This window comes from Lycium barbarum, chromosome 3 (assembly GCF_019175385.1).
Source record: "Lycium barbarum isolate Lr01 chromosome 3, ASM1917538v2, whole genome shotgun sequence".
In the NCBI taxonomy this organism is placed as follows: domain Eukaryota; kingdom Viridiplantae; phylum Streptophyta; class Magnoliopsida; order Solanales; family Solanaceae; genus Lycium; species Lycium barbarum.
In genome coordinates this window covers 12,495,320-12,567,408 of record NC_083339.1, presented here as the reverse complement: position 1 = coordinate 12,567,408, position 72,089 = coordinate 12,495,320, and the positions used below count along the sequence as shown (strand labels likewise).

At 36.3% G+C, this 72,089-nt stretch overlaps 2 protein-coding genes across 2 annotated transcripts; one reads left to right on the top strand and one right to left on the bottom strand.

Annotated features, from left to right (window-relative positions):
* Nucleotides 1–23,304: 23,304 nt before the first annotated feature.
* LOC132630401 (laccase-17-like) lies at nucleotides 23,305–26,579 on the top strand. The gene is made up of 6 exons (XM_060345982.1): nucleotides 23,305–23,440; nucleotides 23,560–23,711; nucleotides 23,832–24,076; nucleotides 24,194–24,322; nucleotides 24,449–25,405; nucleotides 26,215–26,579. The coding sequence occupies exons 1-6, from the start codon at nucleotides 23,351–23,353 to the stop codon at nucleotides 26,343–26,345; spliced, it is 1,704 nt and encodes a 567-aa protein (XP_060201965.1). The 5' UTR covers nucleotides 23,305–23,350; the 3' UTR covers nucleotides 26,346–26,579.
* Nucleotides 26,580–68,430: 41,851 nt separating this feature from the next.
* On the bottom strand, nucleotides 68,431–68,952 carry LOC132630314 (uncharacterized). The gene has a single exon (XM_060345904.1). It carries the CDS (start codon nucleotides 68,950–68,952, stop codon nucleotides 68,431–68,433), a length of 522 nt encoding a protein of 173 aa, XP_060201887.1.
* Between the last annotated feature and the right edge of the window lie 3,137 nt (nucleotides 68,953–72,089).

The following is a 72,089-nucleotide window of genomic DNA, read 5'->3' as shown; positions in this document are numbered from 1 at the left end:
TTGAAATCATGGAATTGAGAGGGTCAATAGTGAGAAACATGCATGCCGGTAGTTCAACCAAAACCATTGCAGACATTTTTACTTTGTTGTATCTAAGCTTAGTTGAGTAGTATGTGGTGTGTTACTTGCTTGAGGACAAGCAAAGACTTTAAGTTGGGGTGTTGATGTGCCGTGAAATTAAGGCACAATTGATGCCTTTTGACAAGAAATTTTACTTGTTTTTAAGCAAGTAAGTGTCGTTTTGATATGTTTTTGTTGTTTTTTAGGCAATTGACGGGCTGAAGGACAAGAACACTGAAATTGTATGAACTGGAACCAAGTGGAGGAAATACAAACCGTATATATTTATATGGACAGTATTCCTGATCGTATTTAAGAAGTTATTGAAAACAAAAAGTTGAAGTTTGAGAAGCTGAGTTATGGATAAGAAATACGGACCGTATTTTATTATACGGGCCGTATCCCTACTCGTATTTAGTGGATGAAAAAAAACAAGACAGGAAGTCAAGCTTAGATGAAGAGAAGACACGACCAAGTTTTACGGACCGTATATTTATATACGGGCCGTATCCTGTGTTCGTAATTCGAAGTGAAGAAACGAAGACTTAGTGATCGTATAACTATATACGGTCCGTATTTAATTATACAGACCGTATTTGATGCCGTCAGGGGAAAATTTGGCCAGTTGTAATTTCGTGTTTTTTGAGACCTTATAAATAGTTTCTTGTAGGTTTTATTCATTATCAGTTTTAAACCTTATTCTCCTAGCATTGAATACTCTTGGTTTTTGGAGCTTTTTGGAGAACAAGACAATTGCAATTACTTTATTCTATTTCTAATCAATCGTAAGCATTATGAATTCTATTATATTATGTTCTTCGTTCTTCAATATAAGTAGCTAAATTCATCACTAAGGTTGTCAGCCCAATGATGGTGTTATGTGATTGGGAATTGGGATTGATATATGCATAATGGGTTGTTAGGGTTTACTTGTTATTTATTCTCCATTGTTAGTTGATGGTTTCAAACATTAACTTAAGCCATAAACCTTGCATTATTTGGGAAAATAGATTAGGGTTTCGTAAGAACAAGTAACAAGAACTCGGGGCGTCAACCCTCATTTAATAGATTCATTTAGGGATACGAGGAATTTACTTGGCACAATATTAACTGTTCTTCATATATACTCTTTCATATTTGGGAAAATCATAAAGAGAAATAGTCCTTGACTATTGGAAAATATTAGGGATTCAATTAGCGGTTCGTACAACAATCCATTAGTAGTATATCAAGATCAATACCCATAGCATACACTTCATCTAAAGGGGGATACAACCTGGGTTTCTTTAATCATATTTATTACAATCAAAAGCAATTTAGCTAATAAACAAACAATCTTTTACAAACTTAACGGAATACGAAACTAGACCGCAAGAAAGTACTCAACTAATTTAGTAACCTTCTCACACCATATTGCCTGTGAGATTCGACCCCAACCTAGCTGTGTAACTATATTTGACATCGTCCGCTTTACATCATTTAATAGGTGTAATTTGAGCATTATCATTGCACCACGGATAAGAGTTGGCCAAGCACCCTGGACCAATATGTGGTCCCCAATCCCAAAATAATTTCCTCTCTGCCAAGCTGTTAGATAAAAGGACAAAAGCACCCCTGCACCAGAAAGGATAAATAGCCCAAGAATCAGCTATATTAAGCTGTGGAAGAACTTGCTCTTTATTTTTCTTAGTAGATTTATAGATCTGAAACCTCTATTTTCTATCTTTTCCTTAGTTTTCCTTTGTAATTTTGCTTTTCCCCCTCAAAGTTTGAGAGATATTCCTTTGTAATTTCTCAATTTGGTTGAATATAGAGTCCATTCCTTACACACTCACTAAAAAAATATTTTTGATCATTCATCATATGAGAAAAAAAAGAGTGCTACTAATATAAAAACTCACTCATTTTATTTTCTTCATATGATGATAATCAACGACATTTTCTAGTAAGTCTTTCGGTTCTAGCAATTCATCATTCTAGTTTTAATTTTTATACAAATTTGCTAGTTGCATTTTTTTTCTCATTTCAAGAATGTTGCTAATAAATATTCTTCCAAGGGTCATATATGCTCCCATGGTTCTATTTTTGTGACGTCAAAATATTTTTCAGGCTTACTCGGTAACTTTCAGACCCTTCTGTATCTGTAACTGTTTTTATAGAAAGAAAAAAATAATAATTTGAGCTGCATTTTATGGAAGAAAATTGTGCTAGTATCTAACCCAGATTTTCTTGTTAGTGCCGGCTTGGTTTGCTTGATTCACACACACGCGCGTAAAACACGCATTCAAATATATATCGATACACACGCGCACATACACATGAAAACTCAATTATCACTTAAAAGGAAAAATGAATAAACGATGGATAACTTGTTAACTTTTGCAGCTAAACATTAAAACTCCACCGGTGGTGGCGAAGAATAATAAAAAAATCATGTTAGCTATAGGCTCTTTAACGACCAATTTGTAGCTAAATCATATTTTTTTTAGTGTTTTTTTATATGTTTTCAAGATTCAACCCTAATGCATCTGCATCTACATCAATTAAATTCGCGTCTCTTTATATTACTAGTTGCTAAGCAAATCTTTCCGTGCCTGATATACACAACTTCTCGAGCTTTAATTTAAAGCCACTTTAATTACTGTTATTTCTCATTTAAACTTTTTTCAATCTTGTACACTAAGTAGGCGTTTGACCATGAAAATCAAACATTTTTCACTTTATTTAGTATTTTGGAGTTGAAGTTGAAGATGGAGTTGTGTTTGGTTATAGTCCTTTCCGGCGGGTGATTTATTCATGAGCTAGAGAGATAAGAGCTTCGATTCGCAGGCAGGATATAGGTTTGCAAAAAATATTGGTTGTTTGAATGTATTAAAAGTGAAAAAAGTGAAAACTGTTATAAAATAAAATTATGAAGTAAATACACATAAGAAATATGTAGAGAGAATATGTAGAGAGATATCAGATTATATTACTTCTACTCTCTCAACATTGCATCTGTGCATCCTATTTATAGGAGCAACATACAAAGGATTAACATAGTTAATGGACATGGGATATTTTGGGATATTTTGGAATATTTATGACTTTAATGGATATCCACTACTTGGGATATTTATAACACTCCCCCTTGGATGTCCATTAATTAGATGATGTGCCTCGTTAAAACCTTATTAGGAAAAACCCTGTGGGAAAAAGTCCTAATGAAGGAAAAAAAGTACACATATCTAGTAATATGCTTTGAGAGCTGCCTCATTAAAAAACCTTACCAAGAAAACTCAATGGGACAAAACTTGGTTAAGGAAAAAAGAGTACAACGCGTATTTCACTCCCCTATGACGAAGACCAAGATTCAGATGTCGGAGTCTTCGCATTCCAATCTTGAATATCATCTTCTCAAGAGTTGAAGTTGGCAAAGATTTAGTGAACAAATCTGCAGGATTGTCACTTGAACGGATTTGTTGCACATCAATATCACCATTCTTCTGGAGATCATGTGTGAAAAATAACTTTGGTGAAATGTGCTTCGTTCTATCTCCTTTTATGAAACCTCCTTTTAATTGAGCTATGCATGCAACATTATCTTCATATAATACTGTGGGTATTTTTGTATCACATTTCAAGCCACATCTTTCTCTGATGAAATGTATCACTGATCTCAACCACACACATTCTCTACTTGCTTCATGAATAGCGATTATCTCAGCATGATTTGAAGAAGTAACAACAATGGACTGCTTGGTCGATCGCCATGATATAGCAGTACCTCCGCATGTAAACAGATAGCCCGTTTGAGATCGAGCTTTATGTGGATCAGATAAATAACCTGCATCTGCATAACCAACAAGATCTGTACTACCTTTGTTAGTATAAAACAGACCCATATCGCTAGTTCCCTTCAAATATCGCAATATATGCTTAATCCCGTTCCAATGCCTCCATGTAGGAGAAGAGCTATATCTTGCTAGCAAATTAACAGAAAATGCTATGTCAGGTCTTGTAGCATTAGCAAGATACATAAGTGCACCTATTGCACTAAGATATGGTACTTCAGGACCAAGTAGCTCTTCGTTTTCTTCCTGAGGTCGGAACGGATCTTTGCTCACTTCAAGTGAGCGAACAACCATAGGAGTACTTAAAGGATGCGAATTGTCCATGTAAAACCGATTTAAAACTTTCTCAGTATAGGCAGATTGATGGATAAAGATCCCCTCCTTTTGCGAAAAGTTCAATTTGCAAACCAAGACAGAGTTTTGTCTGTCCGAGATCTTTCATCTCAAATTCTTTCTTCAAATATTCAATCGCCTTTTGGAGCTCTTCTGGAGTTCCAATGAGATTTATGTCATCAACATAAACAACAAGTATAATGAATCCTGATTTTGTTCTCTTAATAAAAACACATGGACAAATGGCATCATTTATATTTCCTTCATTTATCAAGTACTCACTTAGGCGATTATACCATATGCGTCCTGATTGTTTTAAACCATATAATGATCTTTGTAATCTAATTGAATACATTTCCCGAGACTTTAAACCAAATGCTTCAGGCATTTTATATCCTTCAGGAATTTTCATATAAATTTCATCAAGTAAGCCACATAAGCCGTGACAGCATCCATCAATATAAATAATGTGACATCTTCTGTTGTTTGGACTGCTGGCCCAATAAACATTACGTTTACCAAGATGGATCATTTTACTTGGTAATTATTCTACGTCAACATGCTTTAAGAGACGTAGAAATCAAATCCTCACAACCTTATACAATATTGTGCGCTATATTGTATATTGTCGACAAGATATCATGTTGTATCGGTTCGCAATTCGACATAATTACTGAGATCTCAATACTTCATTATTTTCAGGTACCTGAACCTCTCATAAGGTTTATGAAGTGTTATGTCGTAGCTCTTCAAGAGCACATTGCCTCCTTTTTATTATCATTTGCTCCTCCCTTTTTCAAGGATTATTATATATGGAACCGATTGGTCTACCATGCTCCATGCACGCTGTAGACTTTGTCCTTCAGGGACATTAAGAGCATTTTGCAGATGAAATATGAAATAGTTGGGTCAGCAAATGCTTCCAGCATTTGACTTGAATTATCTGAGGATCATACTGATGATAATTCACAACATATTTCTTAGCTGCTTATTCTCTCCCCCTTATTTTAGTGACATATGTCCCCATTTTCTTTGGAAAAATCCATCTGTGTGTATCATGGTATATCCATTAATCATGTACCGCACATCAAATGCTAAAAGATGAAAATATCTAGTTGCTGACCCTGAACCAAATATGAGGGGAGAATTTATCAAAATTTATTGATCTGAAGCATACAAGTGCTGTTGTATGTAATATATGATATCTCAGACCAACATCTGAAACTCTGCTCTCATAAGCAATGGTTTAGCTGTATTATGGAGGCATCCAATGCCAAACCAACTTAGATATAAACCAGCATTATCTAGATGATTGTCTTGATTACATATTCTGAAAATTGTGCTTCCAACTCAATTATTTTGAGTAAGCAACTTTGTAAATGTCAATCTGCCAGTTGACAATAAACATACATGTGACTGTCGTAAATAGATGCATCTATTTAAGACATCACATTGCAGGTGAAGGGGCCCACATTCACCTTTTATATTTTTCAGAATTTTGGGGATTCAGTCCCAACATTAGCTGGTGTAATCAACTTATCATGAGAACAAGCAACACAAACAAATTCTTGAAGAATCTTCTAGTTCTTCAATCTGTTTTTTTTAATACTCAATTAGCACATCAGATTTAAATCAGGACGATCAAAATGGTCTTGTCAACTGATAAAATTATCTGTACCCGTAAACTTCAAGTTTACTATAACGAGTGCTATTTCTTTTAATAAACTTCTGGTTTACTATTGCATGAAATTTTATGTCAAAACTTCTGGTTTATTGTGACATGCGATCTCATCATGCTCGGGTAACGCTTTACACACGTGACCCTACCCGTAATAAGTTGGAGATATTCAATCTTCCAATTATCTGTAGGCTCAATATGATGACCATTTTTCTCGCTAGTAAACTTCAGGTTTACTATAATTTATTTTCCGATCGAAATAATTATGATCTGAGATGAATGGTACTATCATATATAAGCTCTTCGAGAGACATCAATTTGTTCACCATAATCATATATTATTTTGGACACTGCTAGTTTCATGATACTTGTAAATAAATAATTAGCTATTCTGGAGCCTTTGATCATTAATTTCTATTACCAAATATTTCTTAAATACTTCTGGTACCATTAAAGCAAATTTCGACACTACTAGTGTCACGAAATAAACATTGAATTCTAAACTTCAATATTTCAAACATCTCCTTCAGGGAGATTCATCATTAACTGAGTATTTTGTATCTAAGCTCAAACACATAATAATCAAATCCTTCATAAAGAAATACATTAATTGTTATTTCCTTCAAGGAAATCAATAACAACTAACCATAATGTATTAATGTGGTTATAGGAGAAAGCATTCTACTCTACTTCCTTTTGCCTTAGAAATATGTTTTGACGTACGACAGGTACATGTAGCAATGTCTGAATTTCATACCACCAGAATATAACATCTACATTCCTTGTATTTTATCCCTCCAGGAGATAAGTTATGCTATTTATTCATTCACTTCGGGGAATGAAACCTGATTATTTAAATGTGCTTGAAATACGACACTCATCAATAGCTCGTTATTTTGCTTAAACACAAGAAAACATTACTTCAAAGTATTTCTCAGATATTTTGGTAATTCTTTCTGCTTTAGGAGTAAAGTTTCAGAGTTTTACTGCTTCGGGAGTAAAGTTTCAAGTTTTACCACTTCGGGAGTAAAGTTTAAAGGTTGACTAATTCAGGAGTAAATTTCTGAATTCTACTACTTCGGGAGTAGATTTCAGAGTTGTTTTAGGAGTAGAATTAAAAACCTTACTACTTCAGGAGTAAAATACATAGGCTTACTACTTCTGGAGTAGAATTCAAAGTTTGCTACTCGTGGAGCAAAATTATGAGTTTAGTACTTCGGGAGAAAAGCATATAATATTCAGAATATTTCTTCTCAATTATTCTACCTCTTCTGGAGATGGATCATGATATTTTCACAATCAAATGCACGTTTATATTTATAGGCTTTACTACATATTATCACATTCACTTCAGGGAATGGATCTATATTTATAACATTTATCAAAAGTTTTAATTCTTCAGGAATAAAACATAATTATCTGAACGCGCCTTAAGCATATCAAATCGTGATAGCTTATAGCCTCTTTTAAGATATTGCTACTTCAGGAGCAAATTGAGGCATACATATAATGTGGAGAATTTTTCTCTAACACATCTTCAATCATAAACACAATAATCCCGTAAAAATATTACCACTTCTGATGTTCACGGATATAAACTCATTTAATCAATTCATATTTGCGAACTAACCTTCCAGTAGAATATTGGCATAAGGCCTTCAGCAACTTTGGTTTCAAGATATTTTGGCAAAAAGAGGCCGAAGTGCTATATTCCATAGTAATATTTAAAAAAAGAAAGGCCATGTTTCTTACTACGTTGATGATGAGCTTCTCCCAAAAATCAGTTTAAAATTTTCATAGTTGTTAAAGTCAACAACAATCAACCATCAAAACAAAGATAGAAAAATACTTCGAACATGTTACCTGAACTGTTTAGACTAAATAAGTACTGCAAGTCCTTTACTTTATCTCCAGTGAGGCAACGACTTGTACTCAGTGTAATTCCAAGAATTGCACCTTCGAGGCTTTCAAAGTATTTGCTCAAGATGGCTGAGGCTCATGCTGATAACGTGTTATAAAATAAAACTATGAAGTAAATACACATAAGAAATATGTAGAGAGAATATGTAGAGAGATATCAGATTATATTACTTCTACTCTCTCAACATTGCATCTGTGCATCCTATTTATAGGAGCAACATACAAAGGATTAACATAGTTAATGGACATGGGATATTTTGGGATATTTTGGAATATTTATGACTTTAATGGATATCCACTACTTGGGATATTTATAACAAAAACAAGTTTTTTGGTATTTTTCAAATTCCAAATCAAGTTGTGTTTGGAATTTCATGGCCAAACGCTGATTCCGAAAAAAAGTGAAAATTTTTTCCCCAAAAAAGTGAATAATTCTCATGGCCAAATGGGTCCTAAAATAAACTCGTTACTGAACTCGGTGAATCTTTCCGATCCCCACCACCCCCATGCACCACCCTCCACCCTCTACCCCTCCAGTGTTTTCTGTATCAAACACATGAAAATAAGCTAAGTTAGAAAATCACTTTTTTCTAGAAAAACAATTTTCAAGTAAACACTTTCATTCATACCACACACCCTTAGTCATGTGTTTTTTCTTTTTTTTTTTGTTGCATTTTTGTGTTGTTACCCTTCTCACTGATATCATGAATTGTATAGGATCTAGAAATAAGACTGAAGTTACGTATATTTTCAAAAATTATTGTCATCCATTGTATGTGAACTAATATCTTAAGTTTTTGGGAGATTGTATAAATAGAAGGTCGTTGTTGAGCGTGCGAACTAATTCCCACATCGGAAGTTGAAAAGAAAAAGATTCTACATATAAGGTGTAGAATTCTCTTAATAGTGTGAGACCTTTTCGAAATACTGTGCGGATTTGGCCCAACGTAGACAATATCACACCATATAAGAGTATCTTGGGGCTATTTTGGTCCAACAATGCAATAGCATTTTAAATTTTGTTCCTTTTTAAAGAATTTATACAAAAATAGTCATAAATTTCACAAGTAGGTTATGATTTTTCACAAGTTATGCAGAACGGAAGACGAGAAAATTTACCTATGCTCTGGGGCAAGTGTTATGCTCCAGCCTTCACTCATTCTAGAAGGTACAAAATTGCTCAAAGCTCCAAAAGTTATGGGAACAAGTAACACTGTCAAATAGAATTCGTGAAAGTTGTCAAGCGTATTTTGAAAGTTAACCCTTTAAAAGGTTCATGGGTTTTTGCTAACCCTCTGTTTGGATGGTTGTTTCCCGTGGTTCTTTAATGTACAGTATAGTATGGTACAATATGGTGCTGTATTGTATTGTACTGTATTAACGAACACAATGTTTGGATAGACTGCATCATTTGTTGTGGTTTAATGATATTTGTATTGTTTGGTTTGACTGTATGATACTGTATAATAACTTGTAAGCTTACTAAAATACCCTTAACTCTTAATTAGAAATTAGTTTATATATATTAATAAAACTCAGGTAAAGAATAAAATAGGAACTTTTAAAATAAGTAAGTAGTGAGTGGGGGTGGTGGAGGGATGGGTGGTAGGGTGGGGGTGAGTGGTTGTGGGGGTGGGGGTGGGTAGTGGTGAGGGGTGGTGGGTGGTGGGTGGTGGAGGGGTAGGTGGTTGTGGGATGAGGGTGGGGGTGCGTGGTAGGGCGAGGGTGAGTGGTAGGGCGGGGTGGGGTGGGGGTGGGGGTGGGGGTGAGTGGTAGGGTGGGGGTGGGGGTGGGGGTGGGGTGGATGGTGGAGGGTGGAGCAGGGGTGGGGTGGGGGTGAGTGGTAGGATGGGGGTGGGGTGGGGCATGGTGGAGGGTGGGGTATAATGGGGAAATGAAATACGTAACCACAGAAAAACCATCAAATCTGTGGTTACAAAAATTGGTACTTTTCATGGTTTTATAACCATGGGATGAACCACGGGTTTACAACACTATACCACATAATTTTAAAAACAATGGAAACAAACATGATTTCATACAAAATCATACATTAATGAACCACGGGAAACCACCATCCAAACAGGGGGTAAAAGGAGTAAGATAAAGGAACCCTTAGACCCATTGGATCCCATGAGCATTACCCGAAGAATAGAAAATGGCTTAAGAATGTCCTTGATCCAAGATCGTATTGAGTTAAATAAATTCCCCACGAGTTACGATATCCCTTCGAAATAGTAGAATTCGTTACCGGAAATTACCAATAATTAAGAGGTCTTTTCTAATTTGTACTGACATGTTTCAAACAAGCATAAAGTTGTTTTAATTTTTATTTTTTTTAGAGAAAAAGCAATGAAATCCCCCTGAACGACTTTATTTCCAAGAAGACATTATAATTATGCGGGGGTTCTATTATCTACTTGAATCAATTTGAAGTGGAATTAATACAACCTTCCAAGCTCAATATCAATTTAAAAAAAAGGTGTGTCATCACACACCAATCCTGTCTTGACACGTCATTTTTCTATTTTTTTAAATTATTTTTTTTGTTTTTTTTTGTTTTTTTTGTTTTTTTTGTTTTCCTTATTTCTTTTTTGTTTTCTTCTTTTTATTTTTTTTATTTTTTCCCCTTTTCTCTTTATAGGCACCAGTTCAAAGATCTCGGGAATTCATTGCCCCTTCATCACTTCTCCCACACCATTCTTGTCACGATCCAAACTGAAGGGTCATGACGGGCACCTGGCGTTACTTGTCTAGTACCACTAGACATACATCCATAACGTAATCATAAGCATAGGTGGGCCATTTAGGCCGCCATGAGATAATCTGCTGACTCACAGAAATAATAGACTGAAATAAGATAAGTCTGAAAAGACAGAACTGCATAACAGGCTGGACATGCTGGACAAGCCGACCAGGCTATACAACATCTGACTGTGCATAACTGTCTACAAGTCTCTACTGGAGTACATGACATAACATGATCGGGACGGGGCCTCGCCATATGTCACGATCCAATTTAGGATCGCGCGGGCACCTACCTTTCCCTCCTCGGGCGAACCCTCAATCAATAACCAATCAACCAAGTAGAGACAATTCATTTAATCAAGTATATATATATAATCAACAGCGGAAATACATTTATTTAATACACTCAAGATTTGAAAATGATTACAACAATTAAATAATTACAGACTCATTTCGACTTCCCACGACCTGGTTTAGACTAGTACAAGAGCGACTAATGTAAATTTCAGAATGGAATACAACTCTAAGAGTAATCCTCCATCCCAAAATGAAGTGGGAGGAGATCTTCGAGATAGGTACCGTGTATCTCCCAATGTATCGCAATCAATCACCTGAAACATTCTACACCCCAAAAGGGATGAAGCAAGAGTAGTATCAGTACAATCACACGTACTGAGTAAGCATCATAGGCCGACAATGGTTAGAAACACATATCAGTAAAAGAATTCACAAATAAACAAGATAAACAATCAAATCAACACCATACATCTATTTACCACTCGTTATAACATCAAGACTCTTAAAATCATGCAAACGATCAATCAATTTCGCAACAGTTACGCTAGTCATATACCATTATGCCATTCGTTCTTAGTACAAGAGTCCACTCATCATTAAGGTACTCCTTATCCTACATCCTTTTGTAAACCAACATATAATTGATCCTACGACGATCTAAGAGATAAATTAACAAGTATAAGGCAACTACAAACGTAACCAAGTATACGTGATCGCCTAAGTAGAACACCTAAATCCAAATAAGCCAAGTTCCAATGTGTCTAATCCAAAACCAACCTCACAAGTATAACACCAAATCATCTCAAATACGCCATGATGCAATGCAATGCGATAATGTATAAATGCAAATGAAATGCCATGCAATGCTGTGTACACATGTACTCCGGACGAAAATATCGAAGTCTCGGTAGCACAACCCAAGGTGACTCGCGAAGTCTAAGTGCCACTCGTCCCGAATCTTTGCCCAACAGACAGACGAGACCCTGGATCTTTTCCCAAGGTGGGTTCTCACTGGCACCACCCTGAGGGACCCTCAGAGTCCATGCACTCACTCAATCCACGATTCCGGGACTAACATCGAATATCGAATTCTCACATCACTCTCATTTAAAAATCGAACCCAGCTCATCACAGTGTTTCATCAAATACCAACAATGTATCAATAGTATATCACGGGAGTGCGTGCAATGCATGTATCAACATCAATAATCAGATAAATATCACAAGTACCAACAATGGGTACGCCAACAATATATCAGTGTCACAAGTACCAACATAGGTACGCCAACAATATCATGAAAGACTACACAAGTCATATAGAACTCTATCCTCGTATCAACATCAACCCGTAAGATACTACAATATCACAATCAAGATGGAACAACCGTTCCCAATATCTGCTAACAACACATGGCATCAAGCCAACACAATAGAAAAATCAAGCCACGAGACCTATTACCTCACTTTCTTACTGTCTATCAAGATTAATACATGACGATTCAACTTCTATTTTCAAACTTACCCAATACCCAGTCTAGAATCCATTTCATGATTATTAGTACATTTACCCATTTCAATATCAAGAATATTCAGTATTATAAGCACATAACCTAATTAAGCACACCTTACAGAACTTCTCACCAAGGAATATAGAAAAATAATTAACAAAAACTACTTCCAAGTCACAACAGTCCACCGATATTCAAGGAAATTCAACACAAGAATCCTAGAGAATCTACAGGCCACGAGCCCGAACACAAACGTCACATAACAGTACCATCCTAAGGGTCCATCCCAAATCTCCAATACCTATACATGCATTCTCCGTTTCTTCTAATACATGAATATGTAAATCTAACCGGAGTCTACCAAAAGGAAGCCGTAACCTACCTTGAGGCCGAGCGAGTTCCACGAACATCCGTAGACCTTTAATTTGTTCATCACGTCATAATCCGAACGAAGGAACTTGAGATACCCATGAGAGCCAAGAACAGGAATCACCATTAACACACTTGTAAGGGATTTCGGATTGATAAGGAACATTTAGAAATTTGGACCACCCTTAGATTTCTAGGATTTCATTACCAAAAGAATTCTTTTCCTAACCATAAGGAGTTATTGCTAGACCAAGTTGCCATTTTAACTCTTTTCTTGAGAAAAACCATTTCCAAGATTCATGGAGAGTTCATTTACCATTAGGGAGAAGATAGGAATATAGATTATTACCCAATCTAGGGTGAAGAACATGAGAGATTTAAATCCAAGAACTACATATGAAGAATAAGTTAACCAATCATTCCTCTCACCTAGGGTTTAGAGATGCCCATTTTATTGGCTCACTTGGTGAAGACTTTTAGGAACAATTACTATGTGAAGGGAGGAATTAGAAGAGGATAGGAGAATTTACATTCCTAACAAAAATCTGATTTTAGGCTCCCAAAAGACTAGAAGGCGGCTGGACTTAGGGTTTTTGAGAAAAAGGGGCCAATTCTTGAAAAGAAGTCTTAAGTAGGTATTTTCACTGTACGTAACCGCTCCAGCGCCTTTAGAGACACTGTGGCGGCCCACATTTCAAGCTCTCACGCGATGCACACAACGGTTCCAATTAAATTAGCGATTTCCAGAAATAAAACTGAACGAAGACATTTTTAAGGCGTCAGAGTTGCGGGTTTCTTCAAAATTCATAGTAACAAGGAAACGGGTCGTTACAACATACCCATACATGCATATATAACCATACTGATTTACAAGGAAACTCCGGAACAAGTGGAGTGCAATAACACTGTCTGCTGAGCTGATATCCTACTGAGAGAGTCGTCAACCTGTATATCAAGACTGGCGGGCATGAAACGCAGCGTCCCCAGGCAAAAGGAACGTCAGTACAAATAATGTACTGAGTATGTAAGGCATGAAAAACAACATAATAGAGGTCATACATACATACATATATATAACTCCTGTCAAGCCTCTATGGGCATCCCATCGTATCATATCGACCTCTGTGGGCATCATCATTATCATGTGACTAGCTGATCAGGTGGTAGTGTGTTTATAACACCGTCATCTTCCCCATACCCCATGCATATATATAATACATAATATACATGTAGGTCATAGGTTCGTATATATATATGATAAGAGTACATCCTGAATCTGTCGGAGTGACGTAAGGTCGTTACACCTCCGAGCATCATTATGAGATAGCATTTTCATCAACATATGACTCTATGAATACTGAATCTGTAGAAAGACTTAATGGAAATAACATTATAGAACATGAATCAACATGGAACATATCTAGCTACTAAGAATGGAGTCATTATGGAGTAGAGTTGCGTTTATGTTTCGTTTAGAAGGATGATGCCAAAAGAAAGAAAGTTGGCCTTAACATACCTCAAGTCATCCAAGCAATCCAACAATCAGCTTATTACAAGTAGCGCGCCAATACTATAACCAAGGAATGCATACATAACTTAGATAGCGCTAGTATATCACGTATATCAAATAATAACTCAATTCCAATAAAACGGGCAACATCTCCCCTTATCCCTTAGTCATAATAACATATGCATTAGCCAACAACAACCACAACAAGTTTACATAAGTTTCTTAAACTTACTTCAACAAGTAATCCCAAGTTTCACAACAAATAACCAAAAATATACTTTGTAAATGATTGTTTATACTCTCTTCCTTTTCATGTCTATGTAGCAAAATCATGACAACCTGATAACACCATCACCTACTACCCATTTACCATAGAATTCCAGCCATAACATGCCAATAACAACAATTAACATCTCATATGAACCTCTTATACTTCCTTCAACAATCATACAAGGATATACATCAATCAACTCTCAACTATACTAATATACAAGAATGATATACACTTCCCTTCTTCTCACCCATGAAGCATAAACTCAAAAATATCTTAACAACATCAAATACTATCCATATACACGGAAATCATCCTACTAACACAACAACAACATGATCAAGATCAACCCACAACTCAACTTATATTCCAAGGCAAGTTTAAGCTTTTCTCTTACAATTCCTTCATCCAACGAGTTGCATAAGAGCTAAATAACATCATAATCATGAAGATGGAGTAGTAACTTACCTCCGAAGTTCAGCAACAATCCAACACTGAGGTTTCTTCACCTTTAAGTTCTTTCCAAATCAGCCACAAGAAGTACTACTTGCATTCAATACCCAACTAGGGTTTGAAAAAGCACTTTTGATCTTTGATTTACCTTAGATATTGGTTAGATATGTTTAGGAGAGGGTTTTAGAGCTTTCATGGACTTAGGGTTGTGTTAAAATTATGTTAAAATGAAGTGAGAAAGAGCTGAAGTCAAGATATATATAAAAAGAGGGCTGCACCGCCTCAGAAATACGGCCACGTATACTGGCCATATATAATTATACGAACTGTATATTTATATACAGTCCGTATATTTGGACCATATTTCCCAACTCAGATTCTGCCTCTTCTACATCCTTAAATACGTTCCATATCACAAAATACGGACCGTATTCCCTAAGATACAGTCTGTATATTACAACCTTAAAACAAAACTTCGACGAAACGTATTCTCTTTGATTCACTTATTTTTCAATCTTTCCATAAGTTACTAAACATGAATTAAACCCTTATAAACATAAAATAGGCATGTCTAATCTTGTATAACCTCGAAGATAATCCCGGTGTTCAAAACTAGGGCAACCAACATACGACGAATCTCAATGTACGAAACTACGAGGTTTAACAATTCTCTCTCTCTTTCTTTTTAATTTTATTTATAGACAAATAAATTGATGAGTTTGATAAATGAAGGAGAGAAAAAGGGAAATGGATAAGTTCAGAGATGCGAAATTATTTTTATTTGCCGGAAAGTTTATTCGACGGCATCCGCTATTTTTTCCGATGAAGTGGGTATGGTTTTTCTTTTAAAACACTAATCTAAACACTTTTTGAGATCTTCCCTTTGTAAAGTCAAACCCAATATCTAACAGAAGAGACTAAAATCCTACGTTTACCAAAATCGACCTTTGACGACCTCTTTTCGCCGGAGTTCTTTCTCCATCGTCGGTGAAGAAAAGCAAAGAGAAAGGTCGAAATTTTTCTTGGCAAAATTTGATACTTTTCGAAGTGGAACTAACGGTGCAACAAATTTATAGCTTAAAAGCTTCTGGACGGCATAGACATTTTGGGTTCTATGAAGAAGAAGGAAAAACAAGGGAGAAAGAAAACAAGAAAACAACAAAATAGGAAGAGAAAATAGGAAATTGAAAAAAGAAACATTAAATGAAAGAAAACGCTATAAAAATAAAAGTTTAACTATTTTTCTGTTGCTCACTCTCTTAAAGAGAGTGAATCACACGTCATGCCACATAGGTGTAAAAGGGACTGTTAATTCCACTTCGAATTAATTCCGGGGGTAATAGAACCCCACAAAGTTAAAATGTCTTCTTGAAAAATAAGGTACTAGTTCAGGAGGGCGGGGGTCTTTTAAAGGCGCATTAAGTGACATGATAGTATAAGTTAGAAATGACAAACTGATATGTTCGGTCAAGTCAAGATATCGAGTGTCAGTCATGTCTCAATCAGAGATCCGTTCGTGACATAAAAGTTATGATTTTGATTTTTATATTCATTTTTATTTATATTTGTTTAAATTTAAAATTAATTTTAAATTGAACGCACATATATGTTCGTGTAAAATGTCTTCTCTCAAGTCCCACGTGTACGAGGATACCCCTGAATAGCGCATTAAATTTATACGTATAATTCTTGACTTTATTATATCTTGCTAGAGAATTGCGTGCTCTTGAAAGATAGTATCTTTCACATCACAAATCCTTATTTTCTCCGTTATTCTTCTGTTATTTTTCTGATAGGTGTAATGTTCAGCCAGAATCTCCCAACCAGGAAAAAAAATGTAAGCACATATTTAATATGGAGATTCAGACTGTTTTTCCTAGAAAAGGGCTTTAATTTTCGTTTTGATTTTCCAAAGCAAATCAAATTTCCAAACAACACATGAACTTATTCTATTAAAAAATTATAGTAATTTAAACTCCGTAAGCTGTCCCAGTCCCTTAAGGAGTTCACACAATGCATATATATATATATATATATATATATATATATATATATATATATATATATATATATTCGAGTTTATGTTCGTGCTTTGCACGGATATGTCTTGCGTCATATACTATAAAATGCATGCGTATTTAAAATAATAACTTTTAGCTTAGTATATTCTAAAATTATCAAAAAGAGCGTGTTAATGCCAAATCACGTGAATATCATCCAAAGAAGTCAGCCGGCGAAGACCAAAATCATTGTTGAACTTAAACTTCATATATTAGTTCATCCGAAATATAAAGGGTGTTAATGCTTTATAATTTTATGCAACAAAACGTATAGTTTAATTTGTTAGGTCGGTGTTAATCTTATCATATTCTGACTTGGATTCGGTGGCATTAACTGAGTAGTATTAGAGTTTCATGCAAATTCATATTAGGAAGAGGTTTTGAAAGTTATGATATTGTCCAACAAATAATTATTTTTAAGAATATTTTAGCTCTGAAAGGGTATAAAAGTCGTTTAATGTTTGAAGGATATTTTGGTCAATCAACATTTATATTCATGCTTTTATAATAACTAGTCTCTATAAATGTGCAGTTGCATGTTATTCCCAGACATTCTCAGTCATAGTAAAAAATATTGTAGCTAATATTATTTGTAATTATGTTTATTTATTTCACGATTTACTAAATTATTACTATAGTATAGAGTTGTATCTACTTAATAATTCTTTGAAATTGATGTTCTCGATATTTATTTTTTTCTTCTTTTTTCCCATATAAAAATATGTTACGACTAAGATAATCCAATATTAAAGATTAGGTGACCATATATTTATATATTGTCATTTACAGATACAAAAATGTTGAAAATCGTTACTAAACAAAATTACATTATAAAAATATTGATCAATTTTAAAAGTATTTAGTTATTATTTAAAAAGAAAAAATAAGCTGATCTCAATTGTGACATAAATAATATTTTCTACTAAAAAAATGAAGTACATACATTAAAATTTACACTAAAAGTGATGAATTACATCATCAATAACTATTACACGTATTAATATATTATTAACACTCTATAATTTATAAAATCACTAAACTCAAAATCATTAGAAGCAAAGAAGAAAAACAAATAATACTCTCTATATAAAAAAAAATCTATCAATATATTTGCAGCAATTTAAACATATAAAAGTATGACCAAAAGAAATTAAACACGAAATTAACTTCTTCGTAGATAAAAAGCAACACTTTTCTCATATTAATCAATCCGTATATGCGTTCCCTTTTGATAAATAATTGTCTCTAGAATTCTGCATTGCGTAGTCAGTACTCACATAGATTTAATATGTAATTACATGCATTCAACTGAAAAAATAAAAAGGATAAGAAGAAAACCACAAGAACAGAGTTAGGCTAATCCATACTTTTCCTCGTTGTTGTTTCAGTATTAGTTATTGTTATTATATATATTATGTCTATCAGAATCCTTGTTATACGTATTTTGTAAGTCTTTTATCATAATTTTTGTTGATTTCAAAATCTTAAATATTACAATTCTATCTTTAAAGGGCATAAAAGTCGTTCAATATTTGACTCTATGTTCGTGCTTTGCATGAAAATATCTTGCTTCAATCACTATGAAATATGTACTAAATTAATAAATTTTAAATTGAAAATTCAGAAGTAAAAATATATCAATTTTGTTTACCAATATCCTATAAATTTATTAGTAGATTTATCCCTTAAAAGGAATTTGAATTTGTGTTGACTTCCTTCATACATGAGTTAAAATAGGAGAGGCAATTTGAAACTTGTATTCAAGGAAAAATAAAATAAAATCAAGACTCACGCCTTATAACCATAAATTTAATTTCCTGAACTCCAATTAGAACTATAATAATTAAGTAGCATACTTCAGAGTCCTAGATATTAAAGAAATAGGTAGGACGTGCAAAGTTGAAATTTGATTGTGATTAGAATTCATGGAAGTTAATATTAGGGGAAATTTTAAATAACAATTTTGTCCAATATAGAATTATATTTTGAAGAAATAATTCATCTTAAAGGGCATAAAAGTCGTTTAATATTTAAAGGATATTTTGATCAAACAACATTTATATTCATGCTTTTATAATAATGTAGACTAGTCGCTAGGTTCATGCTTGACACGAATATATCTTGTTTCAAATTCTACCGAATGCATATACATATAAAATATAAACTTTTAACTATTCTAAAAATAATTATTACCGCCAAATATGTACAAAGTACAATGATCATTCCCTAGAATAAAAATTTTAAAAATATAATTTCTATATATGTGTCGAAAAATAAAAATAAAAAATTATAAATATTAGAAATCTAATGATAGACATGACTAATATTAACCTAAAATATGTGAATACCGGAGAGTGTTGATTTCATTACCCAACTCACGACGACTTTAGAAACCACCCTTTCATTTGCACGAATGTATATATCTTGCTTTAAATACTACGGAATTTGTGCCTAAAATATAAATTTTCAACGTCAACACTATTTAATGTACTTTGTTAAATAACTATCAGTAAGTTGTCATTTTTCTAGCATAAACCAGATACTTTCATGGGACATAAACCAGATACTTTCATGGGAGATTTGATACGTCAAAATATTTTGTTATTAAATTTTATAAAATCAATTCAGGAACAAATTATATTATATGTGGTGAGTAATTTATATGTTCTTGTTTCAATATTCTCTAAATAAATGTATTCAATTGGGAAGTTGTATTAGTCTAATTTCCGTGGCTAGAACTAAAAACAGAATTGCCCTGCAACAAAAATGCCGTGAAAGAATTCTTATTGTACTGGGAGACTAAAATGACAAATATATCCTGATATTAGGAAGTTAAGTCCCTAGTAGTGATAGGATAATATTCCAAACGTAATTAAGTTTTGTTAGGTTTAGGATTAAAGCTCATTAAGGGTATAAAAGTAGTTCAATATTTAAAGGATATTAATTCAATATTTAAAGGATATTTTGGTCAACCAACATTTATATTCATGCTTTTAAAACAATATAGATGTAGTTATATATATATAACCGAGTTCAGACATCTGATATTTACACAAATAATTTAATTTTAAAAATTATGATTAAAGTGAGGATCTACATATAATCACACCAGTTAACTGTAATTACCACATAAAAAAATGTATATACGGTATATATTTGCATTAATTGATTTGTTGTACTTATAAATAGAGGCTGTGTGGAAACTTGTATGAAATTGGTACTACAGCTACCACGTTAGTCTTGGTCTGAATTATGCGACTCGATGGGCGCTAAAAGTGGTATTATATTTATATCCCAGTCATAATCATATCACATATGAAGCTAGCTATGTAACTTATCTCACTTATTATTTTTCACTTTTTTCACGTTAATAGATAAAATTGAAGCTCTAATTTAGATAGATCTTTAAGAGATTGATAATGGCGAGTAAAAAATAAAAATAAGAGGGAGAAAACGTTTATTGTGCAAAATTGTGAGAGATTTTGATTTTTAAAGCAGAATTGGAAAAAACAATTGACCTAATTTAAATAAATTTGTCTTAGTATTTGCATAAAGGGACGAATAATGAAGCAAAAGCTGATCTATCCTTTGCTTGTGGTAAAAAATGGTCCTACCTGAGGAAAATAAAATGCATTCCCTACACTATAGTAATCTGCTTATAACTACTGAAAATGGATAGACACCCAACAAGTGAAAACCCTTCTCACCAACTTTTAGGCTTCTTGATGCTCCTATCTTCCTCAGTACACTCAGTAAAAAAATATTTTGTATCGAATGCTTATATACTCTCACTTTGATTTATTAAATCTTCAGGTTTGTGGTCTAGTTACATGTAAACACCTGATGGAGTAAGTATTTATCCTTCTACTCTTCCTGAAACACCATACTTGGGGTACATGCCAATATCTTTGCTTTTTTTTTTTTAAATAAATAAATAAATAAATAAAGAGGTCTTATGTCAAAAAAGATTGGGTTACTGTCATGTTGGACCAATGTCATCCCTTTCTTGTTTTGTTTCTAATACACATTATTATATGTAAATGACGCAACGCTTAAAAGTTTATACTCGTGCTGAAAATCATATAATCTTTTTAATAGCACTATGTTGAAAAAGTATAAAAAATTATAATTTGACCATATGGTTAGTTAAAATACGGCCACATGCCTAATGTATTTGTCGAAAAGCTAGTTTAATCTACAAGCCTACTTTTCCTAATTACTTAAAATTAAAGTATCTTTAACAGCAACGACCAGTCCTGCCAATTGATTATTCTTTGGTAATATGGTGCTATGCTCGACTTTTTTTTTTTTTGGTAATAATCTGTAAATCATTTTATTAGCACCAACCATCAACAAAACAACTAGAAAAGAGCAATTGGAATCCTAACCACCTTCCCATGAAGGTTGTCAAGACACCATGTCTCTGCCATTACTAGTTACATAGAGTCTCTAAATATCCTATACATTTCCTTGCCTGCTTTGTATCTATAAACATTTCTATTCTTCCTCGCACTATAAACTGTATTTGTTGCACTATTGAGCTCGTATTCACAGTAATTCCTTTGAATATCTTCCAATTCCTAGCTTGCCAAATGAAGTATATTCTTGCACCATGGGCAGCAGCTATAACTTCATTATGCTCGACTTTTCGTAAGCTTCCCTCGTACAGTTTATTTCTTTTCTAAACTTTTTCTTTGTCACCACCAGAATTCTGAAATTTTGGTACTATTATTGTTCTTAAAACTTCACACTACAATATTTTGTTACGAACTAATCACCCTATAGGATATGAAGGTTTTGACACTCAAAAATTCAACAAGAAGTTTCGTCTCTTCGTTCTTTAATTAATTCTTTTTGCAAACAAAATCTCCAGAACCTCATAGCTAAGATATACTGGACAAGTTCGTATCATCACGAAGTTATATTAATTCAAGTCATTACAAGGGCGACGTGCCAATGGTAAATAAGAAAAGATGTACTCCCTTCGTTCTACTTGACATGAGCTATTACTATTTGGAGAGTTGAATTAAAGATTTTTTTTTTCTTTTCTGATTACATAATTTTTAATATTTTTTGAATATTTAAAATTATTAGTTCTCGGGACTTATAATACTTTGTACATAGTTTCTATATATGTAAAAAAAATAAAAAATTATTTGTCCTAATTTACACCAAACATTAGTTAGTTTGACCTCATAAGTCGAACTATATTACTTAAAGTGGAATGAAAAAACTTGCTAATTAATTCGAAATGAATTTCCTACAAAATTTTACTCCATCTGTTTTAATTTATGTGTCTTACTTTTCTTTTTAATCTATTTTTTTTAAAAATCTTTTTCTATATTAATTAGCACTCTCTTTAATTTTTATGCGTATACATCTTTTGTTTAAGACCGATCACAAGATTCAAAAGTTTTCTTTACTTTTTTAAACTTTGTGTCTAATCAAAACTAAGATCAATAAAATGAACGAGGGGGCAGTATGTTTTCCCTAACAAAATTCCTTATACAAAATTTCTTTTAAGCCCGAAGTGTTTTTCTAGCTAGCATCACCTTAATCCTAATATTTTTCTTCCATTTTCATGTTATTGATTGCCAAATATCTATAATTCATAAATTGACAACTGTTCCCGAGGAAGTAGTTGCTTAAAAGGAATCCATGTGTTGCTAGAATACAGACGGAGAAATCATATTTCCCTTGACAAATAAAAAGGAAAATCCTAGAATCCTCATTAGCCTCAAAGCTTTTCCATACATTATTATTATTATTATTATTATTATTATTATTATTATTATTATTTTTGTGTGTGTACTATCCATAATACATCAAACTTATTCCAGTGAAGAAATATTTTCATACTGACAACACTTTGTAATACATGATAAAAACTTTTTTCCTCAAGACTATTATCTTTCTGTATGGAAGAGTGTCAAAATCATGCCTGTAGCTAGCTGTCTATGAAGCCTTAATTTATCTATCCTCATGAGTCATTAAGATGGAAAATCTCGGCAGAGATATATAGGGAAATTTTTCATGTCAAATATGCTACTACACTATACAACTATGTCATGTATTCTTTGACACCACTCTAAAGTTTGTTCTACAACAACAGTTGGTCCAATCAAAGATAGCTTACAATCAAGCTATTCTCTTCAATTCATTATCCTTTCTTTTTTTATTTCACCAAATCAACAAAACAACCTGTGAACATCACTATATATACATGACTACCATGCACTTAATAGAACAACAGCAGCAAGTTAATTTGTAAACAAAGAAAAAACAGAGAGATTTAATTTTCTGTGCAAAAATGGATGCTATTGCAATATGTCTCGTCTCTCTGTTTGCATCTTGTCTCCTCCACAGTGTTTCAGCCGTGACCAGGCAATATAAATTTGAAGTATGCATCATATATATTATTGCATAGTTCCCTAGTAGATTTTTTTTTTTTTTTTTTTTTGGTTTTAGAATTAGTATCTAGTACTTATATTATAATTTTTATTCTGTTTCGCCTTTCAGATCAAATTGCAAAATGTGACAAGACTATGCCACACCAAGAGTATGGTTACAGTGAATGGACAATTCCCTGGGCCTCGTATTGTGGCAAGGGAAGGTGATCGTCTTGAAATCGAGGTGATCAATCATGTTCAGAACAACATCTCCATCCACTGGTAAACATACAAATACTTATTTTCATGCAATTCACAGAATTCAACAAGCAATTATACGCATATTAACTTTAACTTAGAATTTTTGCAACAAATGATATTTTTGTTCTTACAATATTATAGGCATGGAATTCGACAAATTCGTAGTGGATGGGCAGATGGACCAGCATATATAACACAATGTCCCATTCAAACTGGCCAACGTTATGTGTATAACTTCACTATAGTTGGCCAGAGAGGAACTTTTTGGTGGCATGCACATATTTCATGGTTGAGATCAACTGTCTATGGTCCTATTATCATTCTTCCAAAGAAAAATACTCCTTATCCATTTGCCAAACCCAACAAAGAAGTTCCCATCGTCTTTGGTAATAAGTCATTATATATTGAGCTGGTTGAATGAATTGAAATTTCTGTAATCCTTAACTAATTTGTGTATAAGAAATTAATAATAGTGAACTGATGAATGCAAATATATGTCACAGGAGAATGGTTCAATGCAGACACTGAAGCCATAATTACTCAAGCTTTACAAACAGGTGGAGGTCCTAATGTTTCTGATGCCTATACAATCAATGGATTTCCTGGTCCTTTGTATAATTGCTCCGCAAAAGGTAATAAACATTATTTTGTATAGCTAAAAGCTAAGTATTGTTTAGTATTACTTCTTCCATTCCAAAATAATTGACACAATTTGGATTACACTAGAGAATGTTAACACTTCTAGATGTTCTTCACAGATACTTTTAAGCTGAAGGTGAAGCCTGGAAAATCTTATCTTCTTCGGTTGATCAATGCTGCACTTAATGACGAGCTTTTCTTTAGTATTGCAAATCATACTCTCCAAATTATCGATGCTGATGGAGTTTATGTTAAACCCTTTGAGACGGATACTCTTATTATTACCCCAGGGCAAGCCTATAATGTCCTTCTCAAAACTAAACCTCATTTTCCTAATGCCACATTTTACATGACTGCTCGGCCATATGTGACAGGTCTTGGCACATTTGACAACTCTACAGTTGCAGGAATTTTAGAGTATGAATCAGAACCAGAACACCATTTGAAAAATCTACCAATCTTTAAGCCATTATTACCATCTCTCAATGACACAAATTTTGTCACCAATTTTACAAGTAAATTAAGAAGTCTCGCAACTTCTCAATTCCCTGCTAATGTACCTCTAAACGTCGATAAACATTTTTTTTTCACTGTCGGTCTTGGGACAAGTCCTTGTGATCAAAACAAAACTTGCCAAGGACCTAATGGCACAAAATTCTCAGCTTCAATCAATAATGTGTCACTTATACTACCTACAACTTCACTTCTCCAATCTCATTTCTTTGGGCAATCCCAAGGCGTATATAAGCCTAATTTTCCTTATAGTCCTTTACATTGGTTTAACTACACTGGGAACCCTCCAAATAACACCCTAGTTAACAATGATACAAAACTCATGGTTTTACCATTTAACACTAGTGTGGAGCTAGTAATGCAAGATACAAGCATTCTGGGCGCTGAAAGTCATCCTCTTCATCTTCACGGATTCAACTTCTTTGTCGTTGGTCAAGGCTTTGGAAATTTTGACCCTAAGAAGGATCCATCAAATTTCAACCTTGTGGACCCTATTGAGAGGAACACTGTGGGTGTCCCTTCTGGCGGTTGGGTTGCTATTCGATTTCTTGCGGATAATCCAGGTAACTTAAGAATTTGCATTTGAATGTTTTCTCACATCGTCATCTCACAAGTCTAATATCTAGCTTAACAAAGTAGATACTATATAAACTGCAAGCACCTATAAAAGAACAAGATAGAAAAGTTATGACATGGTGTACAGGGGTGGAACTACAGTACATGAAGAGGGTTTAATTGAACTATTCGTTAGAATTATACTATACATGAAATAGCGTAAAAAAGATCTTACACATGTGTGGTACAAAAGCAGTGAAACGAATTGATTTACCATTGAGTGCAATTAAGCTCGTAAATAGATGACTATGAGCCGTGCGCTTAAAGTCAACTACAACTAGAAGGTATATTAATCTCGCCGCCAACAAATCCTTTGATTTTGACTAGGAAAAGCTTCATATAAGCACACAGTATGTAGTTTAAAGCTTCTTATATAGAACCTTCCCTTTTGACTTGAACCTTCAGTGTATGTGACTAACAAGTTCTATTGTGTTGTAGTCTCAAATCTAGGTGTGGAGTTATTGTATCTTGAATCTCCTTGTTAGAATCCCTTTCTAATTTCTATCAGAAATGAACTGATGTATACATAGGGAAAGCCGTGTGCAATGAAAAGTGCAAGCACGGCTTGGGGAGGGATCTTTACTTGTTTATTTAATTTAAGATTAACATTTATTTTATTTAACAAGGAACTTATCTACTCCATCCGACTAGTTCCGGGTTCGAATCCCGGGCAACCCACTATCATATCGAAATTCTAATTCTCTGTAGAGAAGTAACTCTCCCAATAATGATGTTAATTGTCGTTGGTCGTCACCAGGAGTATGGTTTATGCATTGTCACCTGGAAATTCACACAAGTTGGGGATTGAGGATGGCATGGTTGGTTCTAGATGGAAAACTTCCAAATCAAAAGTTGCCTCCTCCACCAATGGACTTTCCCAAGTGCTGAGAAACTTATTTCGTGCAATTTTTGTACCTCTCATTTTTTCTCGACTGTTGACGCTTGTTTTGGTGTCTTGGTGGATATCTTCTGTATTTCCTTTTCTTATCCGTTCATGTATGTTATTTTTTACTTAAGAGAGGGTTGAGATTTTTTGTAAATTCAAAACTCTGGAGAAATTTGGACATCATCTTCCTTTTGAATTATCTTAATATATATTTCTTGCATCCAAAGCAATTGACATTTTTTTCTTTATTCTCTCCATCCCAAAATAAGTGTCGCTCTTGCTCATTTCACGTCCATTAAAAAAAAAACAATAAATACAAGGTATATTTTACTAAGTTACCCCAATTTATTAGATGTTTCGTGAGAACTAGCACAATGAAGTAGTTAGCAGCAATTACTATTTTTTGTCTTAAAAAATTCCTCAAGCGACACTTATTTTGGACGAATTTTTTTTATTAAAGTGACACTTATTTTGTGACGGAGGGAGTAAAACATGTGAGAATGATGCGTAAATTTATAAGTGCATTTATATATAAAATAAAATAAAAATCAGAGGATATTGGTGGAATTTATTTGTTAATTTGAGTCGTTGACTGTCACTCCTCGAAAACATACCCTAGTGATTAAACGAGCACAATCCGAATGTGTTATGATTCCAAAACTCAGGTAATCATGTAAAAAGGGAAAGTGAAGTAAACAAAACGAAGAGGTCGAACAATTAATAATTTGTTGTAAATAGCCCAAGTAGTGGATGTGCATTAATTATCTTATGCACCAAGATATTATCTTGTGCTTATCTTGGACATCCATACGTGTAAGTTTTATGGATTAGTCACCAAGTCTACTTGGTTACTTATCCATTGTATTTTGCTCCTATAAATAAGAGGCTCATATGTAATGTTGAAACAACAAGAAACTGTTGGGTTTTATTGATAGGTTGAATGGGAAATGGAGGGAAAATGAGTTGTTTCCTCTTGCTTTATAAAATAAGAATTTATAAAATAAGTATTATCTTGCTTTATAAAATAAGATATTATCTTGCTTTATAAAATAAGTATTTGTCCCTCATAGGTGGTGGAAAGAAAAGTACTCCTACTTAAAAGTAGAAGCACACATTCTTGTTGCTAAAGGGTTAAGAAGAGGGTCTCCCCTAGCGCCGTCATTGTCGCTCGGCTTCGACTTGGATTTGATTTGGATTGATAATATTTTTAGTGATCCGGATCCGCGTGTCTCACCCGCGACCTTTTGTGAAAGGTTGCAAACCTTTTCCAAACCAGCGCATTAGTGGCTATAAATTTCAGTTAATACTCAGATTATTACTTACGAATTTTCTGATATTCTCTATTATTCTACTCTCTTAAAAGTTTTCTTCCGTGTGTTATATTGCCGCTGAGTGTTTCGCTTGACATCAGAGTTTTTGGTACCAATACACCGGTGAGTGAAATCTTTCTATCCTGGGAGGATATATTCCACATTCAACCTCGGGTACTTGAGGGGAATAATTTCCTTAAGGACACACTGTGCATTCAGTGTGCTAGATTTCTGTTCCTTAAAAATATTTCGTATACTTTTTATGATTATTTTTCCAGATTCTGTTTTACATTGGTTTATATTTTCTGATTTTGTAAAGTTACTGGTTTCTGAAATTTTTTCTAAGTTACTGTTTCGTAATACAGTTTAATAACATAAGCAATATTAATACAAAAGCAATAGTAACAGTATTACGTACTGTTTTACCTATTTGATCATTTTGTATCTTTTGTTCTTTATAAGTTATGTTAGTCTTTATTTCATACCACGTTATCAGCACGAGACTCTGTTATCTCGAGCAAATACTTTAAAAGCCTCAAAGGTATTGACTTTCTTTTTCCCTTAACTAATGACAAATCTTACTAAACGTGAATTTGTAGCCTTAGATATATTCGACAATAGCTATATGTCTTGGATTCTTGATGCCGAGATTCACCTTAATGCGATGGGTCCGGCAGACACCATCAAAGATAAAAATGAGGCATCAGACCAAGACCATGCCAAGACAATGATATTCCTCCGCCATCATCTTGATGAGAATTTGAAAATAGAATATCTCACGGTTAAAGAACCTCTTATGTTGTGGAGTGATCTGAGAGATACACATGATCACCTAAAGATGGTCATACTACCATAAGCAAATTATGATTGGCTCCATTTAAGGCTACAAGATTTTAAATCTATTAAGGCATATAATTCTGCAATGTTTAAAATTATTTCTCAGTTAAATTATGTGGTCAAAATGTTACTGAGCATGATATTCTGGAGAAAACATTCTCCACTTGTCTCGCCTAGAGTATGCTCCTGCAGCAGCAGTACCGAGAAATGAGGTTCATGAAATATTGTGAACTCATTGCACATCTTTTAGTTGCTGAACAACATAACAACTTATTAATGAAAAATCATGAAAGTCGACCTACTGGTACTGCTCCATTCCCTGAAGTGAATGAGACAAACTTTCACAATTTTAGACGTGGAAGAGTTCGTGGCCCCAGTCGTGGTCATGGCCGTGGTCGAGGAAGGAATTTTAATCATGATTCTCGTATTGCACCAAATAATACCCTTCATCACCAGCAGTATAAAAAGAAGGAGGAAAAGCATGAAGCTGTGCAAAAGAAAAAATCAGAAAATAAATGCTTCCAATGTGGAGGGAAGGGGCATTGGTCACGTACCTGTCGTACGCCAAAGCACCTAGTTGAGTTGTATCAAGCCTCCCTCAAAAAGGCCGAAAAGAATGCCGAAGAAAATTTCATTTCTGAAGATAATGTTGAACTCATGCATCTAGATGTGACAGATTTCTTTGAACACCCTGAAGGGGAAATAGATCATTTGATCGGTGATGGATCTGTAATAACTTAGATATTTCATACATGTCGTTTGTATTAGCTAATGTGGTTATGTTTTCATAGTTATGTAAATGAAGTGTGTGTAATGCCTTGTTTAATAGTAATATATGTAATAAAGCGTGTGTAATGCTTTGTCTATTCTTTCGTTTTGAAGAATATATGGAAAATCCTCAAATATTATTTGGATCAATGACCAATCATGAAGATATTTGTGTGATTGATAGTGGAACAACGCATGCCATATTCAAAGATGAGAAATACTTTTCTCACTTGCTTAACAAAAAGGGAAATGTTAGTACAATTTCTGGAAATTCGAAATTAATTGAAGGCTCCGAAAGAGCTACTATATTTCTACCTAAGGGGACGAAACTTGTTATTGAAGATGCATTATTCTCTTCTAGATCCCCAAGAAACTTGTTGAGTTTAAAAGATATCCGCCGTAATGGGTATCACGTTGAGACATTAAATGAAACAAATGATGAATATCTTATTATTACAAAGAATGTCTCTGGCCAGAAATATGTTTTGGAGAAATTACCAACTTTGTCTTCTGGCCTGTACTATGCAGAAATTAGTACAATTGAAGCATACTCAATCGTAAACCAGAAGTTTAACGATTCAGGAACTTTTGTGCTTTGGCATGACCGAATGGGTCATCCTGGATCAATAATGATGAGACGAATTATTGAAAATTCAAATGGGCATCCACTTAAGAACCTGAAGATTCTTGAAAGTAATGAATTTTCATGTGCCGCTTGTCATCAGGGCAAATTGATAACTAGGCCATCACCAATGAAAGTTGACGTCGGATCCCCTGCTTTTCTAGAGCGAATGCATAGGAATATACGTTGGGTTTGAATCACCCTCTATTATTCACTACCTTGAACCATTAATGGGAGATTTATTCACTACACGATTTGCAGATTGTCGATTTGATGAAACAAATTTCCCACAATTAGGGGGAGAGAGAAAAGAAGAAACCAAAAGAGAAATTGCATGGAAAGTTTCATCACTATCTCATTTTGGTCCACGTGACCTTATATGTGAGCAGGAGATCCAGAAGATCATCCACTTGCAGAAAATAGCAAATCAAATGCCAGACACATTTATTGATTTGAAAAGAATAACTAAGTCGCATATCCCTGCAGAGAATGTGCCTATTCGAATTGATGTTCCAAAGGGACAATCTACTAGTGTCATAGCCTCTGAATCTCATTCACGCCTGAAGCGTGGTAGGCCATTGGGCTCCAAGGATAAAAATCCTAGAAAAAGAAATACAAACAATGACACTATGAAAAGATCTCATGAAGAGATTCAAGATCTAATTAATCCTGATATTGCTGAAGAAATCAGCAAACCCGAGACTCTAGTAAGTAAAGAACTATCATTAAGTTCTACTGGCGATAAGGTCAATTTGAATCGTTCGAAAATTGTGGTGAATAGTGTTTTTGCATATAATGTTGCACTAAATATTATGAAAGGCAGTGAGGATCAGGAACCTCAATTTGTCGAAGAATGTCGACGAAGATATGATTGTCCAAAATGGCAAGAAGCAGTTCAATCAGAATTGAATTCACTTGCTAAACGTGAGGTTTTTGGACCTGTAGTCCAAACGCCTAATGGTGTAAAACCAGTTGGCCACAAATGGGTCTTTGTACGGAAAAGAAATGAGAGAAATGAAATTGTGCGATACAAAGCACGCCTTGTTGCACAAAGATTCTCTCAAAGACCCGGCGTCGACTATGAAGAAACGTATTCACTAGTTATGGATGCTATAACATTTCGATATCTCATCGGTTTAGCTGTATATGAAACCCTTGAAATACATCTGATGGATGTGGTTACAATTTATCTTTATGGCTCACTTGATAATGAAATTTATATGAAAATTCCTGAAGGATATAAAATGCCTGAAGCATTTGGTTCAAAGTCTCGGGAAATGTATTCAATCAGATTATAAAGATCATTATATGGTCTAAAACAATCAGGGTGTATGTGGTACAATCGCCTCAGTGAGTACTTGATAAATAAAGGTTATATAAATGATGCCATCTGTCCATGTGTTTTTATTAAGAAAACAAACTTAGAGTTTGTTATACTTGCTATTTATGTTGATGACATAAATCTCATTGGAACTCCAGAAGAGCTCCAAAAGGCGATTGAATATTTGAAGGAAGAATTTGAGATGAAAGATCTTGGAAAGACAAAACTCTGTCTTGGTCTGCAAATTGAACATTTCGCAAAAAGGATCTTTATCCATCAATCTGCTTATACTGAGAAAGTTTTAAAACGGTTTTACATGGACAATGCGCATCCTTTAAGTACTCCTATGGTTGTTCGCTCACTTGAAGTAAGCAAAGATCCGTTCCGACCTCAGGAAGAAAACGAAGAGCTACTTGGTCCTGAAGTACCATATCTTAGTGCAATAGGTGCACTTATGTATCTTGCTAATGCTACAAGACCTGACATAACGTTTTCTGTTAATTTGCTATCAAGATATAGCTCTTCTCCTACATTGATACATTGGAGCGGGATTAAGCATATATTGCGATATCTGAAAGGAACTAGCGATATGGGTCTGTTTTATGCTAACAATGGTAGTACAGATATTGTTGGTTATGCAGATGCAGGTTATATATCTGATCCACATAAAGCTCGATCTCAAACGGGTTATCTGTTTACATGCGAAGGTACTGCCATATCGTGGCGATCTACAAAACAGTCTATTGTAGCTACTTCATCAAATCATGATGAGATAATAGCTATACATGAAGCAAGTAGAGCATGTGTGTGGTTACGATCAGTGATACATTTCATCAGAGAAATATGTGGCTTGAAATGTGATACCAAAATACCCACGATATTATATGAAGACAATGCTACATGCATAGCTCAACTAAAAGGTGGCTTCATAAAAGGAGATAGAACGAAGCACATTTCACCAAAGTTATTCTTCACACATGATCTCTAGAAGAATGGTGATATTGATGTACAACAAATCCGTTCAAGTGACAATCCTGCAGATTTGTTCACCAAATCTTTGCCAACTTCAACTCTTGAGAAGATGATATTCAAGATTGGAATGCGAAGACTCCAACATCTGAATCGTGGTCTTGATCAGGGGGAGTAGAATACGCGCTGCACTTTTTCCCTACGCCAAGGTTTTGTCCCATTGAGTTTTCTTGGCAAGGTTTTAATGAGGAAGCCCTCGAAGCGTATTACTAGATATGCGTACTCTTTTTCCTTCATTGGGACTTTTTCCCACGGGGTTTTTTTTCTAATAAGGTTTTAACGAGGTACATCATCTATTAATGGATATCCAAGGGGGAGTGTTGTAAATATCCCAAGTAGTGGATGTGCATTAATTATCTTATGCACCAAGATATTATCTTGTGCTTATCTTGGACATCCATACGCCTAAGTTTTATGGATTAGTCACCAAGTCTACTTGGTTACTTATCCATTTTATTTTGCTCCTATAAATAGGAGGCTCATATGTAATGTTGAAACAACAAGAAGCAATATTAATACAAAAGCAATAGTAACAGTATTACGTACTGTTTTACCTATTTGATCATTTTGTATCTTTTGTTCTTTATAAGTTAAGTTAGTCTTTATTTCATACCATAATTTTCCTAGTCAGTAGTGTTGGTTAGAACTGTCTATGTTCTTGAACAATAGTACTTAGGTTAAGAATAAACCAACATAGCACCCCAAAGTAAATTTATATTGCTTTTTTCTCACAAGAAAAAAGAAGTTCACGCACCTCTTATTCACCTTCAATTTCACTACAATCAACAAACCACATTAATTGTCCATCACCTTGGCCTATTCACAAATCAATTATTACTAGGTTGAGTTGTGTTGTAACTTACCCCATGCCACATATAACGGAGAAATCCACGTTTAACGTTGTTTAAAACATAACCAACATTTGTAAAGTACTTAAAACATATCACTTTTTCATAGCACTTTTTCATGATTTGAGAGACGTACTACTATTTCCTCTTCTGCAACTCTCTCCGTTCACTTTTACTTGTCCACTATATTAAAAATAAATTTTCACTTATACTTGTCCACTTTAGCATATCAAGAGAAAGACAAACTTTTTTGTTTTTGTTTTACCCATAAAATTAATTACTTATTTCCAAATCATTTTTCAAGCAAAGTCTATTGAGACTATACACCAATTAATATGGATACTATGGTAAAATCAATTCTTCATTTATTAATTTTTAAGAGGCGTGCAAAGTCAAAAGCGAACAAGTAGAAGTGAACAGAGGGAATACATTAAGAATAGTTAGTTCTCCATGATTGAGATAAATGAAGAATTATGCATGTCGTTGATCTGGACCTTCTAGTGCTAGAGTATCTAGTTGTTTATGTTATGCTCTTTTAAACTAGGAGAAAGAGCAATTGTAGAGTTCTAATAACGGACCAAAAAGAAGAAAAACCTTTGAACAAATTAAATCACTGCACATAATTGAGAGAGGGAGAGAATTTTGTCCAATATTCACAAGGGTAAAGTACGTATATGTACATATTAAGGATAAATATTTACGAAATGTGACGATAATTTTCTATTTACAAAACATAACATTACAAAACATACTTTAAAAAAAAACATTTTTTTTTTTTAAAATTATTCTTTTCGCTCAAAAATTTATGTATGAAAGTTGTATGAAATTTGTATATCTCGCTCAAGACTTAAAAAGTTCGCTCAAAATTAAGTGTATGAAAACGGTATGAAAAATGTATGAAATGTGTATATCTCATTCAAGGCTTAAAAAATCCGCTAAAAATTGTGTGTATGAAAACGGTATGAAATTGGTATGTCATTTAAGGCTTAGAACTTCGCTCACATTTTCGTGTATAAAGTTCATGTTAGATTTCTGAATTAATACAACTATAGCTACATTATATACAACTTTGATACAACATTCAAGACTTAAAATAATCGCTCAAATTTTTGTGTATGAAATATGTATATCTTGCTCAAGGCTTAAAATGTTTGCTCAAATTTTGTGTATGAAAAACGTATGAAATGTGTATATCTCGATCAAGGCTTAAACATTACTCAAAATTTTATGTATGAGAATGGTATGAAATGTGTATATCTCGCTCCACACTTAGAATTTCATTCACATTTTCCGTATATAAAGTTCATATTAGGTTTCTGGAAAATTAATACAACTACAACAACATTGTAACAACTTTCATACAATATTCAAGGCTTAAAGTCTTTGCTCACAATTTTGTGTATGAAAACTATATTAAAACTATCACTCACACATACACATTTTATACATTTTTCATACACAAAAATTTAAGGTAATTTTTTAAGCCTTTGAGCAAAATTTTTTTTTTTAAAAAGTTTAAAATATTTTTTTTAAAACTAAACTTTTTTCTAAAAATAATTTTAATTTGTAAAAAATAAATAAATTATTTTCTTAAAAAAATAAACGAAAAATATATGAAAATCCGTCATGTTTCATAAAATATCATTATGTTTTGTAAATAAGGAAAACTATCTATGTATTTTATAATAAAAAGTCTTAAATAGGTACCCTATGTCATTTTCTCTATTCGGAATCCGTGACACTCTCTTAGTACACTAGATGTCACGGGCCCAACAACTTAGCTATCATTTTTCCGTACAATGTTTTTTTTTTATACAAAAAATCAAATATTGTCTGTCTATTACACATATGACTGATTTTTGGAAAAGCGAATTTGAAGAGGAGTTTTAAGTTTAAAAGGATGGCTTTGACCAGTTTTTCAAATGATTTTTTTTTTGTCTACTCACATAATTCAATTTTTTTTTCAAGTTAAATGCATATCCAAATACAAAATTACTTTTAATCTTTCAAAGAACATCTTAAAATGCTTGCAAAGAGGGGTTTAGACAATTGTAATCTTGACCCCGAATCATTATCCAATCAAATTATCTTTTATCATTATCCACATAAAAGAAAAATATAACTAATTTTGAAATCCTTAAATATAAATCTCTAAGAACCTAAGTACCTCCTATTATCTCAACATCTTAATATCTTTTTAAGGAAACAATAGATACGTATAATATATTAAATAAACAAATATACGATGAACATTTGTTGTTACTTACTCAAATATCACATTTAAAAAAGATTTCAAATCACAGTTTTAAAGTTCGTAAGTTTATGATAAGAAAAGGTGCATTCTACGTTTTGATGATTGCCAAACTGCTGGAGAAATAGAGAGACCTGGTTTGTGATCTGTTCTTTATTTACATCGTACAGTCAGCAGCAACAACTGTAAAGCTGCATTGTTCACTGCACAATTGTACAACAGTACTGCACCCCATGATTTAAGTCAAATATGGGATGAGTGGTCTCTATCTCACCCATATGCTCCCCAATATATATACAACATGTTCTAACATATTGGGTATCACTTGAAAACCTAAACTATCTTGTGCAAACCTTGCCATCATAAGTTCTCAAGTGCTCTTAAGAACAAAGCCACTTACAAGCTGAAGGACCTGATCCAGACACCAGATTATGTCTATGTTCTTTAGGTTGTTGTGAGTCTTTGTTTGTTTGTTCTTTAAACTGTAAACCTACTCTTCTCTTTTAAGAAGTTGTTTGCAGGTACGTTGAATTCCCAAAGGTTGCTTGTAGGAAGTTTATCTTCACAAGCTTTTGAGTGATACGCTAGGCTAGAGTTAACTCTAGGTGTATTAGAGTGTTCTTTGACTAGGGATAGAGTGTTCTTTGACTAGGGGTAGTCAAGTATTGCTTACAATAGAGGTTATTGTAAAGGTGGAGGGATTAAGTGTGTTAATTCCTAGGTTGCAAGAGTTGTAATATGAAGTTACTCATTGTAGTGGAGTTGAAAATCCTATGAGGTAGGTAGTGGTTTTTAATCACTTGAGCAAGGATTTTTCCACGGTAATATCGTGTCTATTTACTTACTGCATTATCTCAGAGAACTGGTAGATAACCAGATCCCTCATATACTGTTTGGTAGACGCATAGCCTACATTAATTGGTATCATAGCAGGTGCTTTCTAAAAGGCTAACACCTAGAAAGAATCTGTGAAATGGCAGCCCCATTAAACTAAGAAGAAGGACAATCGACCAACAGACCACCTAGATTTAACGGAAAATACTACGGGTGATGGAAGACTAGAATGCATGACTACATTATGGCTGAAGACTCTGAGCTGTGTGACATCATCTGTGATGGTCCTTATGTTCCTATAAACAAAGATGAAGCTAGTCTGATAACCACTCCAAAAACAAGGAAAGAATACAACGATGCAGACAAGAAAGCTGTTGAAAAAAGATTTCAAAGCTAAGAAGATGTTTGTGTGTGGAATAGGACTCGATGAGTACAACCGGGTCTCATCTTGTACAACTGCTAAGGAGATCTGGATATCCCTCCAAACTGATCATGAAGGAACAACACAGGGGAAGAACTCCAAGATCGGCATGCTCACCACAGAGTATGAGCTGTTCACAATGAAAGAGGATAAATCTATTCATGATAAGCACACTAGGTTTACCTCTATAATCAATGAGCTCAACTCTCTAGGAGAGCTCAACTCTCAATTAACAAAGTGGATCTCAAAATAAAGGACTTTTTTAGAAACAATGCACGTCATTAAATAAATGTTAGTTGGGCTTATCCTCTAATAGAGGAAAGGTACCAGTGTAAAGCACCTAGATACAAAAGTCCAAAAGCATGAAAATCAGTAAATACCTAAATTACCCTTTGAAGGCAAGCAAGCATGATGACCTTGAGCTGCTTCAGGACTTTTCTATACATTAGGAAATTTCAGCCTCTTATACAGTATTGATGAACTGAATTTGATGAAAGAACAAAAAATAATTATTGAAACTTCACCACTAATTTTCTTTGAATTTCGCTATTCAAAACTTGACCGAATGTCCTAAAGTTTGAACTATAAAGTTCGATGTTCAGGCCTGTGTTATGAATTTCAAACTTCAAGTTTCCTGAAGTTCAATTGTTATAGGATTTTTGCTCCTTATGTTTTCCCAATTTCTTTGCTAGTTCATGTGGGTATTCACTTTATTATGCGCTCCTCAATTTACTGTATATACATCCTTAGAAAGAGAATGTCTATGAAGAACTAATATTAATCACATCAAATTGGCTAATCCTAAGCAGACCTAGGCATCCGTTTGGCATAGATTTTGGAAACATATTTTGAAGATTTGTTTTCAAATCTTTGTTTGGCCATAAAATTTTGGCAGATTTTACAAACAAGTCTTCAAATTCCAAATTCTGGCTCATACTTGTTTTTGGGCCAAGATCTATGTTTTGGCCTTTTCAAAACTTTTAAAAACTACCCCAAACTTTTGTATTTTACAAAAAAAGAAAAAACCATATATTTATGACCCAACTAATTCCATCTACCATGTTATTCTATTAAAGTTGTATCTATCATGTTTCCACAATTAAAATAGTTTCTTCTTTAAAGTGAAGATTGTTCGTACAATGTTGGAAGATTATATTAAAGAATAGCTAGTTACTATCATTTTTTTTTCTGCGCGGATGGATATTTGTATTGTAATTTGAATTGTAACAACTAGTAAGTGTGTTATTAGCAATTGTTATTAAAATTTCATGTTCTACATAATTTGGGATTATCAAGTATGTATGTTTTGTATGGTTGGGTATTCTGGACAGTTTTTAGAACTTACTCGTATAATTAATGTTTCATGTTTTCCAAAACAGAAAGTGAAATATGTTTTGAAAAACTATGGCCAAACACATTTTCAAAACTTGAAAAACATCACCCGAATCAATTTTTTTAGGGAATATGTGGCCAAACGCTAGCTCAGGCCTAGGGTGGTCGTGTTCATTTCTATGTATTTCCAATTAGACCAGAGGCAAAGACTTATGATGCAGTCATTACAGGTACTATTACGGTTGTCGTCGGTTAGCTGCGACATTATTTGATTCAGGCTCTACATATTCCTATGTGTCTACTTATTTTGCTTTGGGTTTTGGATATGATGTGTGAGTCGCTTGATTTCCCTGTTAGTGTTTCTACTCATGTTGGGGATTATGTAGTGGTGGATCGAGTGTACCGATTTTTCTTGTGACTTTGGTGGGGGTATGGCACTTGGGCGGATTTGAGGTTTTTTTAGACATAGTAGACTTTGGCATTATTCTTGGTATGAGTTGGTTGTCTCCGTATCATGCGATTTAGACGGTCACGCCAAGACAGTTACCTTAGTGATGCCAGGGATCCCTAGGTTGGAGTGGAGGGTGATTTTAATTGTGCACCGAAGAAAGTGATATCTTTCTTTAAGGCTCGTCGAATGGTGGGGAATGGGTATTTAGCGTATTTGGCCTACGTACGGGATACTAGTGCCGATATTCCTCCACGTGAGTCTGTACCAGTGGTTAAGGAGTTTCTCTAGGTATTTCCGACAGATTTACCGGGTGTTCTATCGGATCGTGACATCGACTTTTGTATCTATTTGGAGCCGGGCACCAAGAACATTTCTTTTCCACCATATCGTATAGCACTGGGAGAATTGAGGGAATTGAAGGAACAATTGTAAGATATGTTGAGCAAGGGGTTCGTTAGACCTAGTGTTTCCCCTTGGGGTGATCCGGTGTTGTTTGTGAAGAAGAAAGATAAGTCTATGCAGATGTGTATTGATTATAGGCAGTTGAAAAAGGTTACCATCAAGAAAAAGTATCCCATTCCTCGGAGTGATGATTTGTTGGATCAACTTCAGGGCGCATCGGTCTTTTCTAAGTTCGATTTGAGATCCAGTTATCACCAGTTGAAGATTAGGGTGAAAGATATTCCTAAGACAGCCGTCAGGATTCGTTATGGTCACTATGAGTTCCTAGTTATGTCTTTTGGGCTGACCAAGCCCCAACAATCTTTATGTATTTGATGAGCGATGTTTTCAAACTGTACTTGGATTCCTTCATTAAGGTCTTCATTGATGATATCTTCTTATACTCTCGTAGTAGAGCAGAGCAAGAGCAGAATTTGAGAATGGTGCTTGAGATCTTGAAGGAGAAGAAGCTTTATGCTAAGTTCTCAAAGTGTGAGTTTTGGCTTGATTATATGGAATTCTTGGGTCATGTAGTGACCATGGATGGGATTATGGTAGATCCTATGAAGATTGAGGCAGTTCGTGGTTGGGTCAGGCCTACTTCAGTTACCGTGATTTGGAGATTCGTTGGCCTCGCTAGTTACTATCGGCGTTTAAATTTTCATCTATTGCATCCCCTTTGACCAGATTGACTCAGAAGAATGTACCCTTTTAGTGGTCGGATAAGTGCGTGGCGAGCTTCCAAAAGCTCAAGACTTTGTTTCCTATAACTCCGATTTTGACTTTTTCCTTGGAGGGAGAGGGTTATATTGTGTATTGTGATGCTTCACGGATTGGCCTTAGTTATGTCTTGATGCAGAAAGGGACCTTTATAGTTTATGCTTCTAGGCAGTTAAAGGTCCATGAGAAGAACTAACCAACTCATGATTTGGAGTTGGCGGTGGTAGTATTTGGATTGACGTTTTGGAGGTACTACTTGTATGGTGTGCATTGTGAGGTGTTTACGGATAACAAGAGTCTTCAGCAAATTTTCAATCAGAGGGATCTTAATTTGAGGCAACGAAGGTGGTTTGACATGCTCAGGGACTATGATATATCGATTTTTTATCATCCGGGTAAGGCCAATGTAGTGGCAGATACCTTGAGTCGTAAGGCGGTGAGTATGGGTAGCCTAGCTGTCACGACCTAAACCGATGAGCCGCGACGAGCACCCGACCACTACTGATCGAGCACCCCTAAACTCACTCCCACTCCGTACTAAACAACTTGGTGGCCCGCTTTGACTGATATTCCACTGGTACCGTTCGCGGTAGCATTTATACGATAGATCTTATCTCAGAATTCCACGAAACATGCATATGGATATGTATATGTAAGCATATTAGCAGAGGATAGAACACAGACCAACTTGGTCCCCGTATATAATGTTCACAAAATTAAGGGACAACTAAAAGCACATGACGACCTCCACTATATATATACTGTCTAAAGACCTCTATGGAATATGGACTACAAAAAGGAAAGGACAAGGCCCTGCCATACCCATATATGTACATGTCAAAAGGCATACCAAAGGGCTAGAGCTCTGGTCCAAATGGAGCTTGCTGGCTGGAACTGGAAAGAGGTCCTACTGGACTAGCTCACTCGGCTGGCTATCTGAACCTGCGGGCATGAATGCAGCGTCCACAAGAAAGGACGTCAGTACGAGTAATGTACCGAGTATGTAAGACATGAATAATAATATAGTAAGAGATACCGAACATGAAAAATAACATAATGAGAAATATAGAGCATAACATGAGGTAAGGAAATAACATGTACATATGATTGCCTCTTAAGGCAGATACCATGCATGCTTAACTTTAAAGAAAACATTTCTCATATACATATATGCAGCGTAATCATTAGCCCGCGTCCGGGCCTCCCTCATCCGAGGTAACCATCTCACGCCGCCCACTAATGGTGTCTGCCCGTGCCATTTAGCCACGGTGTTATTATCATTATTTGTAGCCGCCCACTACGCCCAGCGTAATGGTGTCTGCCCGTGCCGTTAGACACAGTGAAATCATACATAACATAAGCATGCATGAGAGTCTAATAAAAAACTATGACTCTATCGGAGTGTTGTAAAGTCGGTAACCTCCGATTAAATTAAGGAATAATCATCATCGCCATTTCTCACCTCGGAGGAATGAATAATATGAGATGAGATTCATCAACAATGAATAAAATTGAGAAAATAAAGAAATAGCTCAACATTCTCATATTCACATTGAAATCATAAGCTTGGGACTTTTAAACATGAAATCATCATCATCATAGAAATATTCTCATCTTGGACATCATTGTTGTCATTGTAAATCCATGTCCATCATTGTTGTCATAAGAGCTTACGGAATCATAAATCTCTGATTTGGAAAATACGGACATTTTGGAAAGCATTTATGGATTATCTGGAAAGGGGTCATGCCTTTGAATCATGAACTTCTAACTTGTGCAAGTAAGGAGGTTATGAAAATATGTAGGGAATTATAACATAGGAATTTCTAGAAATAGAATCATCGTCGTCATAAAACATGCTTATCTTTAGCATCATAAGAAACTCTATGATTCATGAATCTCTAGCTTTTGAGAATAAGAACATTCTTGGAAAACATTTATGGATTCACACTAAGGGATCATGGGACATTTGGAAAACATCTATTGGATTCATAAGAAAGGAATCATGCGTTTAGAAGAAAGGGACTAGCCGTAACATACCTGAAAATTCACATCTCGGCTCTTCCACCTATTTCCAGTCTCGCATTCTACATATAAGACCATTCATGCTATAATTAGGTCCATTGTTATATACTTATCCTAAGCCTCCAAATAAATCTTTCTAGAATCTGTCGAAATTTTGGTAGCATCTCTTCTGTTTATATGCCTAGCCCACAATCGTAATTTAGCACCAACAACAACAACATCAATACCAACATTAACAACATCACTTTCAACACCAACATGTGCCATAAAACAGCCCACACCCTGTTTTCCAACTTGCATAACTAACCAACTTACTATACAATTATTTAACGACTTTGTCTCCGAGAATTAATCGGTATTAACGTAAATAGAAAGAGATTCATACCTTATTCTTGTTAAAATAGCAATATCCTCGATATCCACTTGAATCCATGCTAAAATCCACCGCAAAACAATATTATAATCACAACCATGCGTTATCCGGGCCTTGATTAACGCTTCGCCACTTGAAAATCACTCAAACCCTCAACTGTTTTGTATGACAATATTGCCCTTTGTGTTGCTGCTCTAAAATCTGATTTTTTTGGTGAAAACAATGGGGTTTTGCCCCTTTTATAAGGTTCAAATTCAGGTCGGGTCACTATAGCAGTACTGTAGCAGGTCGATTACTATAGCAGTTACTGTAGCACGCGTTTCTGCTTTATCAACCGAACTTGTAACGTCCATAATTCTCTACTCTGATGTTTTATCGATGAACGGTTTATTGCGTTAGAAACTAGACTCGACGAATTTCATTTTAGGATTTTGATACACCTTAAAACACTTCATATGCTAAGAGATATTCTTCCCTCAAGTTGGACCAAAATTTTTCACATGAAACTTTACCCATCCTTTCTCTAAAGTCGTACTACTCCATTTCTTCCACTCATTTCCTTATAAAACCTTCCAGTATACCTTATATACATCCTTTACTCATTAAATATACTTAATAATGCTTTCTTATATTCCAAAGTGATTTTACTTAACCATAACTCAACGTACTTATGTTTCAAATTTGATAAGTGCTTCCTTGAAGATACGGTGTGTAACACTAGCATGCTTACAGATTGGGGAGCAACCTTTGGCTATAGAAGTTCAGGTTTTGGCTAATAGTATGGATAGACTTAATATTTCGGAACCTGGCAAGGTTTTGGATTGTGTGGAGGCACGATCTTCCTTATTATAGCAGATTAGAGCCCAGTAATTTGATGATCCAAAGTTGTGCAAAATTTGAGATAAAGTATTGAAAGGAAATGCAAGAGAGCCTGTTTGTAACGACCCGTTTGGTCGTTATAGCTAGTTTGACCCCGTTGACACTTTCTCGAGCTATATCAACATATATTTGACCCGCAGGGATGGGTGGTATGATTTTCGAGGTCATCGGATGCGAAATAGGTTGGGTTTTGTGAAATTAGGCTTAAATTGAAAAATGTTTGACCCAAAGTTGACTTTTGGGTAAACAGACACTTTTCCGAGTTATATCAACATATATTTGACCCGCAGGGATGGGTGGTATGATTTTCGAGGTCATCGGATGTGAAATAGGTTGGATTTTGTGAAATTAGGCTTAAAGTGAAAAATGTTTGACCCAAAGTTGACTTTTGGGTAAACGGACCTGATACGCTCAAATTACACCTATAAGTGGCGTAAAGCGGACGTTGACAAATATAATAACCCAAACAAGGTTGGAGTCGAATTCCACAGGAAATATGGAGAGGACAGGGTACTAATTGTATGCAATACTAGTCTTTAAAGGCTTTAATCCTATTCTGAATAGTTTGAAATATTTGTTGTGTAATGTAAACGAATATTTTGACTTGAATTGTAATTAATGCTAGAGAGAGACTAAGGTTGTGTTCCCAGCTTTGATTAGATATTATGCTTCAGGTTTCAATGTGATATACTTCTAATGGTTATTCTAAAGGTATGCACTCGATCTCTTAAGGACTTCCTAATGTTTCCCAACAGTTAGGCCGCATTTCCTCTTTATGATTTTTCCAAATGCCAAAGATTTGAAATTGAAGAGCGACCAATAATGCCATAATGCCAATTAGACTTGTTCTTATTCCTAAGTTAGTCTATTAAACGAGAGTTAACGCCCCGAGGCATTGTTATTTAATCTTACAAATGCTAACTCTCTTTCCCAAGAAAAGTTAGTATAATGGCTTAGGCTAATGCTTGCAATCATTACCCAACACTAAAACACAAAGATTGAATAAATACCAACAACCATTATGCATATATCAATAGTAGAAACTCATTCACATAATACCCATCATGGGGTCCACAACCTTAGGACTAAAATTAGCTACTCATCATTTTGTTCAACAAAGAAAGCTTAAAAGGTAACATAATATACTTACAATAGTAATACAATGTGGAATGAGGGTGAAGTTGATGCCTTAAATGCCCCAACAACTTCACAAATATCAAAGGCTTAAAGTTAATGCTCTCAAGAGGCTGAGTAATTGCTAAAAAGCCCAACTTTAAGTATTTATAGGGCAAAAAATCGCACCAAAGTTCTGGACAAAAACACCCTTCGCGGCATCGTTACGGACCGTAACACGGGTTATGATCCGTCCTTTGTCAACTTGATATTAGGTCAACCGTTACGGCTTCTTTCGATGGACCATCACATAGGTTACGGTCTGTATCTTCCAGCGGATCATAGCTTCAGTCTGCAGTGGACAATGCATTAATCCATGACGTTACGCCCCGTAACCTACGTTACGGACTGTCTTTCTGGGCGTAACATTTGACAATACTTAGGATTCTTATTGAAAATTCCCTTCAAATTATGGTACACGCTACGGCCCGTAACATGAGTTATGGACTGTCCTTTTGAGCCGGCATGTATCTGGATCTTTCTCTTAGGTTACGGATCACGTTACGGTCTATAACTCGAGTTACGGACCGTCCTTTTGCTCCAAGTTGTCCGTTTTTCAGCAATTCTCATCATTTTCATTCCTTATTCAACCAACCCTACAAAACATCAAAATAACACAAGAAATGATATAAAACCACTTAAAAACAAGCAACACTTTTAGTGAAAAGACATAAAATGTGCCGAAATTTACCTTTATCGAAAATTCATCAATTTCGAGAGATCTGGTGATCATTTAGAATTTGTGTGTCTATTTGGTTCGGTTCCAAATGCACTGAGTGCATTTTGGGACTTGGGATGGAAAGTTAGTTTTGAGGCATCGGGGTTTGACTCAATCAACCAGACCTCCGTTGGAAATTTCATGCCACGAGTGCGTTTGTAGCCTGTTTTTTTATGTATTTTTGCATATTCGGGTTGTGTGTATAGGACTTCGGCTGAGAATCGAATTTCGGAATGGGTTTGTGAAACTTGAATTATTTTATGGTTTCTGGTGTACCGCAATAGCGGCATCAGTACTGCAATAGAGGCACCGCTATAGCGGTGGCCACGCCACAAAAGTGGCTAAGTGCATTTTCTGGGTAACGACTGTAGCGGTGGGGTGAGCGCTGAAGCGGGACCCTTATAGTGGTCCCGTGATCGCAGAAGTAGTTGACGAGCAGTGATATCATTTAATGACTTGTTAAGACCCCAAACCCTTATGTCCTTATTCTATTCTCATAACCTTAAGCTTAGGAGGCAAATTTAGGAGTTTTGGGACAGATTCTTCTTTGAGGTAATTCTCTTGGCCATAGATTTCATGAATTACTACTCCTAATCAGGAATCTAATGCTTGAAATCTATAGAATCAAAGAGGGATTAAATGGGCTTTCATAAAAATTTCTTGAAAAGGGTTTAGACTTCCTATGTTAATTATGTTGATGAAATTGGTTAATTTAGTCATAGAATTTGATGTATCTAATGTTGTTGAGCTTATATATACCATTGTTAGAGATTACTTCTTGAATTGAAAAGCTACGGTTTGTACCCAAAATTGGGGTTTTTGCATAGTATCCGAATTTGAGTAATGCATGAGTTTGTCTAGCTTATAATTGATGAGAATTGATCGCCTAGAGTATTAATTTCATGTTGAGACTTATAGATTCCTAATTTCCTTTTTTTTAGTTCATAAACCCCATTCCATGAGTTAGAAATTGGGTCTTGAATAAAATTAAGGTTTGAATAATGATTCTTCTTGATTCTAATTTCCTAATTCGGATATGGTTAGACTTTCATTATCACGAGGCACAAAGGAAGGACAAGACTAAGGTTTGACTGTTGGAGATTTGCTGTTCGGCTTTCCAAGTAGGTTACAGTTTACTTTATGGTGAGACTTCGATTAGCGAAGCGTATGTTTGGATGATATTGTCAGAGAATACATGTAAATCTTAGGGTATGAATTTTGGGATGGATATTGCCTTAGGTCGGGCTTTGTTGTATGATTTGGGGGCTACCCATCCCGTTGCGTTGGTTACTTATCAGTTCTATGTACTTGTTGGCTTGTCGCCACATTGAGATATATGATATTGGTTGTTAGTTATGTATCATGATTATGATAATATGGTACCTTACTTTGTTGATATTGATATAAGAACTGTGAATTTGATGTGGCTTATTGTGTAGCCTTAATTTGATGTGGCTTATTGTGTAGCCTTACTGATAATATTACTTGTGTGCCCATGTGCGGTACTATTTGGGATTGATTTGGTTTATTGATATTGCACTTGGATTAATATTCATACTCATTTTCATGATATATTGATATTGCCTTGATATGGTGTGATGATGGGAAATGAGAAGGAAGTACAGATGCATTGAGACATATTGATACGAGTCACCTCTGGACTGTGTGCGGAGTGATCGGTATTCTTCAGAGAAATATTGAATATTAAGTCATCTCTGGGCTGTGTGCGGAGTGACTGAAACGGAAACACTTATCTATCTGACCCATATTGGATATTGAGTCATCTCTGGGCTTGTACGGAGTGACTGGTATTGCACGTTGAGTCATCTCTAGGCTGTGTGTGGAGTGACTGGTACATGAACTTCGCGAGTCCCCCATGAGTTGTGCTGCCGAGACGTGATGTTCCATCGTTGGAGTACATGTGTACGAGTATATGAATTGCATACATATCATATACATCTCGCATTGCATCTTATCATCTCTTTTGGTTGATTATGATATGGAGTTGTGATTGAAATCTTTGAGACTTGGTGCAATTGGGTTTAGATGCGTGATATGGTTGTGATTGATAGATTCAGAGTTGATATTCTGAGACTTGACATATATTTCTATTACATTTTGTTGTCTCTCTTATGTGCTGAGCGTGATTTAGATTGTTGTTGGTTTTGATATGGAATGTGTGGGATAAAGGTTCGCCTATCGAGGTGGGAAAGGTAGGTGCCCGCGCGACTTATTTAAAATGGTTCGTGACACTATTATTGATGATGAGGGAGTTTTGAGGATCAAGGGTCATATATATGTTCCCCAGGTGGGTGATTTGACTAGATTGATTATGGAGGAGGCTCACAATTCGAGGTATTCTATTCATCCGGAACCTACGAAGATGTATCGGGATTTGAAGCAACATTATTTGTGGTGTAGTATGAAAAGGGATATCGTAGAATTTGTGGCTAAGTATTTGAATTGTCAACAAGTAGCACCAAAGGCCGGGTGTAATTACTCAGAGGATGCCTATACCTGAGTGGAAATGGGAGAAGATTGTTGTGGACTTTGCGGTAGGATTGCCACGGACTTTGGAAAAATTTGATGCTATTTGGGTCATTGTGGACCGTTTGCTTAATTCGCCTTATTTCATACCAGTTCAGACTACCTACAATTTTGAGAAGTTGGCCAGCATTTACATCTGAGAGGTAATTCGTTTGGATGTGTTCTTATTTCTGTCATATCGGATCGAGGCACTTTGTTTACATCCCACTTCTGAAGATCTATGCAGAAGGAGTTGGGTTCTAGAATTGAGCTTAGTACAAAATTTCACCCTAAGACTGATGGATAGTCTGAGCGTATTATTCAGGTCCTTGAGGATATGTTGCGGGCCTGTGTGATTGATTTCGGTGGTCATTAGGACCAGTTCTTTCCATTGGAGGAGTTTTCTTACAATAATAATTACCATTCGAGCAGTGAGATGGCACTATTTGAGGCATTATATGGTAGTAGATGTCGTTCTTTGGGTTGTTAGTTTGATGAATTTGAGGTTAGGCCTTGGGCTACAGACTCTCTTTGTGATTCTTTAGACAAGGTCAGGTTGATTCAGGAGAGGCTTCTTACAGCTCAGAGTAGACAAAAGAGTTATGCAGATCGGAAGGTTCGTGACTTATAAGTTATGGTTGGCGAGCGGGTATTATTGAAGGTTTTACCCATGAAGGGTGTGATGAAGTTGGGAAGAAGGGCAAGTTGAGCCCTGGGTACATTAGTCCGTTTGAGATAGTTCAGCGCATTAGTGAGGTGGCCTATAAATTTGTTTTGCCTCCTGGTTTGTCGGGTGTTCACCCTGTGTTTCATATATCCATGCTCAGGATATATCATTTTGATGGATCTCATGTGATTTGGTGGGATTCGGTGTTGCTTCATCAGAATTTGACTTTCGAGGAGGAGCTAGTACCTACTTTAGATAGGCACATTCGGAAGTTGAGGTCCAAGGAGATTGCTTCAGTAAAAGTTCAGTGGAGACATCATCCAGTTGAGGAGGCTACTTGGGAGACCGAGTCAGACATGCGGATGATATATCTCCAACTTTTTAGTGATTCAGGTATTTCTCTTTCTTTCATGTTCGAGGACGAACATATATTTAAGTGGTGGATTATGTAATGACCCGTTAGTGCATTTTAGGTATTTTGATATTTTTAACCTTGTTGACCCTTTTCCTAGCTTCATTATAGTATAGTTGACTTGTTGAGAGGGTTGGCGTGATTCCCAAGACAATTGAGTGTGATTTGTGTGAGAAAATGGAGTTTTTGGGATTTCTTCAAGGTTGTGTTGACCAAAGTCAACATCGGGGGTCAATGGGCCTTTTTGGTAATTTTGTTAGTTCAATGGGTCTGGAATGTCGATTATTAGTTGGTAGAGTAGTTGGTTCGATTCCTGAGGGACTCGGGGGTATTTTGGTCATTTGGTTGGAAAACTAGCTTTAAGGTGTTTCAGATTGACTAGGTAAATATGATCTCCTTTTGAAATTTCGAGTTTGCGGGGGAGTTCGTAGCATGTTTATAAGCTAAGGTTCATATTTGTTTTGTAGCTGAGAGGTTCCATACGTCTCAGGATTTCGGTTGTTAGAGCTAAAAACCAGAATTTTTTCGGTTGCAGTTTCTGGTGTCCATCTTCTCGTTTGGGAAAAGGCATCGTGTTCGCGAGCTCTAGTAAACCCAGAAGGGTCGCGTTCGCGTAGAGAAAATAGGGCGTGGGTCGGGTTGACCAGCCATTGCTTTCGCGATAGTCTGGCTGTGTTCACGAAGCATTGGGCCGGGTCAGCTCTCACGTTGGCGAGGCTCTATCGCGATCGCGAAGAGTAAAATATACATGGGCAGATTTTAAAACCTCAAACCGTGATTTGACTCCTCATTCTTATATTTCTCATTTGGAGGCTCGATTTTGGGAGATTTTGCAAGGTTAATCTAGTGGGTAAAATCCTAATCCTCCTTTTATGATTATTTCATTAATTAGTAGGGTTTCCAATGGTAGAAATCATGATTTAAGAGTAGAGAATTGGGGGCCATTGAACCTTAGGCTTGAAATGAGAAATTCTTCAATTAAGCATGAATTTGTGGATCGATTTCAGTCATTTTTGAGATATAGACTCTATAAGCCACGGGTAGACTAATTTTGGATTATATTTCCTATTTTGTCCTTCATGGCTCGGAAAGTGCAACGACCACAGTTGGTCATTTTTGAGAACCAATGCTCTGTTTTGCATGTCATCTACTCCAAAAGCTCCGTAATAATTATTTTGACTTGCTCGCCAAATTTGAAGTCAAACTGATATCATTTGGTTCACTTTCGGAGAAGGTTTCACTTTGGAAATTTCAGCATTCAATTATTTGGATAAATTGTTTATTTTGGAAAAACATGCTCTGATTGGCGATCCGAAGATTATGAACCCCTAAGTCTCAATTCACTTAGTTCATGTCTCTAATGGTTCAATTCTCAATTAGGAAGTGACAACCCAAGCCATTAGATGATAAACACATAATAACAATCATAACCCACAAACTATTAGAAGTCTCTTAAGTTCTAGGGTTACTATTCCCAATTCACCATTGTAGACCCATAAAAGGGATGATAATCATAGAGATGAAAGTGTAATGATGGAAGGAATGGTTGAGACTTACCTCTCATGGATATTCTTGCCCTAGCTTAGAATTTCACCTTAGGTGCTTGTTGGGAACTGTTTTGGAGTTTTATGAATAAAGAATTCGGAACTAAGTGTTTAAAAACCAAGATTCTATCCCCGTACCGCCGCAGCGGTCCTGCTACAGCGGGAAAGTGCCTGCTGTAACGGGCCATACCAAAACTATCCCTCCGCTATGGCTAGCAGCAGTTCCGTTGCAGCGGTCCCGTTCCAGCAGTCTAGTGCTCGCCATAGCGGACATCCCATTTCCCAGATGACCGCGGTGTTGAGAGGGCTGCCGCTACAGTGGCCCCGCCGTAGCGGTACTACTGAGCCAGTAGGCTCGCTAATTTTCACAGTTTTTCACTCCCATTCAACACTTCATCCGATGCCTTATAAATAGAAACCAAACATGCACTTTAATATAAAAACATCATGTAGACTCACCCATGGCCTCGGTATTCCCAACAGAGGTCGAATTTCCTACATCACCCACAATGGACTCAACAAAATCACACACAAGTCAATTTTCCAGTTCTTAGACTTGTACATTCAAGTTTCTATTAGCTTGTTCTACCCTTGGAGGGGTTCTATTTAGTAGGGTAATCCTAGATTTTCCATAATGAATGGGAGGGTCATTACATTGAATTCATTAGGCATGAGGATTATGAGAAGCGAGTGGTCAAGAGGCCCCGTTTTAGCACTCATGTGAGTACCTCGTCTGGAGGTAAAGGATACTTCAGCGGAGGTCACCACCGTCCGATTACTAGGCTACTTTTAGCAGCTATGCCAGTTTCTGAGAGGGGTCAGTCATCACGTACTTTTATGGCACAGGGTTGTTGTCTCAGAGTTTCTATAGGCCATCTGGTTATCGGGGACATTCGAGTGCCAGTTCTTCTTCTCAGAGAGCTATAGTACCCAAGGGTTTCTTTGAATATGGAGGCCTTTGGCATTTCGAGAGGGTTTTCCCCAAACTTAGGCGCATTGGTCAGTATCAGAGTTCCCAGACTTTCGTGCCTAGGATAGCTGCATACCTGGTTAGAGGTGGGGCACAGGGTAGCAGGGATGGTTCTCAGGAAACTAGGGGATGTACTCAACCTGGCCGAGGTAGAGGCCGCGGGGGTACTTAGACTTCGGGTGATTTTGCTTATTGCTATGCCTTTTGGGGCAGACCTGAGGGAGAGACCTTTGATGCAATCATCACAGGTATACTTTTGGTTTGCCATTGTTTAGCTATAGTGTAATTTGATTCAGGCTCTACCTACTCATATATGTCTGCCTATTTTGAGTTTGGATTTGATGTGTGATTCAATAGATATGCCCATTAATGTTTCTACTCCTATTAGGGATTCGATAGTGGTAGACCAATTGTATAGATGTTGCATAGTTACTTTGATGTGGTACGGTACCCAAGTACACTTGAAAGTCTTGGATAGGGTGGATTTTTGACGCTATTCATGTGATGCATTAGTTATCTGTGTATCATGCTATCTTGGATTATCATGCCAAGATGGTTACTTTTGCCATGTCGGGTATACCTCGCTTAGAGTAGAAGGGTACTATTAGTCAGTATCCGAAAAAGGTGATTTCGTTTCTTAAGGCTCAAAGGATGGTGAAGAAGGGTTGTCTCTCTTATTTGGCTTATGTTCGAGACACTAGCGTGGAGACTCCTCTATTAGAGTCAGTTCCAGTAGTATGAGAGTTCCCAAAGGTACTCTCTACAGACCTTCCAGGTGTTCCGCCTGAGCGTGATATCAATTTCTGTACTGATTTAGAGCTGAGCACTCAGCCCATTTTTATTCTTCCATACCGGATGACACCAACCTAGTTGAAGGAGTAAAAAAAAAAGTTGCAGATTTGAGAAAAGGGTACATACGGCCTAGTGTTTCACCGTGGGGTGCTCCTGTATTATTTCTGAGGAAAAAATATGGGTCCATGCGAATATGTATTGATTACAGGTAGCTAAACAAGGTAACTATCAAGAACATGTATCCTATTCCGCATTGATGATTTGTTTGACCAACTTCAGGGTATTTATGTCTTTTCCAAGATTGATTTTAGATCCGGCTATCACCAGTTGAGTATTAAGGCTGAGGATGTCCCGAAGACAACATTATAGATGCATTATGCGCATTATGAGTTCTTAGTGATGTCATTTGAGTCGACGAATGCTCCCGCATCCTTTATGGAGTTTATGAATGTGGTATTTAGGCCTTATTTGGATTCTTTTGTGCTAATTATCATTGATGACATTTTGATAAACTCGTGGACTAAAGAGGAGCACGAGCAATATTAGAGGATTGTGCTTGGGCTCTTGAAGGAGAAGGAGCTTTACGCTAAGTTATCGAAGTGTGAATTCTGGCTTACTTCGGTATCATTATTGGGGCATGTGGTGACTGAGGATGGTATCATTGTAGATCACAAGAAGATTGAGGTAGTTCGAGATTGTATCAGACCGGTATCTGTCACTGAGGTTCAGAGCTTTGTGGGCCTCGCAGGTTACTATCGTCGTTTGGTGGAGGGGTTTTCATTGATCCGATAAGTGTGAGGCGAGCTTCTAGAAGCTCAAGAATTTGTTGACTACCGCTCTGATTCTGACCTTACCTATCGAGGGAGAGCGTTTTACGGTCTATTGTGATGCTTCAAGAGTAGGTCTTGGTTGTGTTTCGATGTAGAAAGGGAAAGTGATTGCTTATGCTTCGAGGCAATTGAAGGCGCATGAGAAAAACTACTCCACTCATGACTTGGAGGTGGCGGCAGTAGTGTTCACTTTGAAGATTTGGAGGTATTATCTCTATGGGGGTTCATTGTGAGGTGTTCACAGATCATCGTAGCCCTCTGTATATTTTCAATCAGAAAGACCTCAACTTGAGACGACATAAGTGGTTGGAGTTACTCAAGGATTATGTCATGACCATTCTTTATTGTCTGGACAAGGCTAATATGGTGGCGGATGTCTTGAATAAGAAAGTCATGAGCATGGGTAGTTTGGCATTGTTGTGCATGGAAGAGCGTCCTTTAGCTATGGATGTTTAGTCCTTGGCTAATTATTTTGTGAGGCTTGATATTTCGGAGCCCGATTGGGTTCTAGCATATATGGAGGCGCAGTCTTCTTTATTAGAACAGATTCGTCCTTAGCAGTTAAGGATGTGTAGTTATGTAAAATTCGAGACAAAGTGTTGCACTGTGAGGCTAAGGAGGCCATTTTTTATGGTGATGGAGTTTTGAGGATCAAGGGTCAGATTTGTGTTCCGAGAGTTGTAGATTTGATTAGATTGATTATGGAGGAGACTTATTGTTCAAAGTATTCCATTCAACTAGGAGCGATGAAAATGTATCGTGAGCTCACGTAACACTATTGTTGGTGTCGCATGAACAAAGACATAGTGGAGTTTGTGTCTCGATGTTTGAATTGACAACAAGGGAAGTATGAGTCCCAGAAGCCTGGTGGTATGATAATTCTGATGATGCCCATCCCGAGTGGAAGTGAGAGTGGATTTCTATGGACTTTGTGGTAAGACTGTCGCGCACCTTGGGCAAGTTCGATGCTATTTGGGTCATTGTGGACAGCCTGACCAAGTCAGCTCATTTTATTCTAATTCAGACTACTTATAATTTAGAGAAGTTACCCAAGATCTACATTAGAGAGATAGTCCGATTGCATGGGGTGCCTATATCTATCATTTTCGATCGAGGAACTCAGTTTACATCGCATTTCTGGAGGTCTATGCAGAAGGAGTTGGGTACCAGAGTAGAGCTTAGCACAACTTTCCACCCTCAGACTGACGGTTAGTCCGAGCATACTATTCAGGTTTTCGAAGACATGTTGCATGCTTATGTGATTGACTTTGGAGGTCAATGGGATCGCTTTCACCTTCGGCAGAGTTTGCTTATAATAATAGCTACCATTCGAGCATTAAGATGACCCTATTTGAGGCATTGTATGGTAGGATATGTCATTCCTCGATTGGTTGGTTTGATGCTGAGCCACGAGAAGTCTTTCCTGGATCAATTTACCTTATCCAATGAATCCCTCAATAAATCAGTACCTTAAGGCCTAATCTCCACTAGACAGAAGAGTTATGCGGACCAGAAGATTTGTGATTTAGAGTTCATGACTGGGGAGCGAGTCTTGTTGAAGGTTTCACCCATAAAGGGTGTGATGAGATTTGGAAAGAAAGGAAAGTTGAGTCTGAGGTTTATTGGTCCATTCGAGATAGTTCAGTGAGGTGGCTTATGAGTTAGCTTTGCCTTTGGGTCTTTCAGGTGTTAACCCGACTTTTCATGTTTCGATGTTGAAGAAGTACTACTTGGATGGTTCTCATATGATTAGATGGGATTCGGTGTTGCTTGATCAGAATCTGACTTCTGAGGAGGAGCCGATAGCCATTTTGCACAGACAAGTTCAAAAGTTGAGATCAAAGAAAATAGCTACAGTGAAAGGGAAATTGAGGCATTATCCAGTTGAGGATATGACTTGGGAGACCGAGTCTGATATGCAGTCTAGATATCCCTAGCTATTTGAGGATCCAGGTATCTTTCTATCGTTTACCGTTCGAGGAGGAATGCTATTTTTAGTGGTATCTCATGCAATGACTCGCTAAGTCGTTCTGATATTTTCACCTAGAAATTTCCAAAATACCCTTCTCAAGGTTGGTTTTATGTGTTTATGACTTGCGGGGATGGGTAGCGCGGTTCCCAAGGTAATAAGATGAGTTTTGTAATTAATTTTAGTAAGTTTAGAAGTTTGAGAGTTAGTTAAATAGAGAAGTTTGACCAAAGTCAATACCAAGGTTAGAAGTTTGAGAGTTAGTTAAATAGAGAAGTTTGACCAAAGTCAACATCAAGGATAAATGTGTCATTTTTGTTGTTTCATCGATTCTATTAGGCTCGAAATGTCATTTTTGACTTAGTCGAGCCTTTGGTTCGAATCCCAAGGCATTCGGGTGTTTTTGGGTACTTGGTTGGAAAGGTGAGTTTTGGTAGTGTTGGAGTTGACCTTGGTCAACCCCGGGTCAAAACAACATCTTTTGAGAAATCCGAGTGTGTGAGTGAGTTCGTAGCGTGTTTTGTGATAGAAATGCATATTTGGTTTGTGTCTGGGGGTTTCAGAATGAGTTTCAGCTGTTGGTTTGGGATTTTAGGGAAACCAGATTTTTCGGGTTTCAGACATCTAGTTTTCCTTCTTTTCATTCCCGAGAGGGCCCCGCATTCGTGATGGAAGGGGACCAGGTGGGGCATTGTGTTTGCTAGATGGGGCTCGCGTTCGCGTAGTGTAGTCGGGGTCTGGGCCGGGTTGGCCTGGTCATCGCAGTCACGATCGACCAGTCATGTTCGCGATGGTCTAGGCCGGGTCAGTGTCGCTTTTACGTGGGTAGCTCGTGTTTGCGAAGAGTAATTTCCTAAACAATGATTCAAAATCCCAAATTCAAGTTTCATTTCCCATTCACTATTTCGGAAGCTAGAGAGCTTGAAATTGAGAGAATCAAAGTGCCAAGATCAAGTTTTTTCATTAGGGTAAGATCTAAACCTTCATCTAATCATATTCCATTGATTTCTTCCTTTAGATTAAGCTCGAATTCTTGATTTCTAAAGTAGAAATTGAGGGTTTTCCATAGAAATAAGTTTAAGGAATTTATGAAATTGAAAGTTCAAATGTGGTTAGAACTTGATGAGTTTTGGGATTTAGACAATCTAAGTTATGGGTAAGATGATTTTAGGCTTAAATTCCAGATTCGCCTTTGTGGGGTCGGGGTCACCTTTTTGGGTCTATTTTTGCATTTGGGACTAAACCTTAGCAACTTGTTTTGGGCTTGTATGATTGACCATGGTGGTTATTGGGATCAGTTCTTGCCTTTGGCAGAGTTTGCTTACAATGATAGTTACTATTCTAGCATTGAGGTGGCACTATTTGAGACATTACATTGTAGGAGATGTCATCGTGATGAGTTTGAGGTTAGGCCTTGGTGTACAGACTTAGTGAGAGATTCTTTGGACAAGGTCAAATTAATTCAGGAGATGCTTCTCACAGCTCAGAGTAGGCAAAAGAGTTATGCAGATCAGAAGGTCCTTGATTTGGAGTTCATGGTTGTCAAACGACTTTTTGACAAAGGTTTCACCCATGAAGGGTGTGATGAGGTTCGGAAAGAAGGGAAAGTTGAGCCCGATATATAATGGTCCCCTTGAGATTGTTCGGCATGTTGATGAGATGGCCTATGAGTTAGCTTTGCCTCCTGGTTTGTCGGGTGTTAAACCTGTAATTCATAATTGGATGCTCAAGAAGTACCATTCAGATGGTGCTTATATGATTCAATGCTTTTTTTGTGTTGCTTGATCTGAATTTGATTTATGAGGAAGAGTCAGTAGCCATTTTGGATAGGCAGATTCAGAAGTTGACATCCAAAGAGATAGTTTAACTGAAGGTTCAATAGAGAAATCATCTGGTTAAGGAGGCTACTTGAGAGATCGAGTCGGACAAGCGGTGCTGATATCCCCAGCTTTTCGATAGTTCAGATACCTTCCTTCTCTTTATGATTGAGGCGAAGTGTTTTAGTGGTGGATGATGTAATGACCCCGACGGTCATTTTAAGAACCGATGGTCTATTTTTTGTATCGTCTACTCCCGATGCTCCGTAATAATTATTTTGACCTGCTTGCCAAATTTGAAGTCAAAGGGATATCATTTGATTCACTTTGGGACTTTGGAAATTCAAGCATTCAATTATTTGGATAAATGGTTTATTTTGGGAAAACGTGGTCTGATTGGCGATCTAAAGATTTTGTTAGATTTGGAATATTATTTAAGACCTGTAGAAATTGACAGAGCAAATTTTAGATTTCGTTTGTTTGTTTTTTTACAATTAAGTCGATTTTAGTATTTACTATACTTGTTTATGGTGAAAAGATGGTCACGTAAATAAATAAGACCCGTATTCGAAATTTGTTGGTTCTGTTAGGTTCGTATTGATGTTTATTGGTAAATGTGCCCATAATCAAATTTTGGCAGTTCCTTTAGGTCCGAAATATGATTTATGGCTTAGTCGAGTTGGTGATTCGGTTCCCGAGAGGTTCGGGTGTGATTTAGGTGGTTGGTTGAGAAACTAGCTTTTGAGATGATTTGGAGTTAACCACGGTCAAAATCAGATCAAGACGGTCCCGTTTGGATGTTTTGAGAATTTGAGCAGGTTCTATTGATGATTTTAGACTTCTCCACAAATTTTGGTTAAACTCCGATGAGTTTCAGATGTGTTTGGGTTGTATGGTGTTTGTGTTTGGTTTCGACGTCGTTTTGAGCAAAAAGGGTACCATATTGAGCAAACAACCTTTGTTTTGTGTTTTCAATTGAACCGTTAGATCCGTATCGTAATTTCGCAAAATTTAGCTACAAGAATCATCACATTTAGTCATTGTATTAGTGAGTTATGACCCTTTTACAAAATTTTGTTGTTGCTAATTTTCTGGTGATATTTTGCTAAATATGACGATTTTGCCCCTAAAGTTCGCCCTTAAATTTCTGCATTCCTTCAAAACATGAAAACATCACATCTCTCTTATTTTGAAGTCAAATTAGGTGATTCAAAAAGCTATATTGGGTGAAATTTTGCAAAGATTTTATTGGGCTTGTCAAAAGTGAGCTTCTTGATCATTTACCACCTAATTTGGGGTCGAAAATCTGCTATGCTTTTTTTATTTTTTATTTGTTTCGGGACTTCTTCTCCCAAGTTCGGGAGCTCCGTTTGAGGTGATTTTTGGGGCTTTGTTCACGTCTCAACGATGGGGTAAGTATCTAACCTTTATTTTGGTGTTTCCTCAAGATTATTTGTTATGGTTATCGATTTTATCCGTGTTTTGTTGAGGAAATTTGGGGTTTTGAACCCATAAGTTGGGAAATGGGAAATTATGGATTTGAGGATCACGATGGTTGCTTTTGGAATGGTTTTTCTAGATTTAGACTAATAAGCTATGGGTAAAAAACTAATTTTGAAATAAATTCTAGTTTTGCCCTTTCGAGCTCGGGGTTACCTTTTTGGGTTCATTTTTGGGATCTGAATCAATGTATAGCAATATGGGTATCATTGAACTCATTTAAACTCATAGAGTACTATTTTGACTATAGTGTATCTGATTTTGCAATGAAATTGCAATTTTAACCATCGGGGCTCAGAATTGGCTTTTTGGGTGAATTTTTGGACCCGAATTATTGCCATTGCAATATGGGTGTCTACAGACTCTTGTACCTATGTAGATTTCGTATTTGAACAGGTTGGAATAGTTCGGAAGCTTCGAAGAAGGTTAAGGTGATGTGGTGATTATCGCTTGAGTTTCGGACTTTAAATCAGTTATATTGAGACTACGAACCTTAACTTAAGCGTCATGGTTGGTTAAAATTGGACTAATAAGAGGGGACAATTGGGTAACATAAGGGGGTTTCAATGACGACTCAACCGGAGGGCCATGACGGGTACCCGGAGCTAACCTACCGAGCACCTCCTAACATCCTTCTCATAATCATATCTAGGTGGATCACATGGCTAACTCATATTTACCAAAATTATAAGGGACACGAGTTCAACCAATATATGCATATCTATATAAACATCATCGACTATGCCCATATATACAAGCCGACAATGCTACCAAAATGATACACAAAATATAACCCGATGAGGTTATGGGACATTTAACTGTGAACATCTGTCTATGAGCCTCTACTTTGAGTACATAATATCATAAAGACGGGATAGGATCCCGCCATACCCAAGTATATACACAAAAGAATAGTACCAGCTAAACTGCAGCTCCGGATCAAATGGAGCACTTCTATGCAATCGCTAATGAAGCAGCCTAAGGGTCTGGTCCATCTGCCTATCTACCTGCGGGTATAAATGCAGCGTCCACAAACAAAAGGACGTACTGAGTATGTAAGGCATGAATAACAACATAATAAGAGATATGGAAAGTAACATGAGATAAGAGAAATAACTTGTACATCTGAATGCCTCTTAAGGCGGACGTCATGCATGCTTAGCTTTTAAAAAAAACATCTTATACATACATATATATAGTATATTGCCCGGCCTTATAGGTGCGGTGTTATCATCATATCATCATCATCCTGCGTCCAGGCATCCCGTGTCCGGGATGATATCATAAGCTACCCATTGCAGTGGTGTGCACATCTACATGACTGCCCAACCATCTATAGCGCGGCGTGGCGTCAGAAAATACATACATATATATAAAGCATGAATGAGAGCCCAAATAAAACGTTACAACTCTATCGGAATGACATAAGGTCGGTAAACCTCCGATTATCATTATGGAATCTCCATCATCGCTATATCTCACCTTGAAAGAACAACTACCATAAGATGAGATCAACAACAATGAATAAAGTCAATAATCATGGAACAAGTTCAATAAAATCATGAGAACCTCAAGAGCTATAAGCTTTGGTATCTTTAGGAATAGGATTATTATCATTATCATCATAATCATGGAGAGCATTTATCAACAATATCATAGGAACTTTGAGATTATGAGCTTCTAGCATTTCTAGGAATAGGGGACATTATGGATATCATGTGTAGGGTCAAAAAATAGGAATCATGCCTTAAGAAAGAAAAGGTTGGCCTTAACGTACCTCGTCCTCTCCTTAACTACTCAACGCCTATCCTTCCGACCCCGTAGATCTACATTCAAGATGATTCGCACTCCGGGTAAGTCATTGAAACACTTATGTGGTCAAACTAAATTAATAAATGAGCTAACGGAAATTGGGCAGCATTTCCCCTTATATCTTCTATTTCCTCCAACTCAAAAACAACTCCCAAAACCACAATAAAAACATCAATAATTCCATAATCAAAAGATTACATTCCAATTATACTCAATCCAATCCCAAACTTCGTTTCATGAACAATCCATAACAGCAACTTCAATACAACCCCTTATACACTTGTATACCACACTTCCTCAACATCATTATTACCCCTCATAACAATATTATACTCATAACATGCTAACAATTATAGTTCAAGTTAAATTGAACTCAAAATATCATCAATTCATATTTGAACTTTTCCCCATAACTCTTTTCACTTTCTAAGGCTTGCTAAACCTTCAAATCAACTTAACATAAGAGATAAGATGAAAAACATACCTTGAATTTGAGGAATTTCAACTCACACACTTTGCTCCAAGACTTAATCCCCACAACTCCATGTGAGAGCAAGAACATCCAACTTCCATAAATTAACTTAGGTTTCAAGGTTGATCTTTTCTTGATTTGATTTGGAATGATTTGGAGTGTTTATGGATGTTAAGTGTCACGACCCGATTAGGGGCCGTGCTCATTCTATTACTTATCGTACTAATCAAGCGTTCATTCATTAATTTCATACTCAAATCATAAGAAAACTATTTTTCATTTGGAAACATAATTACTTTTATATGCATAAGCCCGTCGGCTATCAAAATAATAATATAGATACAATAGTAACATCGTGAGACCAGACTACCCACACATGCGTATCTACGAGCCTCTACTGGAGTACTAGACATATAGACGGGACAAGACCCTGTTGTGCCCAAAAGACATATCTGTGCACAAAAGAATGAACCAAATAGCACCTCCGGAATAATGGAGTGCTTCTGTGAATCTGCTAACAGCTCCTATGGATCTGCACCGTCTCCTTGTCTACCTGTGGGCATGAACACAGCGTCCAAGAAGAAAGGACATCAGTACGAATATTGTACTGAGTATGTAAGGCATGAATGAAATGAACATGATAGAGAAATCATAAGTCATAAGGTGAAGATACAACCTGTGTAACTTTTAAGGGTGGATACATGTCATACATATATCATATATATAAACATAGTACATGTATCATCATAGCGCATACATCATCGTATCATATAATTCACCATCGTTAACCCGCGTCCGGGTAACCATCATATGTCGCCCACTAGTGGTGATCATACCCGACCCTCTAGGCTCGGTGTAAACGTAGCAGCCCGCCTTAGCGGTGACATGCCCGGCCATTTAGGCACGGTGGAATCGTACGCAGCCCGCCTTCACGGTGACATGCCCGGCCAACTAGGCACGGTGGAATCGTATCGTCATATAATCAATCATAAACACATCATTATTACACATCTCATAGGCATATCATAGTCTTATCATAACTTAACATCATCATACATTCATCATTAATCCTACATTAAGACTTGGAGGTAACAATGGCTATGTCGGGGTGACATAAGGTCGTGAACCCCCGACTACGTTATGGAGTGATCATAATCGTCATGCATCACCTTGGAGGGACTAGCATTTTAAGGTGAGTGTACACAAGGAAAATCATCAATGAAACTATACTTAGGATCATTAGCTTCATGGACATCTTATATTACTCTGGGATTCTTCATACTTATATTCATCATCAACCTCATTATCATGATCGTATCATATCTCCTTTCTTTATCATGTGCATAGGTGGCTTTTATAGTCATGGACTCAAAATCTTCGTTATTTAGGAAGATTGTGGAAAATTAGGAAGATTCATGCCTTAGAAGGAAAGGATTAGCCTTACATACCTCTTTCGCTTAGCTACTCTATCAGTTGAACGTTCCTCTCCAATATCCACGTTTGTACCTTCAAGAGAGTTCATACTCATATTAGATAATCGATAACATAAACACGTTTGAACTAAGCTAGAGAAATTTGAGCAGCATCTCCTTTATTTATAGTACTTTCTCCATATCATATATCAACTCCCAAACGTCAATAACAACATTCATAATATCATCATCAATAACTTTTATCAAATTCATCATTATCCAATCCCCACAATTTCTTCTCAAGGTCATCCATAATCATGATCATAGTACAACATTACATTCATTCTCATCTAATGTTTCTATCATCCTCTTGACATCATTCATAACGTAATTACAATCACAACATATCAATATTCATGATTCATTCCAAACTACTACTCAAAATTTACCCTATTCCCACTTTCATGACCCATTTTCTATACTCTTCCACAATCCAAGTGTTTCAACTTCTCAACACCTTAAATAACATGTATATACCATAAAACTTACTTTTGATAGTGTGGGAATGAGCTTTAAGTGGAAATACTTCACTTGAGCAAAACGCTAGTTCCACCTCCCATGGAATTTCTTGACTTGGATGAACTTTAATGTGTTTCTCACACTTAGTTTTGTTGGTTTGATGAAGTTGATCATCAATTTCTCATGAGTTCTTGTTTATGAAAAGTTTGGAAGGTTCTAGAGAGGTCTTGAGTTGTGGAGAATGGAAATGAAATGAAAATAATGAACTTGGGGTCCTTTATTTAGAACTTAAAAATCTGTCCCGACATAATTATACGGACACTTATATGGTCTGTATAAATTTATACGGTCCGTATAAGTGACCGTAAAAATCATCCCAACTTCAACTCATTCTGTGACAATTATATGGCACATTATACGGCCCGTATAATTTTATACGGTCCGTATAAGTGACCGTGTAATCCCATCAGTGAGGGACCTTCACTGTGATGATTCTGCGGACCATTATACGGACCGTATAATATTATACGGACTGTATAATTGGTCGTATAATATGTCTTTTCTCCAATTCTGTTCTCGTTATTTCGTTTGATCTCAAATCGTCATGGGACCTTCTTGATACTTGTTTAACACCTCGTTAACAATCTAGGGAACATTATAACTCTTCTCCAAAACACCATTAAGCCATCATTAATTCGATACTCGTAAATCGACACACAACATGTACCTTGTTTTCCTTAACACCTTTTGTCTCCTACTTCCCATGTCTTTGAAATCTCATTTAGAACCATCAATTGTTATTTCTTACTTATCGAAACATCGTATGGGTCGTGGCCTTTGTTAGTCTACTCACTGTACGTTAACAAAATAATTTCAGGGCGTAACATTAAGGGAATCTTAGAGAGAGATTAGGGATTTACTTCATCCCGTACTTCACAGAAATGAGGTCTATTAGTTGCATTGGAAAGAACACTCGCCGAACTTCAATTTTCATAGGTTATCCATTCCGTAACTCCTCATATCCTAGGAGATATGTCTCTTTGAAGTTGGACCAAAAATCCTGTCGAAATTTCTGCCAAGTTTTTCCAAATTTTCAACAAACCTAATTTCTTCGATTCGCTTGATCCCGAAACCTTTAAATACTTATCTAACACTTATTAAATGTCTTTCTTAACCTTATAGGGCTATCATAGCCTCTCTGGACTCACGTCAATTTGCTAATGATGACACAGAAGTTTACGAGGTGTAACCGTTTCGATACTTGTGAGGTGACGAGCTCTTATATCGGATATCGATGTCTTGATAAGGGTGTTTATGTAATTTTCATTTCATAGTCCGGTTTGAATGCCATGCTTTGGGCATTAGCTGATAGCATAGATTGATTGTGTCTGTGATTGGGATATGAGGTCCCTTATTTATTGCTTTTATTCTTATTACCTGTCTCATTATGATTATGTGTTTCTCATCACTCCTAAAATACTCGTTTAAAAGTGGAAAAGACTAAATATTGAGTCTTTATTGTTTAGAAATGGTTGCTTATCATGTTTCATGTCATATTCATGCTTACAATAGTATTTGATGTGAATTTGATGGTACTAGTGAAAAGTCCTATGGAAAACAATTTCGGACGAAGTGATGATGGTATTGTGCGACAGATTAGCTATATGACAGGTCATGCAAGCTTAAGGGCTAAGTATTGTGAATGGAAGCCTAAAATGGCTAAAACTCTATGTGATCTGGGAGATCTAAGAATGCCAGGTTAGTATATGGACCCCGCGAGTCCCCTAAGGGTCACGATTCGTTAATGTTCGAATGTGTGTGTACCCGGAGATGGAAAAGGCATTGCATTGCATTGCATATCACATTATCTTATGGAGTTTCTTGGTATTGATTTACTTGAGTTGTTGCCTATATTATATTAAATGCCTACTTGGATACTTGATGGGCTTGTGGAGTAGAAGCTTTTATGCAGGCTTATAACCTGATATTATTAAGATTATTGAGAATATTGTTATTGTGGATGATAGAGGTTAAGTGTGGAAGTAGCAATCGTAGGCCACCCATCGTCTTTGTTTTCGTAAGGGTCAGTCAACGATGTTGCTGCGTATAAGTTGATTTCCCGTACTCACTCTACACTTGCTACAGGTTTTTTTTTTGGTGTGCAGAGTCTGTCCCTAGCACTACTGTGGCTTGAGGCTTCGTTGATCATTGAGAAGCATGTCTAGGAGGATCGGGGGTGAGCTGCTAGGTGATCCATAACACTGGATTCTCTCCGTCTTTAAATTATTATGTCCTATCTTCTATTCAGACAGTGTATCTGGATGATATTCTAGACTTGCATTTTCTATCCTAGTAGTTCTTGTACTTGTGACATCAGGTTTTGGTGGTTGTACTTATTCCACATAATTATGACCATGAGTCTTAGTTTATGAATTTTCAATGGCTTTATTTATTTATTTACGCATGTTATACTTGTTAAATTGGTTTAATCGGTTGTGGATGGTTCGCCTACCGAGTGGGGGTAGGTGCTTTCACAGCTTTGGAATTTGGGTCGTTACAGTATGCTAAAATAGGTATCTTTGAATTCGTATGACTCCCTAGAAAAAGAATTTGACCTTTTTTTTTGGCAATAAAATGTGAATTATTACCATACCAACAAAAGTCAAACTTACACCTAGGAGCACTCATATCCTTTGCAGTAGCTAGGGACTAGTGAGCCTCAGAAACCTAGTTACATAATTAATCAAGAAGATGCCTATAGTTTCTACCTCTATTAGAGCACCTATATATATATATATATATATATATATATATATATATATATTTAATCTATCTATAACTCCTCTTTTTATCTGTTGAAGTACGAATTGCCCCTGTACAGGTTGGCTTTTGAATATTTTTTGGTTTCCTGCAGTCCAAATATTGTATATGGAGGCTCCATATACTTCTGCAATGATTTCCTTTTTGAACTTACTCCATCTCCTCATCTTTATGCTATGTAACGTGTCTTGCACCTGAACTTGATGTATTTGCATTCCGAGCCAGTTTTGCACTTCCTGCCATACTCTTTTTGTCCAAACACAGTTGTAAAACACATGTGCTGCATCTTCTATCCAGTTCCCATCGCACAGCTCACACTCTATTGTACCACAATATAAGCCCATCCCATGAATTCTATCCTTAGTGAGTAGCCTCCCCTGTGCTGCTAACCACAATATGAACCTATGTTTAGGTAGAGCTAATTTGGTCCATATTAGGCTAGTTATATCCTCTTTTGTCCCATCACCTATTAATTTCTGATAGGCCCCCACTACAGAATACTTCCCTGTTGCAGTTAGTCTATAGTGTCCAACAGAGTACCAAGATGTCATTCTCACCTTCACTTTGTGTAGTGTTCTCTAGTACCAACTATTGTCCTTTGGTGGAATATGGGTCCAGAAGTCCTCACCATTGTGTATATAGATTTCGTGCACCCATTTGACCCATAATAGGTCTGACTTTTCCATTATCCACCAGATGAGTTTCCCCACAGATGCTATGTTCCAAACTTTACACCCTTTAATATTCAGTCCTCCATGACTCTTTGGTTGACATATTTTCTCCCATGCTACTAGGTTAATCTTCTTTTTATCTTCAGTGTTTCCCCATAAAAACCCTCTGCAGAGTTTATCAACTTCTTTTACTACACTTTAGGGCAGTATATAAATTATGAACAGAGAAGAGGACAAATTGTATTACTAGGAGTCTACCGGCATAAGATAGATGTCTATGTGCTGCAGCTCTTATTCTTTCTTTTATCTTCATGCATAGCTGATGACATTCTAGTTTGTTCCATTTCTTGGGTGATAGGGGTAGTCCCAGGTATCTTATGGGAAATGACCCTAGAGCAAATCCAGTTTGTCTTAATAGCCTCTCTTTCATGTCTTCATCTACACCTGCTATGAATATATTGGACTTCTCAATGTTAGAAATAAGGCCAGTTGTTGCTGAGAAATGTTGTAATGCTTCCATCACTCTCTGCATTGAGGTTTCATTTGCTTTGCAGAATATCATTAGGTCATCTGCAAAAGCCAAATGTGTTAGTTTCTGCCCTTTACACATGGGATGCTATCTGAAATCTGGTAGGTTGCCCATTTTATTCAGCACTCTAGACAAATACTCCATGACTAGGACAAATAGCAAGGGGGAGACGGGGTCCCTTTGCCTAAGTCCTCTCTTCCCCTCAAAATAACCATAGTTGGTTCCATTAACCTTGATAGAGAACTTGGTGGTTGTCACACACAACATTATCAGCTCAACAAATCTACTGGGGAAGCCAAACCCATGCATCATCTCTTCCAAGAAGTCCCATTTAACCATATCATATGCCTTTCTCAGGTCAATTTTCATGAGGCATCTAGGATTAGTTTTCCTATTATAATGCCTCAGGAGATCATGACAAATAAGGACATTGTGAACTAGTGATCTTCCACTCACAAAAGCAGCTTGAGTGTTATTCACCAAAGTAGATAGTACCAGTTTCAATCTTTTGCACAACATTTTCGATATGCATTTATAGATCACATTGCAGCATGCAATGGGTCTAAAATGATCTGCAATCTCTAGGTTTTTCACTTTTGGAATCAAGGATATGTTTGTAGCATTCAACTGATGCAGTAACTTCCCAGTGCTTAGAGTTTCTAATATGGCTTCTGTGAACTCCTTTTCTATTATGGGCCAAGCATCTCTAAAGAGCCCACTCCCAAAGCCATCAGGACCTAGGCTTTTATTTATATTTATTCCAAATAGTGCTTCCTTCACTTCTTCCTTAGTGTAAGGCTTCAGTAGTCCAACCTGTTGATCTATAGTCAGTGTATGCCCATTTCTTAAAAAACCTGTATATGCCTTCTGTCTTGTCCCACTAGTTTCACCCAACATTTTTTTGTAGAACTTAACAAAAATACCAGCAATGACTTCCGGATCATGCTGCATTTGTTGATTTTCATCTTTCAATTGGTAGACAGATTCCTTCAGTTTCTTTTGCTTCAGTACTGCATGGAAATACTTTGTATTGTCATCCCCCAGTTTCAACCAAGTCGCTTTACTTCTTTGTTCTAGCATCATCTCAGCCAAATAACTAGACCTTTTGAATTTCCTTCCCATTTCTTGTTCTGCCTTCTGGAGATCACAATCCAATGGATTCAGGTGTAGCTGCATTTGTACTTCTATTAACTTTGCTCTATCCATTTTTACCTTATTCATTATATTACTGAAAGCTGATGAGTGTAGTTTCCTTAACCCTGCCTTCACCATTTTCATTTTCCTAACCAACTGATACATCTTGCACCTCTTTATTTGCTTTTGCCACCCCATATCTACAATCTTTTAAAAATCATTATGAGTACTCCATGCATTATAATATTTGAAAGCTTTCTTCTTTTTTGTATTGGCTTGCAGTGTTGTCACATATGCAGGGCTATGGTCACTGATACCCTCTGGGAGGAATTGCACTTTACAGCACTCTACTTTATCTAACCATTCACCATTTACAAACACCCAGTCTAGTTTTGAGAAAATCCTGTTTGCTTCCCCTTTGTCATTCCAAGTGTAGTTGCATCCACTTCTTGGAAGCTCAGTAAAGCTACAGTAATCCAAACAGGATTGGAAGTCTACTACCTCACATCTTGTCACTACATTGCCACCTATTCTATCTTCACTGTGCATGACAGAGTTGAAGTCACCAAGTATCATCCATGGCAAGGTGTTGTTATCATGAACTTGACAAATATATTCCCACAATTCTTTCCTTTACTCTCTTGTATTATAAGCATAAACAAAAGTTACCAAATACTGTACTTGTAGAGGTATGTACACCACCTGGCAGGTTATTGCTTGTGCACTCTCACTTCATTGAGTCACCTTGTATGTATCACCTTTCCACAACATACATATTCTCCCATTATAATGTAAGGCATGGTTTGTATAATACTCCCATCCCCCAAACATCTTCTCAGCCACCCACTTTATTCTATTTACTTTTGTTTTAGTCTCTAGCAGACCAATCATTTCAACCTTCAGCTCATCACAAAGGAGTTTTACCTCCTTCTGTTTTGAGAGGCCATTAAGGCCTCTCACATTCCAACTTATAGCATTAACCATCCCCTCTTGGGACAGTTGTAATACCACCCCCTTTCCAGGTACTTCCCACATGCATCTGATGCTTCTCATTTTTATTTGCCTGCAAAGGTTGGACGGTGTTAGAAATCTTAACACCTTTCTCTCTAACAATACTATAGTTTGTATCACCTTTATGCTTTTGTCCCCTGTTTTGATTCTGATGCTTGGTTTGTTTACTTTGTTGTTGAAACCCAGTGCCCTCCTCATGGACACCAGATACCCTTATTATATTCCTCTATGTTACAGGCACATCTTCTTCCTTATGTATGTTCCTCAGTTGATTTATCAGCAAGTTGGACCATATCTACTGTTACATCCTTCTTCTCTGGGGCTTATCTAGGTGCTACCATTGTTACAGTTTTTGCTTTTTGTTCCTCCTACACCTGTCACTCTCAGGTCCATATTTTGACAATGAGTACAGATCGAAGGTCTCCAATCATATGTTACTCTTTGCGTTACCACAGTCCTTTTTTCATTTCTAAACAGGACCTCATCTGGCAATTCTTCTCCAATTTTAACTTCAACTAACAATCTTGCAAAGTTGAGTCTCACCTTCCTTTCTGTCTGTTTGTCCACCATCAATGGTTTCCTAATCAGACTGCCTATTTTACTTAATCCTCTAGGGCTCCAATATTTGAAATCCAATCCTGGCAATTTAATCCAGATTGGCACTGATTGCAATTCCTCTCTAGTAAATTCCATGTCTGGTGACCATGCTTTGACAATAAATGGTTTGTTGTCAAAGTGATAGACCCCAGCTTGGACAGCTTCATTTTTCCCTTCTTCACTATCAAATCTTATTAATATAATTCCATTTTTCATCATCGCAACCTTATTTATACCAATCTTTCCCCACATTATTTGGATGTAGCCTTTCAATACTGCAAAAGGGGGGGTGAGATCTTAGTACCTAGCATACCACCGCATTTCGCCAATATTCAATTTCTGAGCTTATATCCTCCACCTCTATTTCCCCAATTAATTGATCGCCAATATTATCTGGGTCTACATACTCTAATTTAAAACCAGCATTCGACAATTTTGAGATATCAAAGCTGTCCCATATTGTTTTGGTATCAGTTTTCTTACTCTTATTCTGCTGATGTTCCTCAACTTCCGCTGCCCAGGATTGTCTTTGTTCACCTGCCGCCATCTGTGTAACCGCCATCCATTCTCCAACCCGCTCCTTTGCTGGTGTTTTTGGTTTTATTAGAATTTGGACATTCCGATCGGGTGATTTAGTACCACTTTGCTCTGGTTTATCTGTCGCATTTCCCTTTGAAGTTATTTCTCTACCTTGCACATTACTTTCTTTCGTCTTGGCTGATCCATCCACAATTGCAGAGAGCGCTCGTGTTCTAAAGGTTGTTGTTGCCGGTCCTGTCCCTTTGACTGGTGTTTCCTCCTTGTTCGTTGGCCGAGATCTCTTCCCCATGGAGAGGTGCACGTTTAGTTAACGTGCACCGAGAGAGCTCTTGCTAACATGCACCGAGAGAGAGAACTTTTTGCTCAGAGTAATTGTAAATAATTTGACCTTATTGACCCCATTTTCTAACAAAATTACGGATTTGACCTTTATAGTTTAGAACGGGGTTTTTAGGTTGACTTTCTAAACCCGAATCTTTTATAAGGTAATATTGGTATCGTTTGACTAGTATTCTCATGTATAATCTGTATTTTCACAGATTAGGATCATTTGGAGGATCTGCGGAAGGGCAAGGCTTTGCTGTGATTGTTGGACTTCAAATTCCAAGCATGTTGAGTCTATGAATCTTAACTTAGGCATCATGGTTGGTTATAAATGAACTAATAAGAGGGAAAATGGGGTAACGAGAGGGGGCTCCAAAAATTTTGAGGTGTAGAGCACTTGTATCAGATACAGTGTCACGATATGGGTATTTATGTAATTTCCATTATATAATCCGATCTAAATGCCAAGATTTTGGCATTAGTTGATAGCATAGATTGATTTGTGTCTGTGATTGGGATATGAAGTCCCTTATTTATTGCTTCTATGCTTATTACCTGTCTTATTTGTGATTGTATGTTCTTATCACTCTTGAATTACTTGTTATAAAATAGGGCTAGGAAACCCAAAGGGAAAAGATTCTGGTTTGGTATATGGATGTCGCTAGTCCCCCATGGGTCACGATTAGTTAATGATCAGACATGTGTATATCGAGAGATGGAAAGAGGACTTGCATTACATAGCATATCACATCAGTGCATGACATACTATTCCATTGATTATGTGGTTGTGATTTTATTGAGTTGATTGCCTGGTTTGTCTTAACTATTTACTTGGAGACTTGATGTATGGATTAGAAGCTTCACTTACACTTATAACCCAAGATTTATGAGATTATTATGATTATTATTTCGTGGACTAATAGCAGTTAAGTGTAGAAATAGTAATCATAGGCCCGCCCTCGTCTCCATTTTTATTAGTGTCGGTCGATGATGTTGTTGAGCACCCGTTATTATTTGTATTCACACTACACTTGCTACACTCTTTTATGTGCAGATTCTGTACCCAGTACTAACAGACCTCGAGACCACGCGAGCACTAGTTGAGAAGGTCATTCGGAGAGTTTGGGGTGAGTTAGATGATAGTTCCTAGGTAAAGAAGCAACAAAAAAGAATCAACAAATGAGGGGAAAAAATATGTGTTTCTGAGTAACCATTTGAATGAGGAAAAAATGTGTGTTTCTGAGTAAGCTTTTAGAAGCTTTCCCATCACTGAAACCAACTAATATTTTCTTTTTTAGTAACAATAAATTAATGCAACAAACGTGTGACTAATTGCACTACGAATCGTGTTTACTTTAAAATTTATTTACGATTCCCTACTACCCCAATTTTAACATATAATGCAGTTTGTGAATAGCTAACTAACTAACTAACTAACTAACTAACTAACTATATATATATATATATATATATATGTTGTGAATGATTCTTGTGAGTGTATGGATTTGGAACCTCCCTTTTTCTATCTTTTCCTTTGTTTTCCTCTCTAATTTTGCTGCTTCCCCTAAAAGTTTGAGATATATTCCTTTGTAATTTCTTAATTTGGTTGAATATAGAGTCCATTCCTTACACACTCACTAAAAAATATATCTCTGATCATTCATCATATGGGGAAATGAAAAAGAGTGCTATAGAAGTGCTACTAATATGAAAACTCACTTATTTTCTTTTCCTCATATGATGATGATCAAGGACATTTTTTAGTAAGTCTTTCAGTTCAGTTCTAGCAATTCATCGTTCAAGTTTTAATTCTATACAAACTTGCAAGATACATTTCTTCATTTTTTTCTCACTTCAAGAATGTTGCTAATAAATATTCTTGCTGGGGTCATACATGCTCCCATGGTTCTATTTTTGTGACGTCTAAATCTTTTTCAGGTTTACTCGGTAACTTTTTGACCTTTCTGCATCTGTAATTGTTCTATAGAAAGAAAAAAAAAAGATTAATTTAAGCTGCATTTTATGAAATAAAATTTTACCGGTATCTAGCCTAGATTTTCTTGTTAGTGTCGGCTTGATTTTCTTGGACTATATAATTCAATCCACGGGCCTATAACCTAAATTTCAAACTTCAAGTTTCATGAAGCTGAATTGTTATAGGCTTTTTGCTCCTTAATTGTTTTCCAATTTCTTTGCTAGTTCATGTGGGTATTCGCTTTATTATGCTACGAGCTATTTAACGACTGAAACAGCAGCAAACAGCAGCAGAAATGCACCAAAACAGCACAAAAGCAGCAGCAAAATTTCACCAAAACAGCACAGGAAAAGCACCAGAAAAGCACTAAAACAGCTCTGAGATTAGACCAAAACAGCAGCACCAGATTCACACCAAAACAACACTAGATTTGGACCAAGAACAACACCACATTCGCACCAAAAACTACACAGAAAATAAAGTAACTGAAAATCAATAGCAAAAATACTTTAAACCTGAAAAACACATGGTGATCTATTTTTTTTTTTTA

Bases quoted from the DNA above. Each gene is read 5' to 3' on its own strand.
- LOC132630314 (XM_060345904.1), bottom strand. From the start codon at position 68,952: ATGTGGGGAAAGATTGGTATAAATAAGGTTGCGATGATGAAAAATGGA.
- LOC132630401 (XM_060345982.1), top strand. From the start codon at position 23,351: ATGGATGCTATTGCAATATGTCTCGTCTCTCTGTTTGCATCTTGTCTC. The intron at 23,441-23,559 runs GTATGCATCATA...TTCGCCTTTCAG, and splicing joins CCAGGCAATATAAATTTGAA to ATCAAATTGCAAAATGTGAC. The intron at 25,406-26,214 runs GTAACTTAAGAA...GGTCGTCACCAG, and splicing joins ATTTCTTGCGGATAATCCAG to GAGTATGGTTTATGCATTGT.